The sequence below is a fragment of the Taudactylus pleione genome, unplaced genomic scaffold, assembly GCF_031769625.1.
Source record: "Taudactylus pleione unplaced genomic scaffold, aTauple2 ptg000655l, whole genome shotgun sequence".
Lineage (NCBI taxonomy): Eukaryota > Metazoa > Chordata > Amphibia > Anura > Myobatrachidae > Taudactylus > Taudactylus pleione.
The window spans coordinates 13,611-85,699 of record NW_028285057.1 but is presented as its reverse complement, the minus strand read 5'-3'; the positions used below and the strand labels follow the sequence as shown (position 1 = coordinate 85,699).

Sequence of the window (72,089 nt, the reverse complement as noted above, 5' to 3'; positions counted from 1 at the left end):
TTTAGGGTGCTGGGAGGGAGGTTAGGGCAAGGCACCACGAGGGGACTTAGGGTTAGGCCCCACCCCGGAGTTTTAGGATTAGGCACCTCCAAGGGAGGATTAGGGTTAGGGGAGAGTTAAATATACTTAATAGCCAGCGTCGGGATTTTGATCTGTCAGGTTTCCAGAGTCAGGATTTGAATCGGCGGCTTTTAAGCTGTCGGTATTTCATCCCAACCCCGCGCACACATATATAAATAAAAGTTAAAGAAAACATGAAAATATATTTTTAAAATAAACCTATAAATATTAAGTAAGAATAAAACTTTTTTTTTTTTTATTATTTCCAGGTATACCTTTCATCCTCAGGTTAATTATGCAGAGATGAATAGGGTTGTGCCTCCGTTTGTCCACTTCTGATTTCTCAACCTCAGCCAGGGGGAAGGTGGCAGAGATGTAAAAGGGCAGAAAGAAGAGTGGGCAGAGGAACATATGGAGATGGTAAGTGGCACCAGGGCTATAACTATGGGGTGTGCTTATTGGCAGCCTGGACCTATTCAATTAGGTCCTCCATTCCAGCGCGTAACACTGATATTTCCTCACAGTCTCAGGAGCTCTGAGGAAAAATCAACTTTAAATGCAGCCTCTGGGGTTTTATGGGCGCGGAATCCCATAGATTCCAGCATATTATGCAGAATCTATAGGTTACCGTGTGTTACCCAGGGTTTACCGCACAGGGAAAATGCAGAATAATTGAATAGCTCTGGCCATAAAACCTGGGGCTCTCCCCCCGCGGTGGTAAACCCTGCTCCTAACTGAATATGCCCCATGTGCCAATTTATCAAAATTCTCTTGTCTGGACAATAGCTTGTCCCTGTGAATAAAGGAAAGGAAAGTTATAGCATACTTGACGACTTCTAGCTGCCCCATTCAGTAAAGGGCAGCCAGGTCAGCACAGCGGGGGGAATGGAGCTACATAGGTAGATGGTAAGAGGAACGTGATAGTATGATTGCATGATCGCAGCACCATACAGTGCTATACAATGTCGAAATGACCAGCATTATAAAGTTGGTGTCGGGGCTACGATGCTGCAATTCAGTGCGAAACGCGCCACCGGCCATATGGACCTAGGCAGCTGCAGCTCTGGGAGACCTAAATAATCTTCCGGGTGACCAGGAGCACCACCTGAGATTCAGGAGACTCCCATTTTGGAGAGTAGGTAAGAGTCCTGGCTATTCTGTATGCTCTGCCACCGGCCTTGCAACTGCAATCTTAGGCTGCCACGGAGAACCTAAATATCCCTCACCAGTGAGACGATACAACAGCTATCTCCATCTCAAATATTTACAGTATACGGATAATATAAACCTAGAACGTACATTGGTATCTATACCCAAATTGCAATCAATAAAGGATGTAGCTAGCCGGAGGACCTCAAATTTATTTGTGGTACAATTAGCTGGTTTGACCTGTTTGACAGTCACAAAATTCCTGTCTTGATTGGTAATCCCGAAATTCACATACGAGGTTCGGCTTGGTGTTCACTGTTCTTAGTTTAAATGACTTTTAAAAATAAATAAATAAATATATATATGAAAAAATGTTGATCAGTCGAAGATTTGTGCGAATGGAAATATGAAGTATTGAATATATACATGGGGGGGTGGGGGGGTGTTAAGTGATTCCAGTTACTCAGAACACCCCCCTGCGGGTTGGAGGGGGCAGAGGGATCCTGTCAGATTTCCCTTCACAACTTGGACCTCCTTTCCAAAGGAAGAAGTGGGGACTCCAGGAGCCGAACTTTCATTTTGCGGAGTTTGGTGAATATTAGACAGCTCCATCAGGCCCCTAATAATGAATTGGCCCATTACAAAAAAACATGAGTAAATTATTACTTTTACATGTAACAAGCCCATTAGTGGTCATGAATAGGCTTCTTATCTCTAGCTGCAGTTTCATTTCAGGAGAATTCTAGATTTATTTATCTATAGCTTTTTGTCAATTCAAAAAAATGTTCCATCTGATTCTTTCTATGTGCATTTAAACATTATGCCCAAGAATAATCTACAAGCCAGAATGACCGGAAGAAGAAGAATCAGTGCCACCTGCTGGTCACAAATGGAAAACTCATTACGACTAGCTGTTGGAAATCCGAATTGCAAAATGAAGGGTTGACGTATCGAGAAGTGAAAAGTACAGGGAAGTGGACCAGTGGAGAAGTTGCCCATATATAAATGTTACCAGCACTAGAAGCATAAGACCAATAAAACGTGGATGGTTTAGATTCAAATAAACTAAAACATTTATTATAGTACAAGCAAAGTCACTAGTATACTATACACATAATATCTATTATCAAACTCCAAAAAATGAAAAGGTTCTCTATTGGACCAGTTATCTCAGACTAGGGACCTGATTCAGGCTAGGATGCGATCGCTCATAGTTGGCCGATATTTGCATTCTGCGCATGCATCACATTGTGCGTGCGTGAACCACTGCGACAGACCGGGAAGCGCTCGCTCGCCCAGCATAGACAGCCCAGTTGAATGAGTGACAGGAGAGGTCGTTCGTGGGTGGTAAGAGGGGCAGGACACTAGAAACGGGGGAGTGGAGGTGCGAACGCAGGCGTGCCCGTGTGTTTCAACGCCGTTTCAGAGGCGTGCATAATTAACAGGCAGCGTCATAGTACACGTCACCTGGTTTTATTTCACACTGAAGTGATCGCAGTGCTTGCGGCAGGGTATAGTCAACCTCAAGCGCTGCGAGCACATCCGATGGTGCTCGATGTACCAATGTTTTCATGCACTTCCAGGAGATGACGTGCGCAAGTGGGTGTCTTATGAATGGCTGGTGGGCGTCTGCTTACACAAAGTGATCGCTCGTCAAGACATAGTGGGCATGCTGATGCCATGCCGAGCGAGCGCTGGATTTGCATACGCTGGGAGCGAGCGATCGCATCTAGCGAGTGGCTCTGAATCAGACCCTAGGTTCATCTGAATCCTCATAGAAAAATCTAGATACTGTCATTTATGTCCATATATTCCCCTATTAGCAGCAGGATTAGTTACCGGGTCCGGGAATCACAGATGTCATACAGTCCCTTAGCAGCGTTGTTTGCACAAATTGGGCTGATGTGATTCCACCTGTTCCAAGGACCATAGATATCATGCAGGCCCTTAGCATAAAGATGGGCTGATGTAAATCCACCGGATATCCTTGAAGTCTACCAGTAACAAGGGGGAAAAGTCCAAATCTGCAATAAAGAGTATCAAGATGTATTAAAAATGGTCCACAAAGGGCCACTGCTCAACGCGTTTCACTGGGTATAATAGTGTCCAGCTTCCTCAGGAGCATATGTTCAAATGGTCCATATTAGCCTATATATACCTAGTTGCTAATTAGCAGATCTCTCACACGTGTGTTTAATTATTTGTGACATACTAAACTATTGACTAAATATATAAAAACTTTTTATTTTAGGCAATCCTACTTATTCCCAATGGCCATTTAATCAAATACAGCAATATTGACATATAAAAAAACGAACCTTTAGGATTAATTCACAGTTTCTCCGCCGTCAGAGATCCCATCCACGTGACTTATCCCGGTCAGTGATCCAGAACTCTCTGATCGTCCATAGTAACTGGTTTATCCTCTGGTCTGACGGTCATGTGACAAGTGCGTCACTTATCCAGCTTTAATATGCGTCCTACCAAGTGTATTGTGTGTCATAATTCCAGCATATACAGGACCAGCGATCACAGTAATTAGCCATTAGATGTGGCAGTAGGGCCATCCTGCCTGAGCTGAAAGTTTTAATTTCAGTTGTGAGCACCATTCCAGAGCATTGGAGCAAGTCCGGGAGTCTGGGGGAGCAGCCGAAGAAAATAGCACTGCCCTGGACATATATGTACCTATTGGTCTACTTATGCACTGGATAGTGTATTTTTTGTACAGTATTAATAATTAAACCTATTGATGGCCTATAGCAATGCATCCCTTAAGCTGGCCACACATCTAAAGATTATCTGTCCAACCAGCCAACTAGTTGATTGGTTGGAATGAAAATCTGGTAAGGTATACAATCAGCAATTTGCTCCCAAACGCTGGAAAATAGGCCAAAACTGTTGTTTGAACAAATAGTTTAGATCAAACATTTAATAAACTTGTCTGACGACCATTTTCATCTGTTTGCTGGCATTTAGTAGCAAATTGCTGACCATCATTTACTCCCATACGTTAACAGATTTTCATTCCAACCAATCAACAAGTTGGCTAGTTGGATGTAAGTTGGTCTAGTGTGTGGCCAGCTTAACAGTACATGTTTTCCAGATTTCTCAATTGGTGCACAGATGTATTAATTACTGGCTGACACATGTTATAAGATCCACAGGTGGTACTAATTATTTAATTTGTGATACTGAGAAGAACATGCAGCACCAGTAAAATTCTGTTATGTTACTTTTTCTATTGTGGTTATGGCGTTGGCTTGGGAGGGGGTTTCCAGGCAACTGGAAACCCCCCTGCGTTTGCCTATGATCTCTAGGCAATTATGATATACCTGTGCATAAATGATTATAGTAGTTTGTGCAGAGGTGGGAATTGAATTGGTGAAATTCTCATGTCTTATCCGGTTATCCTAAACATTTGTAGTGACTTACATTCTAAAAAAAAAAATATTGACACTTTAATGATCAGTCGATCAACAAATCAGTGTATACTTTTAATAGCAAGAAAATCAGCATGTGCATAGAGTCACTATATTTCTCTGTCCCCTAAACTTGTTTTTAATACTATCGCTAGCAAGCTGCCATATACTGTTTACAACCAGCTTAGTATGATTGATTCATGATAGCGTTACTGTTACACTTCAGTGACAAAACCCCCCCGAGAGGTCAGGCAGCACAGAGAACAAAATGGCATCACTAGGGCCGCATGTAAGCAAACTGGTTTCTAACAAATCCCTTCCAGGGAGACAACAAGCACAGAAAGGGAAGATCTACGGCAGGCGATACAAGTGGAATTTGGCAGATGCAGGAAGTACTATAATCTTTGTATTGTATTCGCTTCTCCAAGCAATGCAAATTATAGTCTCTTTCTTTCCTGGTTCTGTGATGCACGTTATGTACTTGGTAAATGATAAAGCCTCTACGTTTTGTGACCATCTATATAGCATACAAGCATTCACTTCACATTACATTGGACAATCATGCATTTTGAACAGCAAAATTTCTTTCAAAATTTTTTATGAATTATTGTCCATTAATATATATGTAAAAGTGAGGTCTTCCTACAGGAGTCTGATCTCCTCTTACTTGACCACTTGCCTGGCATGGTCGCGTCTGATGCGACCAGTCAGAAGCGCACAGTGTGCAGCTGATGGAAGATAATCTCAGAGGGGCCTGTATAGTCACAATGTGCAGATAATTCGCCAGGCAATATATTTAAAAGATCGATGTTACTGTTATGTGTTTGAAAAATAAATATATATTTTTTTAAATATTAACCAGCTAAAGGGTTAAGCGGCCTATTTAGCATTAAATATTTGCGGAATATTCCTTGATAACATCCGTAAATATTTAGTATCCCCCAAATGTATTATGGAGGGGCCACAGCAGATATCTCCTATGGGGGATGCAATGCTATCAGATTTACCAAGCTCCGGAATGCGAAGCTTGGAACCCCCCAGCTAACGCCATCTGAAGATAGCGGTTCTGCTGCTGTAGCCATGGGCTACGTAAAATGTAAAATTGACCACGCATGTGCGGGAGTCCGGCACAGAAGTGAATAGACGGTCTCCACCTTACTCCAAGCACATCGTGCATGTGTGATTTCATACATCCCGCTGATAATATCGCATCATGCAATGCGATCATAGGCACTAGTATCCCTCCCAGATAGCATTGCATGTGATCAACCTATCAAGTAATCACATAAACTCCAATAGACAGAGGAAATGGGAGAGACCCTTGAGCCAAAAGATTGGTCCCGAATCTGGGAGAAAGTCACCTGAAAGCTCAATTTGAAGGAAGATCAAAGAAAATTGTTATAAAATACTATTTAGGTGCCACTTGGTTCCATCTCAGTTATGATCCATTTATCCAACCTTCTAAGGAGGACTTTTAAAGGTGTAGCAACCAATCAGATAGCATGTACTAGAGAAATGATAGTTAGAACCTGGTTCCTATGGACAACATCTCCACTTGTCCTCTTAGAAGGTTTGGTAAATCCCCCTCCCTCCCCATGTCTCACATTTGGTGGAGCTTCTCGAAGATGGAGAGTACCTGTCACGTATACAAGTCCCATGTAATGTACAATCACCCTAATAAATGCTTGGACTTCACATTGTGAGCCTGCCCCTACCTCTTAATCATAAAGAGCCCTTATCATCGGTTAATAATTTATTTGTATATAGTTATGGTGTCTGGTCTGTGTTCTTCTAACACACCCTATCTGTGTATTCGGGATACAGTCAAAATGCCTGACTAAAGGCCCCCATACACGGTGAGATTCAAAGTTGGTAAGATCAGTTGTATGATTTCCCTTGAAATTCTTCATAAGATGTGGTCAAATGGTGTACGATTGATCATTAAGATCATAGGATAAGATGCATAGAAGTGTATTACATCGTACATGATCAGTTGAGATCTCTCTGCAAAACCATCTCATCTGCGATCCAAATAGACGACGGCGGGGACGCGCATCGGGGTTGCAGAAGACTCAAAATACAACTATTTTTAAATGATTCGTCTGTCCAACCTGCCCAACCTGCAGAAACTGCCCAAATCATGTTAAAAATCGTCCAGTGTATGGCCACCTTTTATCCCAGCGTCTAAATACAGACGTGGGACTAGAGACAGGCGTTGAAATACGGATGCCAGTCTAAATCCTGACACCAGAATCTAGACAGACAGCTTCCCGAACGAAGGTAAGCCGGGGAGTGGTAGCGCTTGAAACAGCTGATAATAGAGGACAATGGGTTAAATGGTAGATATAAGGGCACACTGGAGAGGTACCCTACCACCCTTTTTTATCTTGTGGGTAGCCACAACATAGAAAGGCAGAAGTCCCTCTTCCTACTCCCATGTGCTCCCACGGCGTTTGTTCACGGCCGTCTCTTCAATTGGGCTTGTTAGGCAGTTGCCCAAGGGTCCAAAGCTTCTAGGGGCCCACCAACCTGCCCCCTGTAGCCACGGTTTTTAAAGGCTGACCGACGATGCACTGTATTCCTCCGCTCCTCTTCCCCCTCCCCGGGTGACAACCATAGGCGAAACTGGGGGGTGATCCGGGGGTGCACTGGACCACCCAGTAGCCCAGTTCCACCATATTTAATGGAGGCAGCTGGGCCTATTTGGCCGGGCTGCCTGCTGCATCCCGGCACAATGAAATAGCACCGGCAGTATATGAAACATCATCCCGGCCAAACATAGCTCCTGGAATGGTAGCCAATCAGGAGCGGCGCTAGTCAGGCACAGGAGCGCTGCACGGCAACCGGGAGTCTGGGCTGAGTGTTCTGCTTCTTTCTATTGAAACAGTTACAGGAGCTCCGTGGGACTGAGAGTGACGTGGCGCTACTGGGAGCCGTGGAGGTACGCTGCGGTTATAACATGGGAGTCCAGGAATTTGTTGGCTCGTGGTCATGTGGCCCTGGGCGAGGTGGTCGCATAAGTAACTGAGTGAGGGGGCTTGACAGAAGGCTGAGCACTACAACACGGTCTGGAGTCACATTACAGGATGGAACCATGAGGTGAAGGGTAACCAATAATATAGGGAATTTGAGGATGGAGAGTGGTGATAGTTTTTGGGGTGTCAGAAGTATGGGGGAGATAGGGGGAATGGATGATCTTGTCTCCATGGCCTGTTGTGGGTCTTAGATGTGGGGGGGATATGCAGGGGAGGAGTACAGGACTAAGGTTGTGGGGGTCATATGGGGTGGGTATGCAGAGGTGGGGGTACGGAACTGAGGTTGTGGCACTGATGTTGATGCAGAGGTGGAGATAAGTCACTGAGCCTGTGGAGTTTAGATGTGCAATGGATACAGGACTGAAGTTGGGGGTTTGCTGCAATGGCGAAAAGGTGTGGGGGTTATGCATAGGTGCCATTTCATCTGCCGGGATGCAGCAAGCAGCCTGGCCTGTTTTCATAGTTGCACATAGGTCCCCTTCAGTCTTGTTTCACTGTGCCTGGCGTGCCTCCATTGTACAAGGTACATATATTATTACCCTGCACCTGTACACACCCCTGTGCAGCCACCCTTCCCTGCCCTGTGGCTCCCACCCCCCATCAGAGTCAAGCCTTCCCTACCCTGTGACCAGGGACTGATGTTATTGGGTGGGTAATGCCCCAGTGCATTGCTTTGCCTAGGGCCCACACTGCTGTTAAGACAGCACTGCGTTTGTTGTGTGACATCATGATGCACGTATGCTGAGGCAGGGGGTGCCGGCCCTGGTCGCACAGGTGCCCTGCCATGTCAGTCGGGAAGCCGGCTGCCGGTATATAGGCAGTCGGCTTCCCGATTGCTTCCCGACCAGGAAGCCGTCTAACTAAATTCCGACGATGCAAGCCCGAACACTGAGAATCCAGACTGTGGCTGGTAAGTACCCTAACCCTCCCCTCTCCCCCCCTCTAACCCTCCCTTAGGGGTGCTTAACCCTTACCCCCCCTCCCCGCAACCTAAACTCCCCTCAGGGGTGCCTAACCCTAACCTTGCCTCCCCGCACACAAACCCTCCCAGGGTGGTGCCAATACCTAAGTCCTCCCGGAGGTCCCTAAACCCAGCCCCCCCTCCCCCCACCTGTGCAGTTAAATGCTACCACTCCCCGGCTTGCCTTCGTTTGGGAAGCCTTCTGTCTAGTTTCCAGCGTTTGCATTTAGACGGGCGTCGGTATTTCGACGCCTGTCTTTAGTCCCGCGTCGGTATTTAGACGCCGGGATTTAGTCAGATGGCCTCCCTGCCGTCGGCATTTTGACTGTATCCTGTTTCGGGCACAGAAAGGCTGAGTGTAAGTGAAACTTCATCAAACTAAGGGGCCTCCGATGATGAAGTATTGAACTTGCTGCCAGGGATACTTAAGTAGCCAACTCGCAGCTGGGGAAATGTGACACTGGATCAATTCTTCATTGCTCCGTTGCGGGGACAACTGCTCCGAAAAGAAGCTGTCCACACGTTTAGCATCGCAGCTACAGAAATAGCTGTGTAACTTACCTCCTCCCCCTCGTCCTGGCCACGCACAGCCGCCAGGGAGGTAGTGAGGAAGCGGTGGAGGGATCCGCTCGGATCCCTCTTTGCGTTCCCCGGAACTCCTTCCCATAGGAAGGAGGGGGGATCCGTGAACAAGCGCCGTCTGAGGATGGCGCTTGTTCTGAGAAGCAAACTCAGTAAACTTTAAGTTTTCGTAGTTTCCAGAATATTCAAGGTGTTTATTTGGGACCCCTAATGATGAATAGCCCGGTAACCTAAATATCTAACTAGCGTTTCCGCATGGTTACCGGGCCATTTATCGGTTAATGAATAGGCCCCTAATTGAGACTTAGGGGTATATGTATATTTACTAAAGTGCAGGTTTACTTAGGTGTAGATGTTGCCCACAGCAACCAATCAGATTCTACTTATCGTTTATCTAGTACCTTCTGGAAAATGATAGCTAGAATCTAATTGGTTGCTATGGACAACATCCTCCATTTTTGTAAACCTGCTCATTAGTAAATATACCTCTTACACATAAAACTCATTGGTTACATTTTATTCTAGAATGCAAAGTGCAGGCTGCTTCTGCCCAGGACATGTGGTAATGTGGCCATTGTGAATCAGCACACTGAAGACACACAGATCAGGCTGTGCAATACACAGTCACCAGGCATTACTTAATCTAGCTGAGGTCATGTCTTGTCAGGCCAGGTGTAACAAAGAAGTCTCCTGCTATCACACGCTGGCTATGCTGAGGTAATGTGACAAGTCACCGGGTTGGGCACACGGATATTCTGGAACATGGAGAACAGATACAGAGCAAAATGTTTTCAGGGAATGTAATTCTGAAAATAAACACAGGGCATAGTTTGTGGTGATATCTTCCCGCTAGGAAATTTCCCAAATTGCTCTCAGACTAATGAAATGACCTCACTACTAGTAAGGAAAGCGTCCAAAATCTTATTATTTTTATGTTCCAGCTCTATATATATCACAGTTGCCAGCAGCTGAATAATATAAACAGGATCATTTTCATGGTAATAACGGCACCATGGGATTATTACCTAAGGCACTGCAAACCCTACATGTTACAGCCACACATGGATCTGAGTATAGACAAGTTGGGCATTTGCAGTCAGGAATGCAGAGGCGTACAAAGTACTGCAGACACGCCCCCAACATGGTGCGACCTTGCTCTAACGATGAAAGCTGCCTGCCCATCTCCCAATAAAACCTAGCAGTCCCACATCAGCTATTAACAAATTGTATTGTTCTTATGCACAACACGGTATAATTATGGCAGCTCCCAAGTAGGAGGGAGCTGAGACTTTTGTAGTGGATACAGGTAACCTTAAAACACACATTTATCATCCATATCACTAACATTAATGGACAGTTTCTCTTTTTAACCATTCTCAATCTCAGCCTTCAGTCCAGGAGTCGCGGCACGGTCAATCGCAGGTGTGAGGCCATGATTAGGGACGGCCATTGACCATCGATGGTTGTGCAATCATTGATGGTCTATGGCAAGTGTTTTTGTTTGTTTTTGTCCATTGATGGCACAGCACCGATGCTGCTTCATCGATGGCGGCGCCCAATGAGGAGACACATTGGCAGCGCCGGTCCAGTGGCCGAGGTCTGTACATGTGCAGCACTCAGCCATCGATGGCTAAACCATCAATGCTTTCCTACCAATGGTTTAATACCCTCATTGGTACAGCCTTCACTAGTCATGATCACTTGGGGCCTGATTCAGATCCGCTCGCAAACGGGTCGATGGTGGCCAAGTGCGCACGTGCAGCGTGTGTGAGCCCCGTAGCGAGTGAGACCTTCACTCGCTCCATCACTCGCAGCAAAACGAGGCGGCTATCGATGTTGATCGACAGCTCGCCCTGTTTTGTAGGCGGGTGGCTGAACAAACGGAGGCGTTCCCGAAGGAATGCATGCCGTTTGTGGGCATCCCTACTGACATCACTCGTGATGTAAGTAGTGGACTTCCGGCTCTATTAGAGCTGGAAGTCCACTCGGCATTGCGAGTGCTGAGACCCTACCTTAGGGTCTCCTCGCAATGCCGATGGTCGCGTTAATCACGACCATCTCCTGCCCAATCGCACTAGCTGTTGGTGGGCACCCACAGCTTAGCGAGCGGACAGGAAAAAAATAAAATAAATACTCCCTGTCCTGATTCAGAGCATGCGGTCGCAAATAGCGAGCGGCTCTGAATCAGGCCCTTGGTTCACAACGAAGCTCATCATCATGGTTCCACCTTCTTCACTGGAGAAGTGGGTGGGATATGGGATGGTTGTATATGCTTCCGGGAGAACTCCACAGAGTTCTACAATCTCCCGGCCATCCTGGAACTGAGTTATCTGCAGGAGAGGAGAGCTACTATCAGCCAGTAGGCGGACAGCACCTTTATGACCTCATGTTGTCCTTAAGGGCCCCCTCTGGGTCTTAAGGAATGAGGTAGATTGATACACCTATATGTGTCAGCCCTACCCTGGTAACCAGGGCACTCAATACCTCTAGGCCCCATGAGCAACAATTGAACACTACAGCTGCAGTTATATACATGGTTTTTATCCTATCTACTTGTGTGCTGGAGATTTCATATGGTGTGCATAAAATGAGTGTGAATACATAGTAGTCTATGCTTGCCTTTCCCTGTGCATTATTACATGACTTGGAAGTCACTCACTGCAGCTGTAATGCTAGGTACACACTAAACGACTTGTGTACCCAGCGATGTGATGGACGACCCCCCCCCCAGCGACAGGCCCACATATCAGACGTCCCATGCACACTGGACGATCCGGTGCCCCACCGTCCGTTATGTCGGCCCCTGCCGCATCCAGCTGCATGGGGTCGTCAGCCTCATCGTCTGATTGGACTGCATGTAGGGAAGATCAGAAGAAGCGACTGACGACCCCACGGAAACGCGAAACGTCCGACATAGTGCATACACACTGGACAACTTTAACTATTTGTCGTTCCGATGCGTCGGAATCGGGCAAATCGTTTAAAAAATAAATTGTCTAGTGTGTAGGGGCCTTTAGGAGCATGCGGGCACCCTTGCATAGAATAGATGACCGTCATGGGCAGGATAAATAGGTGGTGTTTCTCATAACTACAAGATGAAAGAGGAAATAAAGGCTGGCTGAGCATTATGGAAGAAGGAGGTCAGCGACAGCTGGAATACCATAGGCTGCCCATCCCTGCCCCAGGCACAAGCACAAAAGCTGCTGTCATTCTTCCTGCAGTGTATTTTAATTCTGTAATGAATGTCAACATATCATCTCTGGCCAGGAGCCCTGACTGCATAGATACACAGGCAGATTCAGTGACAGCTGCTGCCTGGCGTCGTCAGTCAGCACAAATCAGGACAATGATTTAACCAGGTAGTTATTCCTTGAAATCATAGGTCGTAGTGGCTCACATATAGCAACATATGTCAGAGGTGGGGGCAGTTTATTCAGAGCGTTCTTTACGCATGCTGCGAGCATGTTCATATCCATTTCACCAGCAGGGCTTCCTGAATCAATTATTATACAACGAAATCCAGTTACAGTATGTATTGTTCTGTTCATCCAGATATACTGCAAGTAGGAAAATGACACCCAGAACTAAACATGTCATATGGAATGGAGTTTGATTCAAAGAATAGGATCAGTAGTTGTTGCCTATTCACCATGAGGTTCACACTCAAAAAAATACATTTGGGGGATCACTGAAGACACAAGTCAGAAATGTACATAAATTCGATATTTACGCACATCACCGATGTCTGCAGAGGTTTCTGCGATGTCGCTCGCAGTGCCCCAAAAGCCGCCGTATGATTGACACTTCTTTGGACACAGCATTAGATTACAGAAGACGGCAGAGGGCGTCTTTTTACTAAAGACTACTCCTGCGGCTTTAGCATAATTGTGCACAGCTGCTGTGAGACGATTGTTTAAAAAGGAAACCCTGGGTGAGAGAGAAGCTTATAGAGGATACCCTGGGTGAGAGAGAAGCTTAGAGAAGGAAACTCCGGGTGAGAGAGAAGCTTAGAGAAGGAAACCCCAGGTGAGAGAGAAGCTTATAGAGGATACCCTGGGTGAGAGAGCAGCTTATAGAGGATACCCTGGGTGAGAGAGCAGCTTATAGAGGATACCCCGGGTGAGAGAGAAGCTTAGAGAAGGAAACCCCGGGTGAGAGAGAAGCTTAGAGAAGGAAACCCCGGGTGAGAGAGAAGCTTAGAGAAGGAAACCCTGGGTGAGAGAGAAGCTTAGAGAAGGAAACCCCAGGTGAGAGAGAAGCTTAGAGAAGGAAACCCTGGGTGTGAGAGAAGCTTAGAGAAGGAAACCCGGGATGGGAGAGTGATTTAAAGTGGAAACCCTGGGTGTGAGAGAAGCTTAGAGAAGGAAACTCTGGGTGTGAGAGAAGCTTAGAGAAGGAAACCCCAGGTGAGAGAGAAGCTTAGAGAAGGAAACCCTGGGTGTGAGAGAAGCTTAGAGAAGGAAACCCCAGGTGAGAGAGCAGCTGAGAGAAGGAAACCCTGGGTGAGAGAGCAGCTTAGAGAGGAAACCCTGGGTGAGAGAGCAGCTTAGAGAGGAAACCCTGGGTGAGAGAGAAGCTTCTGGAAGGAAACCCTGGGTGAGAAAGCAGCTTAGAGAAGGAAACTCTGGGTGAGAGAGAAGCTTAGAGAGGAAATCCTGGGTGTGAGAGAAGCTTAGAGAAGGAAACCCTGGGTGAGAGCAGCTTAGAGAAGGAAACCCTGGGTGAGAGAGCGATTTAGAGCGGAAACCCTGGGTGAGAGAGCAGCTGAGAGAAGGAAGCCCTGGGTGAGAGAGAAGCTTAGAGAAGGAAACCCCAGGTGAGAGAGAAGCTTAGAGAAGGAAACCCTGGGTGAGAGAGCAGCTGAGAGAAGGAAACCCTGGGTGAGAGAGCAGCTGAGAGAAGGAAACCCTGGGTGAGAGAGCAGCTTAGAGAGGAAACCCTGGGTGAGAGAGAAGCTTAGAGAAGGAATCCACGAGTGAGAAGCTTAGAGAAGGAAACCCCTGGTGAGAGAGAAGCTTAGAGAAGAAAACCCCGGGTGAGAGAGAAGCTTAGAGAAGGAAACCCCGGGTGAGATAGAAGCTTAGAGAAGGAAACCCCGGGTGAGAGAGAAGCTTAGAGAAGGAAACCCCGGGTGAGAGAGAAGCTTAGAGAAGGAAACCCCGGGTGAGAGAGAAGCTTAGAGAAGGAAACCCCAGGTGAGAGCAGCTTAGAGAAGGAAACACTGGGTGAGAGAGAAGCTTAGAAAAGGAAACCCTGGGTGAGAGCAGCTTAGAGAAGGAAACCCTGGGTGAGAGAGCAGCTTAGAGAAGGAAACCCGGGATGAGACAGCGATTTAGAGCGGAAACCCTGGGTGAGAGAGCAGCTGAGAGAAGGAAACCCTGGGTGAGAGAGCAGCTTAGAGAAGGAAACCCTAGGTGAGAGAACAGCTTAGAGAGGAAACCCTGGGTGAGAGAGAAGCTTCTGGAAGGAAACCCTGGGTGAGAGAGCGGCTTAGAGAAGGAAAAAACTCTGGGTGAGAGAGAAGCTTAGAGAGAAAATCCTGGGTGTGAGAGAAGCTTAGAGAAGGAAACCCTGGGTGAGAGCAGCTTAGAGAAGGAAACCCTGGGTGAGAGAGCAGCTTAGAGAAGGAAACCCGGGATGAGAGAGCGATTTAGAACGGAAACCCTGGGTGAGAGAGCAGCTGAGAGAAGGAAACCCTGGGTGAGAGAGCAGCTTAGAGAAGGAAACCCTGGGTGAGAGAGCAGCTTAGAGAAGGAAACCCTGGGTGAGAGAGCAGCTTAGAGAGGAAACCCTGGGTGAGAGAGAAGCTTCTGGAAGGAAACCCTGGGTGAGAGAGAAGCTTCTGGAAGGAAACCCTGGGTGAGAGAGCGGCTTAGAGAAGGAAAAAACTCTGGGTGAGAGAGAAGCTTAGAGAGAAAATCCTGGGTGTGAGAGAAGCTTAGAGAAGGAAACCCTGGGTGAGAGCAGCTTAGAGAAGGAAACCCTGGGTGAGAGAGCAGCTTAGAGAAGGAAACCCGGGATGAGAGAGCGATTTAGAACGGAAACCCTGGGTGAGAGAGCAGCTGAGAGAAGGAAACCCTGGGTGAGAGAGCAGCTTAGAGAAGGAAACCCTGGGTGAGAGAGAAGCTTAGAGAAGGAAACCCTTGGTAAGTGAGCAGCTTATAGAGGAAACCCTGTGTGAGAGAGCAACTTAGAGAAGGAAACCCTGGGTGAGAGAAACATAGAGGAAACCCTGGGTGAGAGAAACATAGAGGAAATCCTGGGTGATAGAGAAGCTTATAGAGGAAACCCTGGGTGAAATAGCAGAGTAGAGAGGAAAACCTGGATGAGAGAGCGGCTTTGAGAGGAAACCCTGGGTGAGAGAGCAGCCTACAGAAGGAAGACCTGGGTGAGTAACCATGCTATCTATGTAAACTCTGAGATACTGTATAAAATTTGTTTTGAAAAGTTGCTCAATAAATTAATGTTGTTTATGAACAAGCTTCTGGCGTCCTCATTTAACCTTAATCTGTCTGTATTGATTCCATATATGTGGTATTGTCTGCTTCATGAGATGTCGTAAACGAAAGCCAGGTGCCTGGTATGATGTATAGCAATTGATGTGCCCCTCCTTATCCCGACACTGCCAGCAGAACTGGGTAATTTATATAACCTCGTATGGCCCCATAAATTGCCAAGTAGCCTCATATGCTTCCCTCTATCTTCATATATTCTCTATGTAGCTGTATAGGCCAACACGCAGCCCAGTGTACTCCCTAGATGATCATAAACCACCACCACTAACTGGCAAAGTACAACTTTACCACTGAGATTTGTTTCACAATACTTTAATGTGTACGTCTTACTCCACTCCGACTGGCTGGAGATCTGTAGGAAGTATGACCTTAAGGCACACATCCACTAAAAGACATCAAAACGACTGCACGATTACGACATTGTAATTGTGCAGTCGTTTGTCAGTCGGTGATGAGCCTGCACTGAACGAGCAATCGTTCAGTTCAGGCACAACCAATCATCTTCTTGCATGCTGAACCTTACGTTATTGTCAGGTTGTCCAGCATGTTTGCACGATGATAGAGGTCTAAACAACCAGCGGGCACGCGCATCGCTGGTCGTTTTAGACATTTTTGCCAACGATTTGCAAACAAATGAACGATCGTTATCGTTCAATCGCTCAACTTAATCGTCTAGTGGATGTGTGCCTTTACCACTGCGGTGGATTAGAATAGAAGTGGATAGAGCAACTGTCCAAGACCTTGAGAGGTAGGGGGACCCATGGATCTCACCACATCCACGCTCAAAGACAGATGAATCACTGTAAGGATTGTGGCCCATATCCCTAAGGGACCAGGGCTTCCCTCCTACACTATATGAGGGTATTGTGCATTACCAGGAACATTGCTTCATTTTACAGCAATGTAAAGAGCCACCATAAATTCATTGAACAGCACCAGGGCCAGTAAAGCTAGGCATGCAGCAAGCCCCGGCCAGGTAGAATTAGAACAGGGGCCTGGGGTCAAACTTTGTTATATATAAATCAAATATACACACTGATGCTGAGCTGGATGGTAACACTCCTCCAATAGTCGTACATTAAACCCAGCATCAGCTCCATATACAGTATGTGTACTAGGTGTATATAATTTATACAGGGCCGGTGCAAGATTTCTCGGCACCCTAGGCAAAACGTCAGCCTACTGGCCCTCGCTGCCCACCCACTTTAATACCCACTTTCCAGCCCATCTGGTAAAAGTATGGAGGCAATGTTTTATAAGTTCCACAGCCGCCACCTATTAAGTACAAGGATACCTCTTTCAAAGACATCCTTAGTTTGTGCTAGGAAGACTCAGTGGTGCCCCCCAGATCCTGGCGCCCTAGGCAGCTGCCTAATGATAGAGCCGGCCCTGAATTTATATAGGCACAATCCATCTGTGTGTAACTTGCTTACCTTGATGGGTGGGTGGCGACATGCCTAGGCTTTCTAAAAGTCACTACAACTGCATGTTTTCATTGTCCTGTTCCGAGAATGGGTCGGGTACGTGTTGCCGGTGCCCGCAATCCTGACGCCAGCATCCCGACAGGGTTAGGATTCCTACACATGTCGGTCGGTATCCTAAACCTTCTCCTTTTCCTACCTCTAATCATCCCTCCTCGGTGCCTAAACCTAACCTACCACCCTAGTACCTAAACCTACCCTCCCCGTACCCTAACCCTCCCCCACTAAGTGCCTAACCCTGCTACTTACCTTCGGGATTCTGACAGGTGTCGGGATTCCGGCGCAGGCCTTCTGAGCACCGGAATCCCTGCGGCCGGTTTTATGACCACATCCCCTGGGAATATGGGGAAGTCTTACTAGCCAGACTTTCATGTTAAAGGGATTTCTGTAACACTGACAATAAAACTGGAACTTGTGTATGTAAGAAATGATGTAGTGATTGAGGAGAAGAGGGAGCGGATTCCCTCTAACAAAAATCTTCGCCTATATGGCGCTTTGTTACATTCTGAAGATGTCTCACACAGACATCACATTGCGGCTCCAAACTTGTGCATCCGTCATCCAGCTTACAGCACGACCAGAACCTCATTCAGTGCACGGCCCAAATGTCAAATGCGCCCGGATGAGTTGTGTGTTGTTACCGACTCTGAGTTGGGCGTGAAAGCGAGAGCTGACTAACACTGCATAGACGGCAGCTTCGCCTCCCACCACCTGCAAGTAACAGGCGCAGATGGGTCAGGAAACCAGTAGGTGCGGCTTCACTGTGAGGACAAGGGATGCTAAAAGCACAGTGCACAATACACACACACACTACAGTAAATGGCCAGAAAGTGCAGATAGCAAGTTCCAAAGTCGCTTGGAGCATGCGAAGTGCTAATCGAACAAGATACACATACTGTATAAAATGACCACTAATAAACATATGGGCAGCCTTTCCTTTCCCAACCAGAGTAGCAAACATGCTTCATCTTCAATAACGTGCACTCAGGGTATGCAGTCGGGACGCCGACGGTCTAAATGCCGACCGCCGGCACCCCGACTGCCGGCAAGGGTCTAATGACAGGGGTCGAAATCCAGACGCCTGTGTCATTTTACCTACGCTGAGAGCTGGACACCCGGCATCCTGATCGTAGGAAAGCCAGGCGTGGACAGCCACGGGGAGGGGGGACGCGCGGGGGTTAGGGGCTCCCGGGGGGGAAATTGGCACCACTCCGGGATGGTTAGGCTACAGGAAGGGGGTGTTAGGTACCTCGATGGAGAGGTTAGGGTTAGTTACCCCCCCCCCCCCGGGAGACTTAGGTTTAGGCTGCATGGAAGGGGGGGTTAGGTTTGGGCACTTGGGGGGGAGAGGGGAGGTTAGGGTTAGGTACCTCCAAGGGAGAGTTAGGTTAGTAAATACTAAAATACTTACCTGTCGGGATTAGAACCGCCAGTCTTCCTGCGTCGGGATTAGAACCGCCGGACGATTTCATACCGATTCCACACTCAGTACATGTACCGTTGCTTTTTAATAACGGTCACAGCAGTTTAACTTCAGCCGCCATCATTGCTCGCCATTTGTACCAGGGTTGGAATACCTGCAAGTCCTGTCCCTCCAAACAGGTGTATATCTGACTTTTAGGTGACTAACTTGATTCAGAGATGAACGCAATGGTGATTCTGTACGCAGATCGAACGATACTTTGTCATGGTGCCTGCATATAAGACAGACTGCCATCGCATTGCGATCACGAATGCAAATAGGAATACATTGCACAGTGAGTGACAGGTTGCTGCATTTGGGGGGTGGTAACGGGGGTAGTCAGAACAACGCTGGTGTGTCTGACTCTGTTACATAGGCGTGCATGTATTAGCCCTTGCAATCTCCTACGCAGCGTGAGAGTTCTCTGTGTGTCAGGAGAGCTGCCGGGTCTGCGGCTGGTCAGACCTGCTGCAAGGGCAAGAAGGCCGCTCAATCTATGATGTTAACGATAGTTACACAGCTCTGCAGGCAGCTGTGGGCGTCTTTATGCTCGGGTGATCTTTGCAAATATTAGCGTATGTTCGCAGTTGCGATCTCATTTGCGTCCATCTCTGAATCATGCCGAGTGTTCCTCACAAATTCCTCTTCCCTTCTCACCCAGTGGTGTCCCTAAGGCACCCTGCTCCAGTCCTAACTATCGGAATCTGAGTCCCGTAATCTATGACTGGCTGGAATTAAAACAAGACAAATAGACACAAACAAATGGTGGACGCCTACTTTTATTTTTCCATTCCCGCTCACGCCAAAACCGGACTACACCACTGACCGGTGTAACACTAGCATTCAAACACACAAAAGGAACACGTGTAATAATGACCGTCCTTATGTCTCCTCGCTCCCATGATTGAACAGTATGTTACTGAAAAAATATGACATTTTAAATTAGTTACGGGAGTGGTCTGGAGTTTATAGTAATGTTCTTACTGTTGGTATCATGCACCTTGTCAGGCGGGTGTACAAAGCCATATCACAGACGTATTCATCCGCTTGTCGTGACTGAAAAGGGACTTCTTTTAAGTGTTATAAAGGGTTTGCACACTACAACTCCGCCATAGGAACCCACACAAGTTCTTAACTTGATGATCCTGCCCTAATGACATCTCACATTAATACCTGCAGTGAAATAATTCAGTTGCCCTTTATGTCATAATATACACATGGCTGAGCAGTGATGTTTGTCTATAGATTCCTCCATTTCCTCCAGACGCCCACAACATTCTCATCACTGTCCCTCAAAACACATCAGCACGTTAAGTATGTGTCATGCAGACATGCTCCAACTGTCCCTACACTCTCATAGTCAGTGTCTCTTCCTCCAGCCACAGAAGCCAAAATATTGGGCAAGTGGGCACTCCCTGTATTATTATACAACCCTAAGCATAACGGGATGATGACTGTTCGAACCCATGAATCACACCTATACTGAAGCAACCACTGTAACAAAACTGTTCATCTTGCGTTGAGTTAAGGCTTTCCTATATTTTGGTACGAGGGCCACACCTGTGCAAAACAAGCACAAGTACCTATATTTAACCTCTCTCTTAAAATACATGTATTACAATCCCTTTGTTCTCAGTATATGTTGCTTTATGTTCCAAACTGTACAAAGTTAGAGAATATGTTGTTATATATATATATATATAAAAAATGGGCAAGAAGTAGGGATGTGCAGGCACGGATAGGTTCGAATTTTCCCGCCAAGATCAGATTTTTCCCGCCAAAAATCGGGTCTCAGAGGCAAAACGTCATCTTTCATGGGACTTTTGTCCAGGAATGATGATGATCATCATTCCTGGACAAAAGTCCATGGAAGATGATGTTTGTCCATGAAAGATGACGTCTTGCTTCTTTCTGAGATTTTTTGGCGGGAAAAATCAGAACTTGGCGGGAAAATTCGAACCTATCCGAGCCTGCACATCCCTAGCAAGAAGTTATACAGGTCCATGACGCCGGCCTACTCTGAAATGTACACTGCCGCCAACCACCAGCAAAGTGTCCACGGAAAACGTTGTCAATGTAGGCACTCTAAGTCCTCCAGACATTTGGATATAAATACGGTTAGAGTGGACTCCATTTTGTTAGCTACGGCGGTCCTCGCTGGGACACCACCGGCGGTTCTAAGGAAAGGAATTGGACTTTCATATAAGGTTCCATTAATACGTGTGTAGGGGAAATATCCTCCCTTTGTGAGGTTTGTAGGAAATTAGTAACCCAGGCAGACATCAGCGTGTTCCTTTAGGAATTTGAGAAGAATGTTTTTTAATTAAACTATGGCGGAACAGCCAAGGCACAAGGAGAGAGAATGTTCCAGTGTTTATTAAGTGCCTGCATTTAGGGGACATATTTGAAAGATTTGAACAGCCTGTGTACATGCCAAATGACATCATTGGCACGGGTGCAATTTCATGGAGACAGAAGGTGTCATACAGTCTGCTCAAACTCAAACGACGGAGGGTCAGCCCCGGTAATGGATATAATCATTTCCACATTTATAATGTTTGCGATCTAGCTCAGTCTGGGCAATTGTATTTATTTAACAAAAAGAACTCGAAAAAGTAAAAAAACAATAGGACATTTCAATGCAACAGCCCCACCCAGTGGTGAGATGATGCAATAGTGTAGCGTTGGTCGGCATTGCATTGTCCCGCGTTCTCTTGGATCCTGCCCAATATTAACTCGGTAACCGTGTTTTTCCTTATGAAAGCATGAGTTGTTTTGTAGATAGAAGCAGCTTTTCCTCTCCGATGTGTAAACAGTAATGAACAAAGTACACGTCATTTGTACTAAGATGTAATCTCTTCCTTCTTATAGAGGTTATGAAGTAATTTTTATCAGATCTTCCTTCCACATGACTAAAAGCTGTAACTTAGCCCTCTGAGAATTGCTGATACAAAGCTCTTACATCTGGATCCTTGAAGTTTGGCACAAAATTGATTTTTAAAATTTCGCTGAAACCTTCACCCAGGGACGGTGCAACAAATTTACTTCTGTATAAAAATTAAATTAAAAAAAAGAAACATAAAAATACAAACAGAATTATGGAACATGGATCACTATGATTGCTAGCTATGGAGGTGCAGAAAAGGGATTTATATTTACTTTTACTGAATAGTCAAAACATACAGATGCGTTCACATACATCTATGCGATCCAAGTTGCGTTACACAGAACGCGTGAGCGCCATGCGTCTTTTCATGCGACTTTTTCCCTTAAAACTTGTCTTATTCGCAAAGTGATGAAATAGAATGAACGCACAAGCAGCTTATGCTGATTAAAATGATATGCGGACTGCCTATAATCTGTGTGTGACTGCAGGTGTATCTGTATGCAAAATGCCACGTTACAGTAGCATTGGCCATCGGTGTGATTACCAACAATGGTTAGCATCGGTGGTGATATAGCAAGTGGCCATCGATGGTTACCCACTATACCAGTGATTCCCAACCTCGGTCCTCAAGGCACAATAACAGTCCTGGTTTTAGTGATATCCATTATTGTGCACAGATGGTTAAATCAAAATAACTGAGGTACTAATTAAGTCACTTGTGCTCAAGTATGGCTATCTCCAAAACCTGGACTGTTAGTGTGCCTTGATGACCGTGGTTGGGAACCCCTGCACTATGCAATGATTGACCATCGAAGGTTTCACAAATCGATGGTCATTCCTGTTCTTTGACTGACTGGCCCAAGGGCCAATCAGAACAAGGGGACGGGGCTTCACAGGTGTCAGGAGAGGAGCTACGCTATGTATCCCAGCACATTGTAAAAAATAATAATAATAATAATAATTTGGTTATGCTGTGCTATCAATGGAGGGAAACCATTTGGTTCTCCCCCATCGATGGTAAAAGCATTCAACATCGGCCATAAACCATCGTTGATTATGAATCGTCGATGGCCATCACTACGTTACAGTGTCAGTGGCTGTGAAAAAACGCTCTGCATTATAGAGTTGCGCCATGGCATGGTGAGACTAGTAGGGCTGTTTAATGCGCAAGAAAGTTAGGTGTATGTGGACACATCTGTATATGAACAGTGCATACGTAACGTGAGACAATTCAGTATGTATTAGGGTGGACAGGACTTAGGTGCTGATTCATAGTTATATGCTGGAGCAATATTTTTGCAGATGGCTTATTATTACTGAGCTGCTCATGCAGAGGACCCGCGCCGAGCACGCACAGGACCCGCGCCGAGCACGCACAGGACCCGCACCGAGCACGCACAGGACCCGCACCGAGCACGCACAGGACCCGCACTGCGCAGCGTCTCGGAAAATGGGGGCATGTCGGCCCTGTTTTCTGGGTGTACCAAAGGGTTACTTAGATGTTCGATGTTCACGCAGTTGATCCAATGCTACTCCTCGGACGCAGCAGGGGATCAGAGAAGTGTCTATTTACACGAGACGCCTCCAGCGGCGCATTGGAGCGGCGTACAAAGCTTTTACTTTACAATTAGAAAAATGTACTTTTGTTCTGTACTAAACACTCTGATAGTAATGTAGCAGAGTGGGATAACCAATGCCGGAATACATCCCATGTTTGGATTGTATCGTTTGTTCTGTCGCTTGTTAATTCAGATTTTGAGGTCTGCACCCCTGTCCCAGGCCCGGTGAGGGGAACGGTTGGGAAGACAGTAATGATAAACAGTGGGAAAGGACAATCAACAAAGCAATTAAAGTGGATGTGATACATTGTATTTATAGGGCAAGGTGCATGGAGACATTCAGGATACATGGGACTTGTCAGGGCAATGGCACCCGATTGGTTCCCTCGTCATCCAATCAGACGTTTTAATTTCCCAGGTACCCAGACTAGAGAATGGAAGGTACAGCTTTGTGGACTAACCCTCAGCTGACCTGACGTGCTTACACAACACATACATCACGGGTTCTGCTTTTGCGAGTGGCAGAAATATAATAAGCAGGATTTCATAGGACAGTTCGGATGTTGTAATTATCCATTAATTTTCAACCACAAGCAAAGGATTTCAGGATTAACACAACCATCTAGTGTACCAGTGAAAGATCCACCAAGGGTCAAAAGAGATCCTGAAAACATGCACTGCTGGAGGTAATTGGATTGAGGGTATTCTTTAAAGAAAAGTATTCCCACAATATAATCTTTATCATAATGGGTTAAATCAAATGTGATTTTTGAAGCCCCCCCCCTCCCCCACACAATTTGGTATGTAGATGGCCTGTTGACGAACAGAATGGGGATCCCGGAACGCTGGCGCAGGGAGATCGACCGATGCGAAAGGCTATTTAAAGCATTTAACGCTCCCCATCGCTACAACTATAAACATAATGGCGAGCCAACACGTGTGATTTTGCATGACGGTAAAAGTTCTCAAAGCCAACAAGATACTACAGTGAAAGATCAAACAGTAAAACTCATCAATTTGTTTTATACTAATTCCTGATAAAAAAAAATACTATTCACTAAACCATTAGATAAAGTCACAAAACTAAGGAAAAAGCACGTAATCTGGGTAAGAAGACAGAGGTTGGATACGCATGTCCTGCGTCATTCATCGTTACGCTTACTCTTCTACTATATACCAAATCCTTTCCAACAAAGAATACTAATCCTAACTACTTAGGGCATTTGCCAATTTTGTCGCTTATCAATTGCTAAAATATTCTAATGCATCAGCCGTCGGAATTTGTATTGAGACGCCCACCGGAGTCCTCGCAGCTGCCTGCACAAATGCAGTATCGGACGCAGATCCCGAAAACATTGACAGCTCCAGCGACTGCAGACGCTGCCTAGTATACTCCCAGGAAACGGCCCCACCAAGCCCGCGTTTTGGCCGGAACTCCCTGCAACCTCCCAGTCTCTTCATGTCAATCGCTTGCGAGTGAATTCTCACAGCGAGCGCGATTCATTCGCAGTGTGTGCTCAAAGCGACTGGGACGCATGCACAAACCACCGATAATCGTTGAACTGCGTGAACATCGGAATAGCGTTCAACTCTGAAGCAGGCCCTTAAGTACAGTATTAGCAAATTAGGACGCAAATTTCAGGAAAAAGCACAAAAATACAGGAATCGCTACACGTGGTGGCCACGTGTGATGCACCATATGGCGAAAAACGGATAGGTGTACGATGACAAATCTGTATTAAAATAATATACTTTGCTGGAAAATATTGTATACTGCATGCATATTCTACTGAGTACTAAAGGGATTATTTAATAACAGCCCATAGAGTAATAATGCCCTGTAACCTAGAGCAGCCAAGAGGATGATTAGTCTATGCTAGATAACAGATTGCTATGGGTTATGGTCATCATCAGTTAGTAAATAAGCCCTTAAGCCAGTGTTTCCCAACTCCAATCCTCAGACACCCCTAACAGTGCATGTTTTCCATATCTCCTAGTTGGTGCACATGTGTACTCATTACTGGCTGACACATGACAATTCTATCAGACAGCCACACTAACAGGTTTGCAAAACCACTTGATATAGGCTAGCTGCCATCACCTTAAAGGACCCCTAAACCACGCTGGCCGTAATTAAAGTACTAGTCCTAAACTTTCAGCACCTAATCAGAATGGACGATAGTAGGACACTTACTTGTAGCTATTGATGACCATGTCGTTTACCGATACGTGTCCTTTGCCGGTCATCTCCCGGAACTGCAAACAACACATGGGCACAATGATGAGCTACAGACGGCAGGTAAGATATTCCCTAGAGGAGGTATTCCCACTTACCCGATTGTTGTGCTTGGCCAGGTCAATGGTGGCGGCAAAGAGGAAGCAACGGGCTGGAACGCCCGCTTTCTGCGCACACAAAATGTACCTGAAATGTAACCAGCAAGAGATTGCATCACTTACAGCGGGGGCGTAACTAGACCTACGGGGGCCCTACAGCAAAAATATCATGGCCCTCCCCCAGGCCTCATAGCAGCCGCACACCCTGCCCCTACGGTGACTTACAGATATGCAACACTACTTTCATCCCCATCACATAATTCCTGGTCTTTAGGAAGGTTCTGGTCAGCTAACGTTATGTGCTGCCGGATACACACTGCCCTGAGAATGACCCCTCCTCCCACTACATAGGCTGCAAAGGTGGGGGTAAAAAAGCCCCTCTCGGTGCACCAGGCCCTGAGAGACTCTGCTAGTGCAGGACGTCTTTTTTTGCCGAAACTGCATGTAAGTTGCAATGCGATGTGACTAGGATGCACCGGATGACTGTGCCGATTCATTTGATGTGTGCCACTTTTTATATCTGTGTGCAACGGAGTCTCTGACTCTATATACAAAGTGCTACACTGTATATACAGACTCGGTTACATACAGATATACAAGTGTCGCATCGCACTGCGGCTTAGACGCATTTTTGCAAAAAAAGACGCTCGACGGTAGCAGAGTAGCACGAGATCTGGCGGCTCACTCACATAAAAAAGGTAACAAAATTGATGGTGCAAAAGGTTCATCAATTTGCTTCTCAACTGCGTCCGAACAGCTAAATCAAGCACGGAAGTCGGGCCATACGCCCACAACACTCCCATCAGATGTGATTGTTCCATGCGTCTTAATACTTGCTGTACAACAGCCTTACACAAATGTATACTAGACGTTATGTTCTGTCTGCCCCCACACTCACAACAATCTCATTTTTATTCTGCTCCGGGAAGCACTGACGCGTTTTACATAATGGTGTAATGTATGGCTCCTCCAATATTAAGGGAATAACAGTTGCAAAATAAGCAACATAAAAATAAATGACATCAGGTCGTCCTTCTTTATGTACATACTGTGGTGACAAAACACATTGTCATTCAGGTGAGTGTATCATCTACCACCTCCCAACATTGGAATATACCAAGTTGAGATGGGGGATGTTTTTAATAGAAAAAAAAATCTTTTATGCTACATGCAGTGAAATAACACCCAACTCCCCCCAAATCTGGACAGTCATCTCAGATCACTCTGGTGGTAAATCCTATATATATATATATATATATATATATATATATATATATATATATATATATATATATACACTGTCGCATTTCGCTGTTCTCACTCACCGGCTGCGAGACTCCACATCAGGGTTAGTATTATCGATGACAATGCTCTTGCCACTCTGCAAAGCTTCTTCGCAGGCTGCCACACACTTCTGCCATGTTCCTAGTGTGTCCTATAACATAAGTCACATGTTAGAGTGACAGACAAATCCCTGGATGTCTATAACACGGATTTCCACTACTATGAAATAATGGATGTTTAGCGGCACACTGAAAACAAGAGACAAGGGCCCTCATTCAGAGGCGCTCGCAAAATGCGAGCGGTCGCTCTGAATGAGGGCGGCCGCTTGGGTTTTGAAGTGCGACCGACCAGGTTGATGGTCACGATGGTCAAGACCATCGCGACCATCGGGGCTTGCGACAAGACCCTAAGGTTGGGTCTCGGCAGTCGCAAGCCCCAGGGAGCATCCTGCTCTGATCGAGCAGGAAGCTCCCCACTGACATCACTGCTGATGTCAGTGCGGCCGCCCACAAAACGGCAGGCGTTCCTTCCGTTTGTGAAACCACCCCACCGCCACGCCTACAAAACGGGTCGAGCTGTCGATCAACATTGACAGCCGTCCCTTTTGTAGTGAGCTCTGGAGCAAGAGAATTTCTCTCTCGCTCCGGGGCTTGCGCACATACAGTGCGGCCGCTGCACGTGCGCAGGGCCTAAACATCGACCCGCTCGCAAGCGCTTAGCGCTTGCGAGCGGGTCTGAATGAGGTCCAAGGTGTAAGTTTACATAGAGCCTGATTAAAAGGAAACAAATCCGATGGATTGCGCACTACTCTGATGTTAGAAGATTGGCGCATGTGCAGGATCTATAACGTTTATACGTACAGCCGCTTGGAGATGGGGCCGGCCTCTGTTTCGGAAAACGTGTGTGTGTCGCCACCATTTTCTGGGAGTGCTGAGGCCAGGAAGTCTAAATCGTCCTCAGTTACTCAAATTGCCGACGGTCTGGCAAAAGATCCTATGTACTCGGACCTGCGATGCTATCAGAAGGGGCCTGTTTACACCAGACGCCTTCTGCTGTATTAGCATATCAGTTCTACAGTATCTGTACAGCCGCTTCCCTGCCATTCCCTGCGGCTGCACAATACCGTACAACTCTAAATCATGCCCATTGCGAGACTATAAAGATACGGTCATAAAGATAATGCTCAATTAATGCCAGATTTCACCACATGGTGAAATCTATTTTCTTTCCTACCATCTACTCACCCTGTTGGCAAACACATAACCTTTCGGCACCAAATGTTCCTTCACAAAAGTAGATTTTCCAGCTGCAAACACACAATAAATCAGTTAAGTGTTCCTGACTTACCACCCTCAATACGGACACCGAATGCTGCATTGATCAGATGAATAAAACGTGAACAGATCTGAAATGCTATACCAGATGCAAAGGTCTAAATGAGCTGTGAAAGGGGATTTAATAACTATTTACTATCTCAAATAAACCTGACAATATTTTTATGAACTATGGCATCTTTAACCCGCACCTCACAGCTGTCTCACAGCCCGGAATGAGATGTCATTACATCATAGACCTCCTGTGCAACATCCAGGCCCTAATAACACACTGTATGATGTCATGAAATAGGACGGTATAATGTAATCGCAGACTGAGAGGAGACACAAAGCAGGTCTGGTGGCAGGATGTCAGCCCTGGAGTAATAATGATGATGAGTACAACTAATATAATGCACTGCAAATGCTTGTGGAGCTGCATTAAAGTACATACACAGTTAAATCTGTCCTGCACTATTAATGCTGTTTGATCACTGACAATGGAAATTGAAAAGAATTCTCTAGTGTGTGAATGAGGTAATGACAATTCCCGGAAAAGCCAAGATTGCTTTTGTGGGCTTTTTATTTTCTTAAATTAGGGAAAAGGTGATTTTTTATTTTTTTTTAAGTACAAAGTCCTGCCTAACTTTTACTGTGGGCTATCTGCGCCAATAATTCCTAACCCATCATGGCCAGACGAAGCAGTGGGCACTAGCGTGTACGCAGAGACCTGCCTGGGGCATCTCCATCTGTAGAGAATCTTCCCCTGCAGGTAATGTTAGGTACACCTTTTTTAGGGTGTACCTAACCAATGGTAGAAGATAGACAAAATCGGGGAACATCCACTAAATGCTAATGAAATGCAGAGCACACACAAGAACAAGCTAGAGCACTGCTACTATATACTGTACAACCTATAACTCAATGAATAGAAACAAGAGGCCTCAGGGCCTGATTCAGACCCGTTCGCTCTCTGCGTACGCTCGCTGGATGCGTATGCAAATTTTTCAAAGTGACGCCACGGGAAGTGATCGCTCGCCAAGGCATAAGCACGCCCACCATGTCTTAGCGAACGGCCAATCGCACAGGCAGAGCCGCCCACCAGCAACAAGTCATCTCCAGGAACTGTATTAAAACATTGGTACATCGAGCACCATCGGATGCTAACGCAGCGCTTGAGGTAGCTTTACCCTACCGCAAGCATTGCGAGGAAATCAGTGTAAAAAAATGACAAGTGACGTGTACTATGACGCTGCCTGTTAATTATGTACACCTCTAAAACGGCGTTGAAACACCCGGGCATCTCCAACCCCCCGTTATTAGTGTCCTGCCCCTGTAACCACCCACAAACGGCCTCTCCTGTCACTCATTACCCTGGGCTTCCTTTGCTGGGTCAGTGAGAGGAATGTGATCGCAGTGTGTAGTTCGCGCACGCGCAGAACGAAGCTTGCACATGCGCGTACGCAGAACATCGGGCCGCTTACGAACGCACACCGCGAGTGAGCGGGTTTGAATCAGGCCCTCAGTTCTAAAGTGCAAAATCGCCGATGCACAGCCCAAAATCCTAGTTCACTAAGGAGTATAGGGCCTGATTCAGACCTGGTCGCTAAGCTGCGCTCGCTAGGGGCGATTATCGCACATCTGCGCATGCATCAAAGTACGCATGCGCGAACCAGTCACTGCTGCCGGGAATCGCGTGCTTGCAGTACACAGACTGGACGCTACTTTGAGTGACAGATTGCGCCATTTGTGGGTGGTGACAGGGGAAGGTGCTTGTGAACGGGGGAGTGGATGTGCGAGCGCAGGCGTGTCTGAGCGTCAAAATGGAGTTTATTGGGTGTGCATAATAGGCAAAGTAGTGTCATTGTACACGTCACTTGGTTGTAGTTTAGCCTGAACTGATCGCAGCGCTTGCGGAGGGGTAGGGGCTACCTCAAGCGCTGCGTATAGCTCCGATGGCTCTCGATGTTACCGTTTAATCAGACACTTCCTGGAGATGACGTGTGCTAAGAGAGGAAGGTGGGCGTCTTTATACTCCTGCGTGCGCTCACTGCCGTCGCTCTCTGAGATTCTAAGACATAGATGGCGTCCTTAAGCCACACAGTGAGATCGCGGAATTTGCATACACGGCCCCTTTTGGCAGTGAGCGATCACGGCTTAGCGAGCGGGTCTAGGTTTATGGAGTAAGATGGAATTTATAGAAGAGCGGAAGTTACCACCCTGGTGAGAAGAGATGGGCAGAGCCAGGACGATCCTGGCAAATTATAGAGTAGGCACACAGTGCACCAGGTGCTGTGGAGCCATAATGGGGATTTCAGTTTATAGAGCAGGACCACTGAAATCAGGTGAAGGAGCAGTCCCTGAGCAGTCCCGGTGTCACGCCAGGCTCATCATTAATTTAAGTGGTACTGTATATGAGGCAAAACCGAGCAGTACTTTACGTGCGATGAAAGCGTTTTGAGCTATACATTGAGTACTTGTTGTGAATGAGGCCCAATATTTCTCCCTTGATACTGACACTGCCAAAGAATGTGAAAGCTGGCATTGCTAGATGTGCTGCAATAAGGATTACCTCCTGGGAAGCCAACAGCCACTACCACCTCCGGGGAAGCGGACACTAGACTGGAGGATGCCGGCTCGTAGAGCGGAACACTGGGATCCAGAGTCCTCTGTTGAACAAACAGATATAAAGGAGGTGAGTACATTTATAGAAACACTGACAAAGGTTATCTGCATCTCCTGTGCAGCAGAAGATCTATGAAAAGGCCTCTAGCTACGCGTCGTGTTTAACTGCATCAAATATAACCCAGTATAGCAGCTGATACCGTGGTTGGGAAGAGGGCATGTTTACACCCGGGCAAAGCCATGCTGCTCTGCGGGTGGGGCAGATGTAGGATGTGCTGAGAGAGTTAGATTTGGGAGGGGTGTGTCCAAACTCACATCTAAATTGTTGTGTAAAAATAAAGCTGTCCATCATTTGTGGGCTACAAGCAAAGGCAGTCGGTATTTGCCCTGCATGCAGATAAATAAATACATTTGCACCCCTTGTATGGCAGTTACTTTGCTTTGCCCCCAACACTGAATTAGCCCCAATGTGCAGTCATAGCAGGACATTAGGTATACAGATGTATTAATAGCAAGCGCTTTATAAATATTCTATATCCTCATGCTGTATGTAGACATGCACACACATGTCGCTTAAATAAAAAAAAAGATTCCACTTTAATATTTTATACAAGTAACCTAGTGTGTTTGGGGGGATTTCCACCTCCGGGACCCTCATCCTCTGTACTGTGGGACCAGTAAACGTGCACAAAGCTACAACGCATTATGCCTATAACCCTCCCACCATGGCATAACACCACTTCAGCCAGGAAACGTGATCTCGTGTGAAAGTCGCAGCAAGGAACAGAAGCCCCAGAGCCAAATTACATAAGCTAGGTCTGATTTTCATTGAGACTCACTGGGTCATAGGTAGGGAGCTGAAAAGGAGCAGTCTTCCAACCGAGGAAATACTCCTCTGGAGTGTAGAACTTTATGCCTAGATTCAGGGAGAACTGCGGAGCAATACAGGAATTAGCGCTGTCATCTATTTATTGGAACCTCTCAACTCAAGCAAAACAGTGCAATTTATTACCAAGCGGTCTCCGCAAGAAAAATCCTTCTTCTTGCGGTCGGGAGCCCAGTTTGCAGGTCGCCCAGCAGCATCTGTGTGAATAAAAGGTGATAACACGGTGACCAACACATGAAAGTGGTTGCATTACAATTCACTAAAGGGTTTGTCTGCGAGGGGTTGAATGTTAACTCCACCTATTAAACAACTTGGCAGCAGACTACAAAGTATTCCTACACCAATGTGATGGCAGTTTCATATCACTAATCCGTGCTGCTGGGGAACCTGCTGACTCCATTCCCCTCCTCACATCATGTCACTGCCCCTGTAACATACAGCCCTGTCCTCACTAACACATCAATCATCTCCTGATATACTCTGTGCTGCTGGGGAACCTGCTCCTTCCACTATATAACTCTGTCTGTAAGTTCCTGCTGCCTCCATTCCCCTCCTCACATCATGTCACTGACCCAGTAACATACAGTCCTGTCGTCACTAACACATCACTCATCTCCTGATATACTCTGTGCTGCTGGGGAACCTGCTCCTTCCACTATATAACTCTGTCTGTAACTTCCTGCTGCCTCCATTCCCCTCCTCACATCATGTCACTGCCCCTGTAACATACAGCCCTGTCCTCACTAACACAACATCACTCATCTACTGATATACTCTGTGCTGCTGGGGACCCTGCTCCTTCCAGTATATAACTCTCAGTCTGTGGCTTCATGCTGCCTCCATTCCCCTCCTCACATCGTGTCACTGCCCCTGTAACATACAGTCCTGTCCTCACTAACACATCACTCATCTCCTGATATACTCTGCACTGCTGGGGACCCTGCTCCTTCCACTATATAACTCTCAGTCTGTGGCTTCCTGCTGTCTCCATTCCCCTCCTCACATCGTGTCACTGCCCCTGTAACATACAGTCCTGTCCTCATGAACACATCACTCATCTCCTGATATACTCTGTGCTGCTGGGCTTCCATTGAGGATGGTTGAATTTGTAGAGTAGACCATGGTGCAATGCTCTGTCTACTTCATTACATTAATTTCAGAATGTAAAAATGGGATTTTGGTACCTGAAATTATAGTCTATTCACAGATTACATGGGGTATAGTGAGTGGTCTGAGGAGCCTGGGCTCTTTCAAATCACTGGCTGCCTCACAATAGTTTTTTTTACCAACAAACAGAACAAAAAGGAGCATGAAGGGGGACTTCCAGTGTCTCCATAAAATCGGAGAAAAAGATCTAACATAAGTGCGAAAAATTCCGTTTTATTCGTCATCCTTGGGGGACTATGGAATGATTGGAATGTCCCAAAGCCATCCCTAAGGGTGGGAGTGCTCCTAGGCAGCACCTAATGCCCCAAATTGGAATCCATGGACTCCGAGGTGTCAAATATATATAATATGAATGTAAATGACAGTGATGGCCAAGCATAGTTGCTTATTAGAAACCCCATGCCTTGCTGCCCATGAAGCACCCACCACTACCTTTTCGGGAACAGGCATGCCTACCCAATGTAATCCTGGTGGCTGACTGATGTAAATAACCGGGCAACGGCCTGCTTAGAGGCTGGCCCCAATTATGTTCATCATAAAGGACAAGGAGATTGTCCGTCTGGCGCATCCCTTAAGTCATGTGGCCATAAATCCTAAGAGCCCTGATCACTCCCAAAGAGTGAAGACAGCCCTCTTTATCCAATGGGCAATCCTGGTGCATAGCCGGAACATCAAGTTCCTGATCCAAATGGATTATGGAAAATGCCTTTTGGCTGAAAGTACGGTTTAGTCTGCAGAATAGGCCTTTCTTCATGAAAAGTTGGAACTGGCATTTTATATATTAGCTCTAGGAAAGCATGGAAACACAGCAGTGATCATTACCTCCCACATACACACAGTCTTCTTTCTGCACTTTGATGCCATCATTAGCCTGAAACAGAGAAAATCATGCTTACTCTATGTGGTCATTATGCGGTCATTGGACAGGACAAGGGTTTGTAACTTAATAGTTTCCCAGAACTCCCATTAGTGTGAGTCAGCCATGGGATCCTTGGTTCGGTTATGAATGAATAAAGTGCACAACTCCCTCTGTATATTACACCCATTGTAACGCCTCCCATCTCCTATATAAGATCATTTCCTGGACACAGATGTATACAGTATATTCCATCATCGGTCACTGACGTTATAATGCCAAGCTCCCTAACACAACAGTTTTGTTTTATGTTCTACGCTGGCCCTGATCAGAGGTAACACTAAGGGCCGCACTTGAGCAGTAGACATGCTGAGTCTGAACCCAACACTATCGTCTTCTCGCTGCGGCAGCCTATTATCCCACTGCAAGAGCAGATTGATAAATATCTATGAAAAGTGATTCTTTATTGCCGCATTAGGGAATGATGATTTTTTTGGCCCCCACTAGCACTACCGATAAATAGGTCCTGAGGATATGGAATAAGATTCATATTACAAGATGATCTAAAACATACAGCAAAAGCCACAACGGAGTGTGTTATATACATGGAGGCCCATGGAGAGTATACAATGGTAAGAGTAACCAGAATTATTTTTCATTTTTAAACTAGATTGTGAAATATGCCAAATAGGGTGAATCTGTGTTATAGTCACTGTATAATAGCTCACATTATAAACAGAATAAATAAATATTATGCTGATACTACATTCCCTCATAGAAGGAGTCTGGGGACTATTTGTGGGGGGGGGGGGGGGGGTTTGAACAGTAAAGGGAGGGTGCCATTTGAAATGTAATCAATATAAACACAAGTAATTTTAGTAAATTAAATTATGTTCTTTCTACATAAAATATGGGTTAATAGGACCTAGACCCTGTGTCGTGCGAGTAAAGAAAACAAAGCATATGAATGTATCAGACATAGGAATATTTTAGTTATTTGGGGGTTGCCATGAAAGTAGATGTTTTCTATACTAAACAGTCAAAGGGGTACATTTACTAAGATGGGAGTTCTATTAAGAAGTGATGTTGCCCATAGCAACCAATCAGATTCCAGGTACTATCTTCTAGAAGGTGTTAGGTAAATGAGAAGTAGAATCTGATTGGTTGCTATGGGCAACATCACATCTTAAATAGAACTCCCATCTTAGTAAATTTACCCCTAATGGTGCATACACACGTAGCGATCAGACAGCAATAACGATATCGCTGGCTGATAGTCCTGCACCCTTCTGGTGTGCTGGATGATCGATATCGATCACTCAAAACACCACCAACTCCCCAACGACTATAGCGACCCACGATCAACAATCGTGGGTCCCTATAGTAACCTGCTCGTTTATCGAGCAAGTTGGCCTGCATGCATGGCCGATATCGCTATCGTCCATACGTGGCTGCGCATTGCTGGTCGTTGGTGAGTTGGTAGGGACCAAAAAATGAACAATCTAGCAATCGTTCAATTTGCTCATTTTTATCGCTACGTGTGTACGCACCATTAGTGTTGGAAATGTGGGTCATGGCTGCATCAATCCTTGTGTTTAGAACATAAATAAAACTCCTGCCTTCCAGCAGCGACTCTTAATGTCCTCTGTATTGCCGGTTAACTTACCCGCGTCTCTTGCAGTATAGACGGGGAAGACCTACAGCTGTATGAAAACTGTAAAGTGCCCGCACTCCTGCACCACTCTGTGACCCAGTGTCTAGTGCCCCCCAATGGGATAAATGAGCAACTTTAATTATGTAGAACGCATCCAAACGCTTGTAGAGGTATTACGATTTTAGGAGCAGCATGGTCTCAAAGCCTGACTACTCTCTTATGAATCTGTACTTTCTGCAGGAAGGGATCTCTGATCATTCAATGCTTTTAAAGCGTCAGCTGCCTGTTACCATGACAATACCGAAACTCATAGTTTGCAAAATGGTAAATACTGTATATCTATTGCAGGAACTGTAGTCAATTATAAGTATTACACGACTTCGGGCGATCTGGGAAAGTAACTGGATATACTTTCTGATCTGTCATAAGCAAATAATGATGAAGAGGTCCTGTAGGTTTTATAGCTACGGCACTCGCTGTACACTAGCTGGGACTGTTCGGCGGTCAGTCTCACCTTTTCACACAGGTAGTCCCACATCCCGGTGGCAGGTTTACGGTAGATGCCCATTCCCGTCGCAACAAAGACCTGTAATGCCATAGTATTTATATTATTATGCAACATACTAAATACATTCCAATCAACATCAACATCTGACTCTGCGTTTTAGTAGTACCAGGTGGCCTGTGTATGACTACGGATTTCTCTCTCAGTACAACATCATTAAGAAAAGAATATAAATCAACATGTATTTATATAGCTCCTAATATTCCGCAGCGCTGTGCAAGGAGATAATACAGTTACATCGCCCTCTTACCCACTGGAGCTTACAATCTAATTTCCCTTACACTCATACAGCAGTGCCATCACTCCCCCTAACGCTCCCTGAAGGACAATCACACGGCGAGTAAAAAGTCGCTGCACCCGACCTCGGTAATGTACCTTGAAGCATGCGCAGAGAGACTTAGGTGCATGCGCAGTTTACCGATGATCACTCAAATCTGTAAACTCAGTCAGGCACCCAGGGAGGTAACTGAAGTACCAGGATGAAGCCGTGTGATCATGTGAAGGACATACAGGGGATGATTCTACGGCAGACGGATCTCTGCGCATAGATGACAGCGAGTCTCAGCTTATAGCGCATGTGCAGATGTGAATGTACGCATTTCTGTGTATCCCTATCTTATTATGTGTTGTACTGCACTCGGCCGGATAAGTCTCTATGTCAGATTGGGCATTTCGGGGGCAGCAACTGGACGGTAACAATGCATGGGCCTGTAATAAAAAGCTCTGTGTGATTCTGAGTGGCGTGTTCAGGAAGGGTAGCCTGCTTTGGATGGATAGCATGGGGCTGGTGCATGTGCCGAAATCTAGGTAGTCACGAGTGTGCGACTGGTACCGCCACACAGGGCCACCATCGCTGTACCATTGCCCTTGTTTCTGGCTAGAAGGGTACCTGGCACGGAATTGGTATGCAATGCCACCGGATCAAATACCGACAGAGGCAGCCCGACGGGTCGGAATCCTTACAGTATCAGGTAAGTACCCTAACCCTCCCCTCTCCCCCCCTAACCCTCGCTTAGGGGTGCCTAACTCTAACCTCCCCCTTAGTGCCTAACTCTAACCTCCCCCCGTTAGTGCCTAACCCTAACCTCCCCGCACCCTAAACCTAACCCTCCTGGGGGGGTGCTAACCCTAACGCCCCCTAGTGGTTCCTAACCCCCGCATTCCCTACCCTAACCCTCCCGGGGGGGTGCCTAACTCTAAGTCCCCTCAGTGGTCCCTAACGCTAACCCTCCCCCGCGCAGCTACACGCTAAGACACCCGGCTTACCTACGTTCAGTAAGCAGGTGTCAGGATTTAGTAGTGGGGCTAATAATAGGCGTCTGGATTTCAACACCTATCTTTAGCCCCATATCGGCAGGCAGGATATCACCCGCCGGTAACCTAACTACATCCCGCCTGGCGCAGCACCCTGCCGCCAGCAATGCTGCAGTAGTGCTATCCGTAGCCTTCTTTGGACACTACAAGCAGGCGTCCTGCGGTGCATACAGCTTACATAGAACACCGTCTACACGCACCGTGGCGCTGTAGGTAATATTATAAATAAAACTAATTGCCCCAATTTCTATCCCTGAGCAAGTCTTTTTTTGCATATGAAATATACTAAGGTATTGGAGTTGCTATAACTTTCTCTCCCCAATGAATGCAAGGTGTACGTCCCATCAAACATATATATATATAAACATATATATATATATTTATATATATTTGGGATGAGCTCTCTGTGCTGCAGTGTGCAGGTCATCCTCACTGACGCAGACTGGAAAGTGCCTCTACCCACCTGTGACTTTGGACCCTGGTTCCCCTCTCCTCAGTGCTGGGACCACCTGCTCAGCAGGGCTAGGGGCTGTGGCATTGCCAGGGAAGAGGTCGCATTTATTTTCAGCCTAAAAGTATGGATTTTTAGAAACGGTTACATATTCTTTTTTTATGTGCTAGTTGGGAGACTTATGTCCTGTGTGTATTTACTACACCATCAGTAAGTGGCTACTTAGTTCACAAGGTGAAACGGACGACAATATTTCTATGGTCTATATAAAGCATAAGGAACCGCACAGACCTGGACCGGTATGCCCAGGTGATCCAAAATCGCTTCTGCTTTGGCTTTGAACACTTCAGGCCGTAGTTTACCGCGGCTAATTCCCAACTGGTTGGTGAAAAAGACCACCTGAGAGAGGACATGAAAGACATATCAGGGGAAATGATGAGAGACACATATAACAGATACCAGTTACAGGCAGCACCTGCCTACCAGTCTCAATAGGCTATTTGTTCCTATACCTGACCATGCATCTCTATGCAAACATCTGTAGTTACCCAAGTGGTCTAGCTGTGACCACTGTTACTAGGAGGAGATACTATGGATCCGCCAGTCTCAGTGTACTACAGAGCACATTCTCTCGGGAAGTGTACAGTATAATTCTAAGCACTTCTATTTATCCTTCTCTATATTACCCCTCAGACACTGCTCCATTCAATCCATCACAAAACTGACCTTAAAGCCGTCCGCCAGAAGGGCTTTCAATTTTTTGGGAATTTCCGGATATAAGATTCTGCAAGATATAAAAGCACATCACTACATACCTACAGTAGGTGAAAGGCAAGATGATGCAGGTAGCGTGTTAAGGAAATAAAAAGCAAAGTTCATTTACATTGTACTTCATTACAAACATGCACGGTCATATTATTCTTACAATGTTCCTCTTTTCTGCCAGGCTATTAGTATCGAAGTGCAAATGTATAAAGAATTATAATCCTGGCGCTGGGCAGTGATATCTAATCCCCATCATTACAAGCAGCTGCCTTCCTGAAAAGAGGAGTGTCAATCCACAATACAATCACACAGACATAGAACACAGGTGCTGCTATATGTGCAAAAAACACAACATAAAATTCCTATAAACAAATGTAATTATAATAAAATATACGTAGTGAATGCTTCCGGGAGTATATAATATAAAAATACAATATCATACATTAAACACAATAATGCACACCGGACATACAAATCTACGACAGATTATATTCCATTACACTGGGCAAATTATATGGTTTCTTTTTAGTGACACTGTTGCCGTATGTAATTGTCTAGTCTCTATTTGAGAACCAGTGTTGCCAGATTGTACCTTAATGAGCAGATCAGTCTAAAGGTGCATACACACGGGACAATTCGCTCCATGAACGACATCGTTCCGTGTGTCCCCGGCAGGGGCGTGTTCAGTGTCGTTAACGACACTGAACAAAATCAAGAACGACATCGTTCAGTGCCGGGCTCCCTCCCTCATCCCCGAACAAGTTCAACCTGACATTATCGTCAGGTTGGACGGGAGGTTCGGGCGTTGAACGATAACTACCAATGACAAACGGGAGCGCGCATTGGTCGTTATCGTTCATCGTTTTGGGGCTGATACTGGGTGATATTTTGGTCGACTGAATGATATAAGATATCGTTATCGTTCAGTCGTCCTGCAAATCGCTGCGTGTGTATGCAGCATTAGTCACAGCTCTCAGATATACAGTCAGGTGCAGAAATATTGGGACATTGACAGAATTTTCATATTTTGGCCTCTATTCACCACCACAATGGCTTTGGAATGAAACAAACAAGATGTGATGTAACTGCAGACTTTCAGATTTAATTTGAGGGTAATTACATCCAAATCAGGTGAATGGTGTAGGAATTACAACGGTTTCTATATGTGCCTCCCACTTTTTAAGGGGCCAAGAGTGGTATTCAATATGAAACGTTAACTTCACTGTCGAAGTTAACGTTTCATATCGGAGTTTTTACCTGCGTTAAAGTATCGGGCGCGCTCCCGCTTATCCCCGTATTCAATATAAAATTAACGAAAACGGGAGCCTCCGAAGTTGGATTTGCGTAAAGTTACTAATTTTTCCTAAAAAAATTGCAAGACCCCCCTAAAGTTGTAAAAACATGGGGGATCACTATGGGTACCCCCGTTTTAGCCTTTAATTGAAAGCTATTTAAATAGCCGCAGCAGGTGTTTTTTCCCGACATTGAAGAAGTGTTGCAGAAGAGCACTTAGGTTTTTTATTTTCGTTTTTTTAAGTGGTCTGGCAGAGCATCACCAGGGATGAAACCCAGCGTCTGGTGATGTCTATGCGTTCCAGACCTCAGGCTGTAATTGCCTGCAAAGGATTTGCAACAAAGTATTAAAAAGTGAAAGTTAGATTTAGGATTGTTTAGTTTGTCCCATTACTTTTGGCCCCTTAAAAAGTGGGAGGCACATATAGAAACCGTTGTAATTCCTACACCGTTCACCTGATTTGGATGTAATTACCCTCAAATTAAATCTGAAAGTCTGCAGTTAAATCCCATCTTGTTTGTTTCATTTCAAAGCCATTGTGGTGGTGAATAGAGGACAAAATATGAAAATTCTGTCAATGTCCCAATATTTATGCACCTGACTGTATATTCCGTATATTCAATAGCAGCAATAAAAAGTGTATACCACGAGACTCAGCTTCTTGATAAAGCTGCCAGGTGCAGAGAAACGTGGTGAAGTCACGGATTCCCAGCATACACTGGACATTATATTAAGCAGACTGACACACTAGCCGACTCTGTTACACAGATTTTGCCAGCCGCTCTCAGTTACTTTACCTGCGCCGACAGCTGATTGCAGCTTGGTTCTCTGCAGCGCATACACCAGGAGGTGTCAACGCCGCACAGGAACACCGGCGGGGGCTGCCATAAAGGCGCCTGCATCATTGGTCCCAGTGGGCTCTCGCTTCAGGACACCCTCCGCTAACGACATATCCAAGTTTCCTGTCGGTAACTATATATATTACTGTTACTACCTGGAGTGTACATATCACCGTGTAGAGACTGACGAGGATTGCATTGAGAGACCCCACGGTACACATATTTTATTGCTGCTATTGAATATACGGAAAATATATCGGAGAGCTGTGACTGAAGCTGGGCATCCACTATACAATTATCTGTCAGATCCCTCTCCAATCTGGCTGGTTGGAATGAAAACCTGGTAATGTATGGGAGCAAATGACAATCGTCCATTTGCTCACTAACACTGGAAAATAGCCAAAAATAGTCGTTCAGACAAATTGGTTAAAACACACAAATATAACCAATTTAAACAATATTTTTTTTCCCTTTTTTTCAGCGTTTAAAACCATATGATCGACTGTCATTGGCTCCCATACATCAACATGGTTTTCATTCCAACCAGCCAGATTGGACAGATATCTCACAGAAAATTGTATAGTGTATGCCCAGCTTAAGATTTATCTGTTCATTAAGGTACAATCTGGCAACACTGTTTCTCAAACTGAGACAATTACATACGGCAACAGTGTCTCTAAAAAGAAACCATATATTTGTACAGTGTAATGGCATATAATCGGTCTTAGATGTATTTTTATGTCCGGTGTGCATTATTGTGTTTAATGTATGATATTGTATTTATATATTATATACTCCCGGGAGCATTCACTACGTATATTTTATTATAATTACATTTATTTATAGGAATTGAAGCGCCACCTGTTTTTCTTCTATTTCTGTTTGATAGTAGTATCTAAGTGCAGCTTGCAAGTGGCACTATATCCATTTGGGGGCGCTGCACCACACTAGATCTGCTGCCATCTGAGATCCACTGTGCCATACACCACCAGAGCCCAGCATTCTCTAATCATGTCTGATGGTGCTGGTCCTTATGTGACAGCCGGTGCCTCACTCTGCATCTGATACCCCTTTAATACCAGAGCTAAAACCCAGGTTATTGCTGGGTCTACCCGGGTTGCAGCTCAGTGTAAAAGGGTCCCTGAAAAATAACCCGGGTCAAGTGACCTGGCAATCCAACCCAGGTACTGTAGCTACCAGGGTCGGACCCAGGATGGACCTGGGTAATGATGCAGTGTAAACGGCGCAACCCAGTATCTGACCTGGGTTGGAACCATATCTAAAAACCCAGGTTGGACCCGGGTTGTTGGTGCAAAAGAGGTATTAGAGTGGGCACTCTGCTTTAATCTTTACCCTATGTCTCACTTTGCTCTACAGGAGGGGGCACGTGGCTTCTCTGATGGGTTGTACTCACTGTCATGTGACTCCCAACGTCAGGCTGGCGACAGATTGGAACGGTCCAAACTATTTAAAACACTTTGGAGGTCGGTATCACTGTCAGAGCCTTAGGCTTGCTGAATGGAGAGTAAAAATAGTCGTCTACTGGCGCTATAGTCAAACCAAAAAAGTTGGCATGGTGCAGCTGTCAGAAAGAGGTGTATTCCTCCTGAACACAGGAAGAGAAGGTACGATCCAGCTGCGCAATCAGGTCAAAGTAGACTACAGAGTCTCAAGCAATAATACATTGATGAGCATAACTAAATATACTGACTAATAAATAAGTTACAGTAACATACATAGGACCATTCTGCAGCGGCTGCTCCGCAAATCGGTCATATTATTGCCTTCTACAGTGTATATACCATTTACCATTCATTTAGACAGCAAGTCGCCTGCCTCACAAGAGGGGAAGCAATTTAATCAAGCTAGCACCAGTATACCGTTAATTAATTACATTTAGTGATTTTGCCTTGACTTAAGTATTAGAACTACCATATATTCAATCAGTCGTGTGTTTTTAAAGACTGTACATTAATTAGGGATGAGCGGGTTCGGTTCCCTGAGAACCGAACCCACCCGAACTTCGGGGATCCGGGGCGATCCGAGCCCAAGCTCGGATCTCCCTGTCTGCCCCGGATCCCTCTCCCGAGGCAAAACCTCGAGATCTGCTGTCGGATCTCGAGGTTTTGCCTCGAGCGGCCATTTAAAAAAAAATGCCTTTGCCTTTAATGGGCAAAGTGCTGATTGGCTGACAGAGCCGTCTGTCACGGCTCTCAGCCAATCAGCATTATGGTGCTCATTTGCATGTAGCACGGACTCGTGAGATCCGTGCTACATGCATCTGTGTGATTGACAGTGACACAGAGCACAGATGGGTCAGTGAGACCCGTCTGTGCTGCTGTGTATTTCAATGACACAGATGCACGCACGGACCAGGAGATCCGTGCTACTTGCATCTGTGTCATTGACACAGAGCACTAACGGGTCCGTGAGACCCGTCTGTGCTGCTGTGGTAAATAAAAAAAAAAAAAACCTGTGTAAAAAGAGAAAAAAATGGCGTCCTCCCCCCCAAAAAAAGAGCAACCAGCCCCGGGCATTAGTGACCCAGTGCTGGGTGTGCTTAAATACAGGGGACAAACGACATAGGGGTCCCCTGTACTTAAACACAACCAGCACCGGGCTAGTCAGAACCAGAGCTGGTTGCCAAAATACGGGGGACAAACGACGTAGGGGTCCCCCGTATTCTGCGCAACCAGCTCTGGGCTCTGATCCGGTCCTGGTTCTGGAAATACAGGGGAAAAAAATGAGTAGGGTTCCCCTGTATGTTCCAGAACCAGCACTGGACTTTTTCTAGCGGGGGGCTGATGCCACAGCCAGGGGAGCCCTTTCACCGGGCCCCCCAGCCGCAGCATCAGCCCTGACCGCTAGTCAGCCCAGGCCGGGGATCCCTGGAGAGCTGGGGACCCCCCCAATAAAGGGGTCACCCTCTCCAGGGCACCCCAGGCCCAGGCTGATAGCCCGGGGCTATCCCCGCCACCCCTGGTGGCGGTGGGTGGCGGGTTGATTGTGTGGTGTGGTGTAAATAAAGAATATCAAACATTGTCTTTACAAGTAGAACTGCAAGTCCCAGCAAGCCTGCCCCGCATGCTGGTACTTGGAGAACCACAAGTACCAGCATGCAGGGCATTAAGGGCCCACTAGTACCTGTAGTTCACCTGTAAAAAAATGTTTAAAAAAAACACAGGACACACACACCGTGACAGTATAAGTTTATTAAACATACATACACACACACACACACACACACATGTACACATACTCACCTATGTAACCCTGTAGCATCGGTCCACTTGTCCGGTAAAGTATCCATAGGGGACCTGTGAAAAAAAACATACTCACCATCTCCTATGCGAGGTTCTGTCCTCTTCGTTCCAAAGTAGGCATCCCCGGACTTGGCAAAAAAAAAAAAACGAAAACGCGATCCACGAACTTAGTACCGTTCTATAGAACGGTACTTCCCGAATGAGAGCTTAGCGGCGGGGTATCACCATGGAAACCCCGCTGCTAAGCGTTCATTGGCTGAGAGAGGCCATCTCCCGTCTCTCTCAGCCAATGAACGGCTCCCTCCATTGTAGTCAATGCTGGGAGCCGCAAGGTTATTAAAGTTTACCCTGCGGTTCCCACCATTGACTACAATGGAGGGAGCCGTTCATTGGCTGAGAGACGGGAGATGACCTCTCTCAGCCAATGAACGCTTAGCAGCGGGGTTTCCATGGTGATACCCCGCCGCTAAGCTCTCATTCGGGAAGTACCGTTCTATAGAACGGTACTAAGTTCGTGGATCGCGTTTTCGTTTTTTTTTTTTTGCCAAGTCCGGGGATGCCTACTTTGGAACGAAGAGGACAGAACCTCGCATAGGAGATGGTGAGTATGTTTTTTTTCACAGGTCCCCTAGGGATACTTTACCGGACAAGTGGACCGATGCTACAGGTTACATAGGTGAGTATGTGTACATGTGTGTGTGTGTATGTATGTTTAATAAACTTATACTGTCACGGTGTGTGTGTCCTGTGTTTTTTTAAACATTTTTTTTACAGGTGAACTACAGGTACTAGTGGGCCCTTAATGCCCTGCATGCTGGTACTTGTGGTTCTCCAAGTACCAGCATGCGGGGCAGGCTAGCTGGGACTTGCAGTTCTACTTGTAAAGACAATGTTTGATATTCTTTATTTACACCACACCACACAATCAACCCGCCACCCACCGCCACCAGGGGTGGCGGGGATAGCCCCGGGCTATCAGCCTGGGCCTGGGGTGCCCTGGAGAGGGTGACCCCTTTATTGGGGGGGTCCCCAGCTCTCCAGGGATCCCCGGCCTGGGCTGACTAGCGGTCAGGGTTGATGCTGCGGCTGGGGGGCCCGGTGAAAGGGCTCCCCTGGCTGTGGCATCAGCCCCCCGCTAGAAAAAGTCCAGTGCTGGTTCTGGAACATACAGGGGAACCCTACTCATTTTTTGTCCCCTATATTTCCAGAACCAGGACCGGATCAGAGCCCAGAGCTGGTTGCGCAGAATACAGGGGACCCCTACGTCGTTTGTCCCCCGTATTTTGGCAACCAGCGCTGGTTCTGACTAGCCCGGTGCTGGTTGTGCTTAAGTACAGGGGACCCCTACGTCGTTTGTCCCCTGTATTTAAGCACACCCAGCACTGGGTTACTAATGCCCGGGGCTGGTTGCTCTTTTTTGGGGGGGGTGCACGCCATTTTTTTCTTTTTTTACACAGGTTTTTTTTTTTTTTTTTTACCACAGCAGCACAGACGGGTCTCACGGACCTGTCATTGCTCTGTGCCAATCACACAGATGCATGTAGCACGGATCTCCCGGGTTCGTGCTACATGCAAATGGGCACCATAACGCTGATTGGCTTCCTGTCTGCCACTGCAGTGCCACTCCTAGATGGGCCACGTGTTTGTGCCGCCCCCTTGTGTCGCTTAGCATAGTCATCCAGCTTCCTCGGTACAACCTTTTGGCCTAAAAACAATATTGTGAGGTGTGAGGTGTTCAGAATAGAGTGGAAATGAGTGGAAATTAATGTTATTGGGGTTATTAATAGCGTAGGAACAAAAAAAGGCCCATTTATGTGATTTTAGCGGGTTTTTTTTATTTTTTAAGAAAAAATCCAGATCCAAAACACAAAACCCAGAACCCAAAACACGGAAGGGTGGTTTTGGCAAAACCAATCCAGATCCAAAACACGAAGAAAGATCCAGATCCAAAACCAAAACACAAAACACGAAAAGTGTCCGGTGCACACCCCTAACATTAATATGTTTTTTAATTCTTTGTGTATTTATTAGTCTGCATATTAAGACATGCTAATAATTATATTAATGCTTGAGACTTCCTATTCGGCTTCACATCCTGATTTCCAGCTTTCCTGGTCCTGACCCGTGGCTAGTCCTAACAATTCCCTGTCTGCTCCCTAGGCACCACACCCATTCCTGGTCCTGACCCGTGGCTAGTCCTGACAATTCCCCGTCTGCTCCCTTGGCACGCCATCCATGATTCCTGGTCCTGACCCGTGGCTAGTCCTAACAATTCCCTGTCTGCTCCCTAGGCACCACATGCATGACTCCTGGTCCTGATCCGTGGCTAGTCCTAACAATTCCCCGTCTGCTCCCTAGGCAACGCATCCATGATTCCTGGTCCTGACCCATGGCTAGTCCTAACAATTCCCCGTCTGCTCCCTAGGCACCACATGCATGATTCCTGGTCCTGATCCGTGGCTAGTCCTAACAATTCCCCGTCTGCTCCCTAGGCACCACATGCATGATTCCTGGTCCTGACCCGTGGCTAGCCCTAACAATTCCCTGTCTGCTCCCTAGGCACCACATGCATGATTCCTGGTCCTGACCCGTGGCTAGTCCTAACAATTAACTGTCTGCTCCCTAGGCACCACATGCATGACTCCTGGTCCTGATCCGTGGCTAGTCCTGACAATTCCCCGTCTGCTCCCTAGGCAACGCATCCATTCCTGGTCCTGAAATGTGATTAGCTCTAATAATTCCCGGTCTGCTCCTGAGAACAGGTCTCATCCGTCACATGCACATCCATAACTAGAACCTGCTGACTTTTTATTACCGATTACCAACCCATCACTCTGGTAACCCAGACAGAGATCTGCGACCTGCATATCGGGCGCAGCAAGTCTAAACCTCCATGTGGGGGTGCCTGGCGAAAAACCACGGGAGTGATAGATTATGCATCTCGGCTCTATGGAGCACCAATCCAAATCCTGAGACTTTGCGACACAGTGCTACCCAAGTTAGGTGTGCCCTTAGCAACTAGGCATTTCTACAGTAACAGTTACAACTAATAAAATGGAAGCCCAATAAAGGAAGAATACGCTTTACCAAAAGTAACATTTCTTTCACAATTATATAAAGTGCTTCTTTGGCATATATAAAGTTCCTATATGGACTATATACTCGTCACCCACATACAGTGGCTATAGGCAATTTGTACACTACCAATATTCATCAGTATTAGCCTACTAATAGATTCATTTATCAGTTAGGTCAGTGACTTGTGGGACACAAAAACCCATAGAGGTTTTGGTACCCAGATGTACAGTTTGGCCTCCTCTGTAACATAGGATCATATTATCAGGTGTATTACACATAGCAAATTATTATATTACAGCCTCCTCTCCCCTTAACACAGCTCTAACTGTGCAACTTTAGGAGAACTTTAATAGCTCAACTGTTACACAGGTGATTTAAATGTTCTTTGGAAATCATAATAGAGCCTTAAAGATGACATTTCACATACACAGAGTGAATACTGTGTGGGTAGATTTAGTATATAGCTTGAAATGACTAGGTAGTTGTGCCACCAATAAGGCAATGCCTGACTAATATTCATGAGGTTCTGCTTCCTTATAAGTTGCAGGCTCATGAATATTCATTCAGGCCATGAAATGAGTATGTGATAAGTCATTAGTATCAAAAAGTAACCAGCGATTAGCAGGATTCTGAATAATTTTGATTAGTTATATTAAATGTGAGGAAATAGGAACCAAAAAAAAAGATAACATCAAAAAGATCATCAGGATTAAAATAAGAACTAGTACTTCCTAGTTATAAGACATAGAAACATCTGTGCTGTCTCTGACAGAGCCAGTGTACAGGGGCAATAAACCTGATCTAAAGGTTACTCACTCCTATAACTGTGAGCCGATTGCCAGTAACAAAATGATCCCAAGACCAGAGAACATATTATGCTGGCAATCAGCTCCCTTTATAGGAGTAATAAGAACATTCCATATTATATTTGGATTTATTACCCCTATACATTGGTTGTGTCAAAGGCAGCGTCGGGGTTTGTCTGTCCTACAAACCCCTCTGGAGCACTATGGGAATACATCCTCGAGGCTGAAGCTCAGAGTTTCCCAACCTCCGTCATTACAGTCCAGGTTTTAAGGATATCCATGCTTGAGCACAGGTGACTTAGGGGGTCATTCAGACCCACTCGCGAGCGGCAGTCCGCTCGCAAGTGGGTCGATGTTCCCCACTGCGCATGCGCACGATGGAGGGAGCTCCGTCGTGCGCATGCGCGAGACCCGGCGAGCGAAGGACTTTCCGTCGCTCCGGGTCTCGCACCAAAGGGGGCGTGCTGTCGATGTTAATTGACAGCACGCCCCCTTTGGTGGGCGTTCCGGGGGCGTGCCTGCCAGACGGAGGCGTTCCTATGGGAACGCCTACCGTCTGAAGCCGGCCCCACTGACATCAATAGAGCCAAAATCACTCCTGGCCTTGCGGTTGAGAAACCCGACCACAGGGTTTCTCTCGCAAGTCCGATGGTCGCGATGGTCAAGACCATCGCGACCATCTTGTTGGACGTTCGTATATGCTGTGGGTGGTGACCCACAGCTATACGAGCGTCCAGGAGGATGCTCCATTTTAATGGAGGTGGGCCCTGATTCAGAGCGAGCGCTCCGGTCAGAGCGTCCGGCTCTGAATCAGGGCCTTAATTAGTACCTCAGTCAATTTGATTTAACCATCTAAACTGAAACATGGATATCCTTAAAACATGGACTATAATGGCGGAGTTTGGGAAACCCTGCTGTAGCCAAAGTCCAATCACCCCATCCAGGAGGTGCCAGCCAGACACAATCTCTGTTACACGGCTTACTAGTGGTGCCTGTACCCCAGCTTGGTCATTTTCAGAAGATTATTAATCCCAAATTATGAATTAGTTAGCAAACATGCCGAATAAACATATTTCTCACCTCCAGTCATCTGCGCTGGTTGGGAAGACCTTTCCTGACTTTGTGGTGATAATTGTTCCATCAATGTCAAATCCTGCAATCTGTAAGATAAACAGAGCGATAACATACTCCTCACTACAGCTGTGAGGGCAGGAAATCTGCATCCACTGACGCAGATCCTGGCCTCGTCTCTCCCGGAAAACGTGGGCGACACGCCCCAGTTTCCTTGAACAGTGGCCATCCACGCCTCCCCCCCAAACGCTGCAGCGTGTCAATCAGGCACATGCGCAAAACAGGTCCTGAGCATGTGCAGACCCATAAACCATTGGGTTAGCGTACATCTCTAAATCAGGCCCTATATTGTGTGTGTTATGGGATTTAGCAAAATTGGATCGCCCGTCCCGTATATAGGAGCTCATTCAGAGCCGCTCGCAAAGCGGCCGCCCGCTCGTTTGCCATGCATGTGCTTCGTTGTGCGCAGGGGCAGGACTCTAATAACGGGGGAGTGGAGGTGCGAATGCAGGCGTGCCTGAGTGAATCAACGCCGTTTCAGAGGCGTGCATAATTAACAGCCAGCATCATAGTACACATCACATGAATGTTTTTTACACTGAAGTTCTCGCAGTGCTTGCGGTAGGGTAAGGCAACCACAAGCGCTGCGAACGCTTCCGATTGTCCTCGATGTACCAATGTTTTAATACACTTCCTGGAGATGACGTACACTACTGAGCGTCTCCTCATAAGTTAAAGTACGTCTATAGAGACAAAGTGATCGCTCGCCAAAACATAGTGGGCGAGCTTATGCCTTTCCGAGCAAGCGCCTGCATGCCGTCACTTAGCTGAATTTGCATAAGATGGGTGCGAGCGATCGCATCTAGCGAGCAGGTCTGAATCAGGTCCATAGTGTGTACCCAGCTTTGGGTTCTCCATTTGGTCTTAACAAAAAATGGCAGCTGCTCAATCAATCTGGCAGTACTTTTCAGGTGCATGAAAGGGAAAGGTCATACCAAGTAGAAAAAGGGGGGGGGGAGGGGGTTCCTCAGTACACTGAATTATACTTGCAACAATATATGAAGACTATATGGTAATAGAAATCCAGAGATATTAGTTGCATACATTTGCAAATACAAGTATAATTCGGTGCGGTGAGGAACAATAGGGGGTTAAATTCCACCCCCCTTTCAGATTTGTCCCTTCGCCCATGTGTGTAAAGGGGATGGCCTATGTGTCTCCAGCATGAATGAGCAATTCAACATGTACTGTACATTGATGATTAACACAACTGTGTTTGCTGATAATAGAAAACCTTTGCTACTAATATTGGCCCTCATTCAGAGCCACTCGCTAGCGGCAGTACGCTCGTTCCGAGCGATGTTCGCACATCTGCGCATGCGTACGGTTTTTAGTACGCATGCGCGAACCAGTCAGTGCGGCCGAAAATCGTTTGTACGCAATATAGCGAGTGCCTGCTATTTTGAGTGACAGAATGAGGCGTATGTGGGTGGTAACAGGGGAAGGTGCTCGAAAACGGGGAGTGGAGAACCGAACGCAGGCGTGCTTAAAGGTCAAAACGGGCGTTTTATGGGTGTGCATAATTAATATAGCAGCGTCAATGACCACGTCATTTGTTTTTTTTTAACTCAGAACTGCTCGCAAAATAGCGGTTGAAAAAACCAACCACAAGAATAGCGAGCAGTTCATATCCTGTTCGATGTACTCGATTAATCTAATAAATAGCGGACATTACGTATGGTGCGAGCGGCCAGGGGGCGTTTTTAAGAAATAAAAGAGCGTATGTTTTGCTCGCTCGTTCAGACTTAGAGGTGTGAACAGACTGCAATGTGCGAATGGATCATTTGAATAGCCACCCCTTGTTTTTGAACGAACGAACGCAAATAGCGAACGGCTCTGAATGAGGGCCATTATCCCTTCAACACAGACAATCAGTGCTTCATCAATGCAGACTGGCCACAGAGCAGTGTTTTGTCATTAAACAAGTGACATTTAAGTAGTTGACCTCTACAGTCTAACTTTTGACAACATGCATCTCTATGGTCTAGTTTCTCTGCCAGTTTTGTAAGCAATGAAATTGTACATAGTATCATTCAAAGTTTGAATCACAAGGAGGGGTTGGGATTCCTTCCATGCAATCAGGAATTTAGATTGAACCCATCAACTCTGAGTCTGGTGGTCCTCACCTCCCCATTGTCCCAAATCTAATGACACTAAACATAGGGATCTGGGCCTTGTGTGTGTGGCAAGCCTGACGGGGAGATACCTAGCAAACACAACTGTTTGGATGCACATCTTCTGGAGCCACTGCTGCCTGCAACGTGCTAACTGGCTGTGCTAACATGGCAGCTCTGTATCTTTGCATTTGGATGAGGCCAATGTTATCGCTACATACACTTGCAGTACTGCGGATAAAGGCCCTCATTAACAGCCGGACGCTCTGAGCAGAGCGCTCGCTCTGAATGAGGGCCGTCCTCCATAAAAATGGAGCGTCCTCCTGGACACTCGTATAGTTGTGGGTCACCACCCACAGCCTATACGAGCGTGCAGGTTGATGGTCGCGATGGTCTTGACCATCGCGACCATCGCCACTGCGAGCCGGAGCCTGCGGTTGAGTTTCTCAACCGCAAGGCCCGGAGTGATTTTGGCTCTATCAGAGCCAAAATCACTCCCACTGACACCACTAGTGATGTCAGTGGGCCGGCTTCTGACGGTAGGCGTTCCCTTGGGAACGCCCCCGTCTGGGAGGCACGCCCCCGGCACGCCCACCAAAGGGGGCGTGCTGTCAATCAACATCGACAGCACGCCCCCTTTGATCAGACACAACAAGCGAAGGAAAGTCCTTCGCTCGTCGCATCTCGCGCATGCGCACGACAGAGCTCCCTCCGTCGTGCGCATGCTCAGTGCACACCATCGACCCACTTGCGAGGGGACAGCCGCTCGCGAGTGGGTCTGAATCAGGCCCAAAGGCAGCAATGTGCTTTGGTTTGTACACGTATGGGGGATATTTTTGTACCTTGGAAGAAGACTGAACGTCTTTCTTCTGAAAGATCAGAAGCTTGCCGTGTTCTTCCCAGGAATCTTTGCTGCAGGTTCCTCCCCTCTGAGCATCCGGGGACACGTGGGCCGTCTTGGTGCTGGAGAGGTGAGCCTTGGCCGCTGTCTCCTGCAACTCTTTGAGTTTGCGAGAAGTTTCCTCCTCCTCTGAATCGTCGCCGTTTCCTGCAGCCTTCAAGCCCGAATCCTGGCACTTTGACTTCTTACTGCTGGGCTCAGCTTTGCGTTCTTCGTCCCGTTGGCTTCTCTTCTGGCTTGCTCCGAAAAAATCCGGAATGTTTTTCTTTGTTCCTGCAGCAAGAGAGCGCTTTTTGTTCCCTTGTAACGTGTCCGCGGGCTTCCCAGACGGAGCGCTGTTTTTGTGGCTCTCTGTACTGAACTCCACCGTGTAAGGGTGCAGCGAGTTCACCATATAGAGAGTGTGATCTTCTGTCATTAGGACGCTCTCCCCCTGCTTCAACGTGACCTCTCCGACGGAGGTGGGGTTTACACCCAGCTAAGAGCAAAGACATTAGTCCATCTGTGAGAACATGGTAAGAACGCCGCAATGTACACACTCGTACAATCCCATTACAGTATAGCCAATATGCCTATCTGCTAAGCCCAAACCTATCATGCTCCAATTTACACTGGGAAATAATACCATAAAGCAACAGACTTCACATTACAAACAACATTTACTTCAGAAGTAAATTTAACAATAATTAACTTTTTATAAATCAATAAAAGAGTTATATATAGACAGTAAGAACGTAATCAGCTATATTCAGGAAGTTTTATAGAACTCCAGCCAACACAGTCATTCATTTTTTGTTTTTTATCTCTTTTTATTGATATTTCTCAGCTACAAATAAACAAATATAAGTAAAGGTTATAACAAAGCAGGAGAAAGAATGGGTGACACGAGGTAAACACATAAGGAAGGGGAGAGGGGGGAAAGAAGCAAAACCAGAACAAAGCTTGGGCTTGTCTGATATGTTCAAGATTTCTTCTTATAGTTAGAGAGTCACAGATGAGGTGAGAGGTGAAAGATAGTTATTCATTAAAAGCGTATTATGAGTCTAACAACAGCCTCCGATGTAAAAACCAAATCAGTTTTCTCAACTAACTGGAATATCTGGCTTTGGGTATTGGTGACCCGCGCCTTACCTGTTCCCCGGCGATCCGGCAGCAGCCTAGGGATTCCTCCAGAGTCCGGCTAGTACAGACTATGGGGTCCCGCTGCGATCCCCAGATCTGTGCTGGCGTTGTAGCGCCGGCGGGGTGTAGGAGCGGCAGCTTGGACGTCCAATGGACAGTCTGACGCTGCCGCTCTGAAGAGTCAGTTAAAAAAATAAATACAATTTTAAAAACTCTCAAAATAAGCCTAGGGGCTTCTAAGCAGCCCCCCTGTGCTAAGGGTGACCCTACTCCAGCTGGGCACCAACTAAAACTGAGGTGCTTGGGGGCATCCTGGGAGCAGCTAAAGCTTTAACTGTGTGGTGCCCGTGGATCCAGATCCAGCTATACCCCAAGGTCAACCCTGTGGACCCCCTATGGACACTGAAGTAGAAATACTGCTTTACGCTCTCCCTCAGAATGCTCCCTATTACCATAGCCTGTATGGCAACTCCCGCACTAGTCTTTCTGAGGTTCTAATTACTAATATGAAATCAGCACTACTGAAATATAGAAGACACGGATCTGATATTCTCCATTACTGCGTATTACAGACATAACATTTCCCGTACCTGTGTGATGCGAAGCGTTCTCCTCGCAAAGTCGGTCACAATTTCCACTGTTGAATAAAAGGAGACTCCATTTTATTTTAAGTATGTAACTCCAGATAACAAGTATCTTACTAACAATATAAATGATTCAGGTTACAGTAAAATCACACTGGGAGAATCCCTAATGTTTTATATTCACTAACTTTAAAAGTGAACATTATAAGAAAGGTCAATGAAATATGTGCAATTCAAGCAGCAAGAGATCACATAATAGTTACTATTTAAAGCCATGGTGCGATATCCACTGTACAGCTGTGACCAGTCTCACTTAAAAAAAGACTTGGGGTCCTAACAACGTGAGTTACCGCGGAATGTCCCATAAATGCTCCAAAACCTATCGTTCCTTGTCAGGGCCATTTATCAATGTTCACCGGTCGGGACAGCTGCACCATAAGCCGGAGTCCCGGCAAAGCCCAAACCTGTAGCTTAGGCGCTATTAGGTAACAGTGATGGTTTACACTGACGAGATCTGTCCTGGCAGTTTCACTGCTCATGTGTGACCTTAGGACAGAGGGGTAGATGTACTAAGCCTAGGAGAGAGATAACTAGGAGAGAGTTAATGGGGTCTATTTAATAAGCCTTGGATGTGATAAAGTGAACAGAGATAAACTGCCAGCCAATCAGCTCCTAACTGCCATGTCACAGGCTGTGTTTGAAAAATCACAGTTAGGAGCTGATTGGCTGGTACCTTATCTCTGTCTACTTTATCTCCAGCCTTATGGGCAGCCCAGCATCTCACAGTGATGTAAAGGGGGCAAGTCTCAAGGACAAGCCCCTTTTCAAGTGACCACGCCTTCAGCGGGTGCGACCGTGCCCGTTTGTTGGCGAGGCGCCCTGCATCCCTTGCCCCTCAAGAATGAACACTACTAAGGGCCCTGTTTACTACAATCCGGATTTAAAATGCAGTTTTAGGGCTGTATTCAATTTGTGGTGAAAACCGACTTTTTTTTCACCAAAAAACGGCGATATTTTAGCCAAAAAACAGGAGAAAACGCAATTGGCGAAAAAAAACTGGACATAAGTTTTCTCCATCCCAGACCAGCCGAAGAAAAATGCAAAATCCCTATTTTTGGCTAAAAATGTGGCCATACAATGTGTGCGCTCTATTCCACAACATCTACAAACACTGTCTCCTCTGCTGCATAATACATCATCAGTGTGCCTACACAGCTGCACTATAGCATGGGAGGAAGATAGGCCTCATAACAGGCGCATAGGAGCATAATTGCTGGTCTGCCTAAACCACAGTTATGTGAACACTGAATGCGATCACTCAGCTTCACCTCTTCCCGGCCCAACACCATTCTGACTCTACGGTCATAGGGTTACATGCGAGCAAAATACATGCTGCTCTGCATAAGCGCTATTGTGTGCGTTCGCATGCTGTGATTGTGCATCGCAAATCCATGCATACACCTGGCGCAGCAGTCACTCTGCTCGACCCCGGGATGTTTGCGTTTTAGCCCTGACAGAAGCATACGGAGTTTTATCTAACAAGAACACATTCAAGTAGTTAAGGTTTGTCAAATAAAATTCACTGGAGAACCACAATTCATGTCAAAAGACTATTCAGCTTAATGCACTTGAAGTGTGAAAATTAAATAGGGTATATGTAAAATTATACTCCTTTCAGACATACGCCCCGGCAAACACTAAGCTCCTATCCAGGTTTTCCAACACAGCTGTAACCTGGGTCTAAAAACCTGGGTCGCGTCATTCAGACAGAAGCTAGGCCACTGACTTAGGTTGCAAGTCCTGGGAATAACCCTGCTCGATTGCATGCGCATGGCATCTATTGGGGAAAGCCCAGCGGCACGCCCCCAAGTGTGACAGATTGGAGGCGTGACACAAGGACACGCCCCCTCTACCTGGCCAGCTACGCCCTATTTTCGGCACGCACAGAAGCTCCCTGCCGGCACCGCCATCTCCCTGCCTACGGTCTAGAAGGAACGCTATCATAGGAAAAGAGATAATACTTTGCAGCGTTTAGCCACACGTGTTTCCACGAATTGGAAATTTTAGGAGTAAAATTTAGGTGGTAACCATCGGGACACATGCATTGTGAGACTCGGGACGCATAAGAGTACTTTCAGCGTCAGCCAAACACACAAAAGTGACATAGCGGCGGCTTGCTTCTCGGCGGGTTTGACCTCAACATTTAAAGCGACACTACTATTGAGGCAAAGTCCAGCATGTTTTGCACTTTTTATTGGTGGAGTTTTAAAATTTGAGGTCAAACCAGCTGAGAAACTTGCAAAAGCCACCACTTGGCAAATTTACCAATTAGGGGGGAATTCAATTAACCGCAGGCCTTACCACGGGATTTAAGCTTCCGGAGCTATTTAATTATTTACCGCTCTGCAGCTAACGCACAGTAAGGCGTAGATTCCGAGTACAGTGCCCTGACCTATGCAATTACTGTGCACCAGTGGGGCCACTTAACACGTGTTTCTATTTGCACACTCCTGAGGTGCAAACAGAAATCTGCGTTAAGTGAACCCTTGGGGCCTACCACGGGATATAAATGAATAGCTCCAGGCACTTAACCTGGGAGCTAAAAGCCTGCGGTAAGACCAGCGGCTATTTGAATTTCCCCATTAGACTTTTCCTGCCATAAGCATTATCAGCTGGTCCCACAAAAAGTGTGTTAATATTTTTCCAGATGTTCCATATGTATGAGGGCTAATATAGAGTTCACACTAGGCTGTTTCAGCGGGGCGCCGCGCCCTGCTCTATTTCTGAAGGGCAGAAAGCACCCTGCCCTCCAGAGTGGCGCCCCGCTGAAACAGCCTGCGGGTTCTGTCCTCCACCCGCGGACCGCAGTGTCCCGCAGGTGGGGAAAACGGAAGAGCAATGGCATCCATTCACAGTGACGAGGTGCTTGGGGGTTCTTGGCATGTCCATAAGTGCCGGGCACATCCCCAAGAGTGACGAAAAGGGGACGTGTCATAAAGACATGCCCCCAATTCATTGGCCTAGCCCCCTCTTCGGCGCGCGCAGAAGTGCCCTTGCTCTGGGTCTGGCGGCAGGCATGCACACTAATACATAGGCATACTTCAATTTAATAAAAATCAAATATACCTCATTTCTTAATCTTAATAAACAAAATGTATAAGAACCTGTAAACGCGTCTCCACCACCATCCCCCATTTTGTGAATGTGATGTAACAGATTGGGGGCGCTGGTTACTTACCTTGCTCTTTGGAGCATTTTCTGTTCGTTATACAGGTCTTGGGTCCTCTTCCCAGTATGACCACAGCACCATCCAGAAGCTCAATAGGACTATGCTTTCCATCAGCACTTCTCATGTAACACTTCATCTCAGGGCAGTCCTGATCTGGAGAGACCCCTTATTTGTGGGGCGGCCTCCTAGATCCTGAAACAAAGGACACCCAACAGACTCAGAATCATGGTAACCATAGAAGACAGGGTGATGTAAAACAATGCTGCCTGCAATCAAGAACTATTTATATTGTTTTGATACAAAAAGTAAAAGGATATCGGGACTGTATAAAATGCTGGGAAAAATTAAACAGCGCAGTCAGTGCTTCATTTAAGAACAATACCAAATACTGGCGGCATATTATTACTTACTGACGAATGTGTCGCTGGTATTTAACATAATTTAAAGCTCATACACACTAATGATAAATTGAACGATATGGGTGATAACTGTATCGTTATAATTCATAGCGTTCAATATCGTCCAGTGTGTATGCACAATATCGTTAACGATGCGCGCTCCCGCGAATCGGTGACAATGACTTTCATCACCTAAACATACAGGGCAACCTGACGATATCGTCAGGTTGTGCATGTTCAGGGATGAGGGAGGGTGACGTCAGTGAACGAAATCGTTCAGGGTGTATGCTCAATGTCGTCAACGACACTGAGCCCGGCAGTTCGGGGATAACATTGAACGGTATCGCTCATGGAGCATATCGTTATATGCGCATGCGGCTTTACTCGTCCGGAGAGGTCCAGCGCTGTCAATCTCCTCTGCTGTGTCCCCTGCTGTGCTGCTGGCAGTCTACGGCCGCCGGTGACGGGTTGCTGACTAATGCGCATTTGGGACAGCCATCTGTGCATTGTGCCTTAACCCTGCGGTGACTCAGTAAAGCCAGGGAGGCTTCACTGGGTTCCCATTAGTGGTAATAAGGACCGTACTACTTACGCCATCTATAGACAGCGAAAGAGGAAATCGGAACGCTAAACTTACTACTGTTTGCTAAATAAAGAAGAGATGTCATAACACCTTTAATGAATGCTAAATGGAGTTCGCATTTACTAATCCAATTGTTTTTACCGAAACAAAACTAAATAAAATCATGCTAGCATTTAAACATATATAAATGTATTTCAGGGCATAACTGTGAGGGGATATTGGTCAGCTGCCACTAAGCCGGACTCAGCTTGGATCGCAGTTGCTTATACTCTCGCAATCGGCTGATTGTTGCGTATTGCGAATGCATCGCAGTGAATGTGTGCGAACCAGTCACTGCGATCGGGACTGCGATCACAGTGAAGACACAGACCCACCACAGAGTGATTGACAGGAAGTGTCGTTTGTGGGTGGTGACGGGGGGTGGTCGGACGAACGCAGGCGTGCCAGTGTGTTTCACCGGGAATGCAGGGGCTTGCATTAATTAGCCACTGTAATACCATACACAGCCTGAGTCCTCATAGCGTGCGCTGAAGTAAGCAATTCCTGAGTGAGGTCTAACCTACCTTAACTGTGCGTATGGGTACTCGATTGTACCAATGTTTTTGCAGTCTTGCTAACCATTACGGATGTGCTTGTAGGTGAAGTGGGCGTTCTTATGTAGTGCTGCAATGGCATTGCGATCGCTATGGATTAGCATACTGAGTGCGTGCTATATTGCGACACGTAGTGATCTACACTGTTCTTATTAGCGTGACCATTAATTTGGTTTATACTAGTAATATACAGTTTACTACATAGATGTACAAATAGAAACCGCCATCTTGATGGTAAAGCACTACAGAATATGTTGGCCCTATTAATGACTGAATGAGAGCGATTTGTGTTCCCTCTTAGCTGTGAACTTGCTTGTATTGAACGCGACGCGATAGCACTCATACCCAAATGTGGTCACCTATGCGCAGCTCATTGAGAATGTGCACAACTATTTTAAACCATATTTGCAGCTTTCTGGCTTTGGCATTAGAAAAAGGCGGCAACCTGACCTGAGAGACAGTTTTGAAACCCTGTCTCTGTACCAGGGAATTATTTATAGCAGGCTGTTTTCAGGTTACCCGCAAATAATATGAGATATGGTAAGAACTTACCTTTGTTATCTCTATTTCTACGAAGTCCATAGGGTTCCACAGGATACCTTGGGGTATAGGTGATGACATCAGGCATCGGGCACCATACAGTTAAGTTTTCAGTCCTCCCAGGATGCACTAGGGTCCCCCTCCTATACCCCGCCCCCGAGCCAAGGCATCTCAGGTAGTTACCAAGCCATAGGCCGGAGGAGGAGAAGGAAGAGAGAGAAAAAAGACACACAAGAATCACATTCTCACCAGAGGGAGACGGAAAAACCGGTGACCAGAGTAAAGCCCATTTGCAGCACAGGTGCGACAGGGCGGGAGTCCTGTGGAACCCTATGGACTTCGTAGAAATAGAGATAACAAAGGTAAGTTCTAACCATATCTCATATTTTCTACTTCAGGGTCCATAGGGTATCCACAGGATACCTTGGGGATGTCCCAAAGCAGTATCCTTTAAGGGTGGGGACGCTCCTGTGCTGAAAGGAGAATCCGCCGCCCGAAGGAAGCATCCTGAGAGGCGAAGGTGTCAAACCTGTAATACCTCACGAAAGTATGGACAGAGGACCACGTAGCAGCCTTGCAGATCTGGACTGCAGAGGCACCACGTCGAGCTGCCCACGAAGGACCCACAGACCTAGTGGAATGAGCCTTCACAGAAGGAGGAACCGGCAGACCTTCATGAAGATAAGCTTCAGAAATAGCCATACGGATCCAGGCTGCCAAAGTTTGCTTTGAAGCAGGCCAACCCTTTTTACAGAAGCCATAGAGGACAAACAAGGCGTCCGACTTCCTAAACGAAGAAGTGCGGTCAACATAAGTCCTTAAGGCCCGCACAACATCCAAAGTGGCCTCACCCACTGAAAGGCCAGGAGTTAAAGGCCGGAACAACTATTTCCTCGTTAGCATGAAACTGGGAAACAACTTTGGGAAGAAATTCAGGACGAGTGCGTAGCACTGCCCTGTTCCCATGAAAAATCAAGAAAGGGGGTCTACAAGAAAGAGCCCCTAAATCAGAAACACGTCTGGCCGAAGCTATGGCCAGAAGGAAAACAGTCTTAGCTGTAGCCATTTAAGATCCACTGAGCCCAGTGGTTCAAACGGCAGTCCCTGGAGAGCCCTCAGGACCACATCCAAATCCCAAGGCGCCACAGGTGGAACAAAGGGTGGCTGAATGCGTAGAACACCTTGCATAAAGGTGCGCACATCCGGGATTGTAGCAATCCTACGATGGAACCAGACAGACAGGGCCGAAACCTGCACCTTCAAAGAAGCAAGGCGAAGTCCATGGTCTAGTCCCACTTGTAGGAAGGCGAGAACCCGAGACAGATGAAACTCCCACGGTGCATAACCTCTCGGCCGACACCACTGGAAGAACGTATGCCACACGCGATGGTATATTCTCACGGAAGACGGTTTCGAGCTCTGAGCATGGTACGCACTACAGAGCTGGAAAAACCCCTGGACCTTAACATGGCCGTCTCAACAGCAACGCCGTCAAAGACAGCCGAGTCAGGTCCGGGTGAAGACAAGGACCCTGTGACAGAAGGTCCGGACGTAGCGGCAACCGCAGAGGACTGTCCACGGACAGACCCTGAAGGTCTGGGAACCAGTGCCGTCTGGGCCATGCGGGAGCTATCAACAGGAGCGTCCCTCCTTCCTGTTTGAATTTCCGGATTACCCGTGGAAGAAGGGAAACCGGCGGAAAGAGATAAGCAAACCGGAACGTCCACCGGACGGACAGAGCATCCACCAGAGACTTGTTGTTGTGCCGGGACGCCATGAGGTCGATCTCTGGAAGACCACACCTGTCCACCAGCAGTTGAAAAACGTCCGGGTGCAGGGACCATTCTCCCGGATGAACGTCCTGGCGACTGAGAAAGTCCGCCTCCCAGTTTAGCACTCCCGGGATGAAGACAGCTGATATGGCCGGAAGATTGCGCTCCGCCCATACCAGGATCCGAGACACCTCTACGAGAGCCGCCCGACTTCGGGTCCCTCCTTGCCGGTTTATGTAGGCCACGGTGGTAGCGTTGTCCGACTGGACCTGCACTGGGTGACCTTGGAGAACCCGACGTGCCTGCTGGAGAGCGTTGAACACCGCTCGGAGTTCCAAGATGTTTATTGGAAGCTCTGCTTCTGCCGGAGTCCACCTGCCTTGGAACAAGTGTGGACCCGAAACTGCTCCCCAGCCCCGAAGACTGGACCTTTGTCCCCCTTGATTCCGGCCAAGGTCCTAAACATCTGGGGTCACCGCTAGCTGTAACCCCAGATGTCTACCAGCATCCCCGGATCAGTACCGGCGTTCTGGTACCGGCGGGGGTGTAGGGAAGACAGCATGGACGTCAGGACTGACTGTCCATGCTGTACTTCCAGATGTGCAGCCACAGCTGCTTGAAGAAAACTTCAGGGGCTCTTCTTAGCCCCCACTCCGACAGGTGCATCCGACTCCGGCCAGGCACCAAACTAAACTGAGATGCCTTGGCTCGGGGGCGGGGTATAGGAGGGGGACCCTAGTGCATCCTGGGAAGACTGAAAACTTAACTCTATGGTGCCCGATGCCTGACGTCATCACCTATACCCCAAGGTATCCTGTGGATACCCTATGGACCCTGAAGTAGAAATTAAGTATCACCCCAATGTATGAAGGAGCAAATAACTCTGATATCTACTGTAGTCATTCCATTTCCGACGTCAGCCATAAGTCCCATAGGGTTTTGAAGCGGTCAGATTTACCAGGAATTTGGGCCCCCGCAGCTAATGACTTCTAAAGATGGCGTTAGCCGCTCAGTCTTGGCTCGTCGCCTGGAGCGCAGCCCTGCTACCTCCCTGAGCTTGCCATCACCTGGCTGCAGTGGAAAATCCCGTCCCCATCCTCCCCCTGGCGTTATTGGGTATGCGCTCAGGTGGAGGGAAGGGGCGTGGCTGTGCAGCACAGGACGCCGACACTGGGCGCAGTGAAGTCTAGCGCCGGTCCTGTAGCCTAGGGGCTACTCTCTGCCCAATTTACCGGGTTTCCTCGGCAATGGTTGCCGCAGAATCGTGTTCTGCAGACAGCGAATTTGCAGGAGACCCAATAAAGGAGTGGTGAGACCACCGATGCGGTCACTTCATTCCGAGCACATCACAGGGACAGACTCCTACCGGCACCCCGTCCCTTATGTTCTATTTCATACATTCGGGGGGTGTTATTACATACTTTAAAGCTATTTTGGGCACGTATATCGCACCCAGATCACATTGAGAATGTGATTATTGCTAAATGGGCCGCTAAAGGTGAAAGTGATTAGGGGTAGGGGTCCTTGTGTGACTAGTATGCGGAGGATACACAGCCAGCAGCTGGGCACTGAACTCAGCTACTACAATATACTAATAATGAGCACAGGACAGCCTCCATAGGCAGCAGCAGCAGGAGGTGTGAGGGTAAATTTCCTGGCAAGTTGAAGTTATGCCAGCCCTGACCCTTATGCAAACAGCACATACCAGGGCTAACCCTCCTCCAGCAGCACATGCCAGGGCTAGCCCTCCTCCTGCAGCACATGCCAGGGCTAGCCCTCCTCCTGCAGCACATGCCAGGGTTAGCCCTCCTCCAGCAGCTGCCACTGCTTAGAAGCCGAGCCCGGCAACTGTGTAGGAAGAACTACAACTCCCACCCGTCCGCAGTCAGCGATGTGTAATCCCAGCGTGAACTGTGGACGCTGCTCCCGGCCCGCACTGACCTGTGAGCGCTGGGACCCTGTAACCGCTGCACGGAAGCGTCCGGATCTCCTCCTTCGCCTACGGAGCTGTGACGCCGGGCAGGGGGCAGGCTCACAGGATTAATGGAAGCTGCACCCGATCTGTGGCTGCCAGAGGCCACGCTTGCCTTTACTCTGTGTCTGTGGTACCCCAGCTGCCTCAGTTAGAGCCCCCAGTAGCCTCGGTGTATCCAGCTGCCCCAGTCAGTGCCCGGCCCCAATGTATCCAGCTGCCCCAGTCAGTGCCCGGCCCCAGTGTATCCAGCTGCCAGTGCCCGGCCCCAGTGTATCCAGCTGCCCCAGTCAGTGCCCGGCCCCAGTGTATCCAGCTGCCCCTGCCAGTGCCAGGCCCCAGTGTATCCAGCTGCCCCAGTCAGTGCCCGGCCCCAGTGTATCCAGCTGCCCCTGCCAGTGCCAGGCCCCAGTGTATCCAGCTGCCCCAGTCAGTGCCCGGCCCCAGTGTATCCAGCTGCCCCTGCCAGTGCCAGGCCCCAGTGTATCCAGCTGCCCCAGTCAGTGCCCGGCCCCAGTGTATCCAGCTGCCCCAGTCAGTGCCCGGCCCCAGTGTATCCAGCCAGAGGCGGATTTAGACCTCATAGGGCCCTAGGCAAGACACCGGTTTTGGGCCCCCCTCCCTTAAACAAGCCATAGCACTATATTTTTGTTTCTGATTCATGCCCCCTATTTTATTTGTCGTTTTTCCTCCATATATACAACCTTTTAAAGTTTTAAACCTAAAAACACAGTACAAATATAATACAAAATAATTTATTTCAACTTTTAAACCCTGATATCATAGAAAGTGCAATCAATGTATGTAAAAATAAAGAGCCCTGGCCCATAGCTATCCTATGCAGTCTGCTCTTTCCAAAATAGTAGAGATAAAACAGCAATTATTCACATTTGCATTTATCATAGGTATAGACCAGGGTAGACAATAAGATTCACAAACTCATCAGAGCCAGCCCACCTACATTAGATTAGCCCTCACTCACAGACTCTATTATATTACTTAACCCATTCACTAATTGCACCATATCCCCTAACCTTCTAATTCCCATTATTACACCCTAACTCACTGACTTTATTACTGTCCCCTCTTCACTGATTGTACCAGACCCCCATCCCCCCTAATTACTATTATTATAAAGTACTCCCACTCACTGATTGCATTATATTATTGTCCCACCTACACTGATTGCACCGGGATGTAGTCAGCTAAATGCTGACGCTGATATCCTGACAAGGGAGTTAAGATAGGCGTCGAAATACCGACGCCTATCTTAAACCTGATGCCGTAAAGCAGACGGATGCCCGAACAAGGTAAGTCCGGCTGCCCGTCCGCTTAGATTTGGGGGGGGGGGGGGGGGGGGAGGGTTAGGGCAGTTAGCGAGGTTAGTGTTAGGTTTTGGGGGGGTTAGGGCTAGGCACCCCTAGGGAGGAGGATTAGGGTCAGACACCACTGGGGGGGTTAGGTTTAGGCAATAAGGAGGGGGGCTTAGGTTCAGGAACTAACAGGGATGGTTAGGGTACGGGGTGGGGAGAGTTAGGGTTAGACTACCAGAAGGGAGGGGTAAGCATACTTACCCGACCCCTGTCTGGATACCAACCATCAGGATGCCACTGTCGGTATTCTGACAGGAGGCATCCCGACAGCCTGCATATCATACCGATTCCATTGCACCATATTCGTCTAATTTCCACTATTATACCACTCAGTTACCACATTTGAAATCAGTGACCCCCCCCTCACTGATTGTAGCAGGCACCCATCCATTATAATACTTATTATTACACCCATTAGTGACTGCTTTATACATCAGTGTCTCCCCCTCCCCCCCTCACTGATTGTAGCAGGCATTCATCCCCGTATAATACTTATTATTAGTATTACACCTATTAGTGACTGTGTCATCATCCCCCCTTCCCTACTCACTGATTGTAGCAGGCACCCATCCCTTAATACTTATTGTTACACCGAGGGCCATTAGTGACCGCTCTATATATCAGAGGCCCCCCCTGCCCTCCACCCAAATTCAGTTATTTTCATAATACTTTATTAACTTAAAAATATATTCCCTAGTTTTTAATTTAACAAATGATTCCACAGAAGACAAGTAAAGAAATACAGAGTCAAAAGTCAAAACACATTGTCCGTCTCAGGAAAAAAAAACACACACATTGTCCACCACGGGAAACAAATACACACAGAATGTCCACCACTGGAAACAAAAACACACATTGTCCGTCACTGGTAAACAAAAACACACACATTGTCCACCACGGGAAACAAAAACACACACACATTGTCCGTCACAGGGAAAAAAACCACGCACACATTGTCCATCACAGGGAAAAAAAACACACACACACATTGTCCATCACAGGGAAAAAAAACACGCACACATTGTCCACCATGGGAAACAAAAACACACACACATTGTGTTATGGCATCACATGCACAGCACAGCAGAAGAGAGCAGCGTGCGCCCCCTGGAGCCGACAGTGTACCCGGCAATCTGTCAGTGCACCATTAAGACAGCTGCCGGAGTCTTCAGCCAGCCAGCGCGGCGCACCCTGTGACATTTTCGGCAGAGCCTGTGATCCGCCGGATATGCCCCGCACACAACCTTGGCCACGGGCCCCCTGGGACCTGCCGGGCCCTAAGCGGGTGCCTTTGTTGCCTAGCGGGAAATCCGCCCCTGATCATTACAGTGCTCCCAGGTCTCCCCAATTCCAGTTCCTATAAAGCTAAACCTTAAGGCCCTAAAAAGTAGGGATGTGCTGGCTCGGATTAGTTTGGATTTTCCCGCCAAACAGATTTTTCCCGCCAAAAATTGGGTCTCAGAAAGAGGCAAAACTTCATCTTTCATGGACAAACATCATTCCTGGACAAAAGTCCATGAAAGATGATGTTTGTCCATGAAAGATGACGTTCTGCCTCTTTCTGAGACCCGATTTTTGGCGGGAAAATCCGAACTAATCCGAGCCCGCACGTCCCTACTAAAATGCAGGTACACACCTCGCCAGCTCATGCAGATAAATGCAGCACTCTTCAAAAACAAACTCAGCTGGGGCCTTAAACGCTTATAGTGCCTGAGCATCCCATAGTGATGACTGAAATGCTGAGATCTCCCTATTATCGTCTCTCCCCTCACTGCCAGAGCTATAAATCCCCCATTGCCTATGCATTGCAATCATACATTGCCTACAATCCCAGCCGACCGCAAGTAAGAGCAAGTCTCCCGGATCGTCCGCCACCTGTGCACTTCCGCCCCAAAACCCTGCTGCACCCACCCACTTACTGAGTAAAAGTGGGCGGTCCGGGGGTGGGGGGTAATGAAGTGATTTGAGATGAATCACGTCATCGTTGCCCCACACCTTGCTTTACAATACCGGTAATCTTGACATTGTATAGCGTAGGGCAGGGCCGCGATACAGTGGTTGCACCGCAATGCACTGGTACAGTTCACCATTGTCACCGCAACGTCCCCTACTGCGCCGACCTGGCTTTCCCCTCCCGGAGGGGACAGCCAGAAAGTCGTCAGATATGATTGCAATAGTATTAGATTTCATTGTCCATCTTAATGTATTCACAAATGTAGATGACACTATATTTCCCTGAGCAGCTATTTGGTCCCGTCCCACTGACAATCAGCGAGTTCTACTCTCCACCTGCCGACAATACACAGACCCCTCCATCTATCTCTGTCACCGTAGCCACCACTAAGGCAGATTGAAAGCACATGGAAGTTCTCAAGAATGAAAAGTCTGGTGTATGCATGTGTCATGGGGGCTTGTACTCCCCTGCTAATGATGGACCCCAGGACACATCAGGAGTTACTTTACACAACCTCTTTCAGGATCTCTGATAAAACAAAATAAGTGATCTGCAGCAGACAGATCATGGAGTTATTTAGGGGCCTATTCATCAAGCTGAATAGGACCATTATACATGCGGAAACAGTAGTTTCTGCATGTTTTTAGTAACGGCATTGCTGCAACAATCAGTCCCATTGTGCCTCACGTGCCCATACACTAATATGGGGGCCTAAATTCATTAAACTCCGAAATTGAAATGACGAATGCGGAGCGCTGCTCCTTCCCAATAGAAGGATGTCGGGGTCGCAAAGAGGGATAGATTCTGAAAGAGGCAATAAGGCTGATACTATCCTCTCCTACCTTTAGCAATAAATACACTATGAGTAGAAATGTCCATTAGAGATTCAGCAAACTCAGATCTTTAACCCACAAAAGATTGCTAAATGCCTTTACGAATTCCATGGTTCCTTTATACACCTTAGGTGACAATATCTCCCCTTCCGTGGATCCATAAGTCCAAATTCTCTAATACCTTCATTCCTCCAGTCTTCTGCGTCTCACCTTGTGGCAACTCTTGGCTCTCAGTAAAGATATCACACCACAGGAACTTACGGACGCAATGAAATTCAAAGGAAAGCATCATCAGCTGCCGGTACAGACTGGTTTTCTGACTCCTTTCATAAGAATGGAATGGGATTGAAATGTCGGCGGTTGTTTAGTCACCGGTTCAAATCCCGACAGCGGATGCCCGACAGGATCAAGATCCCGGCTGGGGCAGTTAATTACCCTCCCCTGCCCCCCCCCAACCCTAACCCTCCCTTAGTGGTGCCTAATCCTAACCTCTCCCCTAGTGCCTAACCTACCCCCGAGGGTGCCTAACCCTAGCCCCCCTTACCGCTCCCTAACCTCTCCCTATGGGTGCCTAACCCCCCCCCAAACCTAACCCCACTAGACTCCCTAATCCTAACCCTCCCCACCCCGCGGCTAACGTTAAGGGCGCCCCAGGCTTCGTTCGGGATGGCGTTCCTGTGTCCGGATTATGATAGGCGTCGGTATTTCGGCACCTATCATAAATCGTTAGCCGGCATTCCGATGTCGGGATTGTGACTACATCCCCATAAGAACAACACCAGTGAGGTCATTGACTTAGGGCCTGATTCATAGATTTACGCTACTGCAATCGCAACTGCGATCTGTTACGGATCGCAATTGCTAAAATATGCTAATGCCTTCCAAAGCTTTCCCAGGCATAGGGACGCCCAATGCTGCCTTCTCATATTCATCCAATGACGAACAACAGCGTAGTCATGGGTACCATCGATGCAGATCGGCCGGCCCTGCAAGCTTTTGAGTGAAGTCTGACCTGTCTTAAACACTGTGCCTCTCCTAAACGCTGAGAGCTCTCATGCTGCGATGGCTAATTTATGAACGCCCATGAAACAGAGTTTAAATGGTCCCAACGCGCCTGCATTTGCCTAGCCACGCACCCCCTCCTGTTACCTTCCTCCAAATGCTGACTACCTGTCACTCACGTTGCGAATGAAGCCCCTGTGCGAGCGTAAACGCAAACCAATCACTGCATATGCGCAGTACGGCTTTCACACATTCGCAATGGCTAACAATCGCTTGATCTGCACAAACATCCACATTGCGTAAGTCTCTGAATAAGACCCTTAGTTAATCCTGTGAATGACAGATCCCGTTCCTGCTCTGGTGGTTGCCTTAGATGTGGAAAATACTTTTGACAGAGCAGACTGGTCCTTCATGTGACTCGGCCTTCATGCCTTTGGCTTTCTGGATGCTTCCTGCATGGGGTCGTGTCGCTATTTTAAACCTACCGCCTCATTTTTAACGAAAGGTTTTTTCCCGTGCCTCGTCCCTCACCCTCTTCTGCTTGCTGAGTTACACACGTAATTTTTTCAAGTTGAAAGTCATTGCAGACCAAATAGAAGCACTTCCTTTGAACTAGAGATGTGCAGGCTCGGATTAGTTCGGATTTTCCCGCCAAATTCTGATGATGATGTTTATCCATGAAAGATGACGTTTTGCCTCTTTCTGAGACCCGATTTTTGGCAGGAAAAAAAAAATCAGAATTTGGCGGGAAAATTCAAACTAATCCGAGCCTGCACATCCCTACTTTGACCGTGGATCCTCCCTCTCTCCGCGTTTCCTTGCGGCCAATTACAATTTCTGTTGGCGAACTGATAAACTTAAATATTTAAGCATCTACCTCACTAATTATTATGATCATGTGTAAACCCCGCGGGTAATTGAATACCCCCCTTATGTAGCTGTTATATACTTGTAAAAAATAAATAAATCATATATATATATAAGTATGGTTTACACTGACCCGTAACTCACTACCTGGGTCGGATTGCTGGGTCAGTTGACCTGTGTTAATTTTCGGGGACCCATTTACACTGAGCCACTACCCAGGTTGACACGGCAATAACAAGCGTTATTTGGCTAGCGTAAAAGGGAATTCAAGAAGTTCAGTAGTTTGGATGTCTTAATCGAATCCATGATACAATTGATAAATATTATACATTTCTAAATGAATAGTTGGATTAAAATGGCAATTTTATTTTTTGGATGGTAAATAAAAATTTATATTGTGGTTTTTTTTGGCATGATGTAGCAATACAGCTATATTCTACTAAAACTACACTAGGTGGCGCTAGAGCATCAAAATTAAAACGTGAATTCTTGTTCTAGAATGTCCACAGACAAACTATGATAGAGGCAGCTGGCTGGTGACATTGTAGTTGGACATATGTACCCCATACACCCATATGGTGAGCAGATCTGTAGTAATTTTTGGAGTTAGGAGCTATATATTAGAGACATATTAGAGAGATACTGAACCCAAATTATATTTCTACTTCAGGGTCCATAGGGGGTCCACAGGGTTGACCTTGGGGTATAGGTTGGGAACCAAATCCGGGCACCACGCAGTTAAAGCTTTTAGCTCCCAGGATGCACTTGGGTCCACTCTCCCTATAACCCCACCCCCCAAGCCAGAGGCACCTCAGTTTAAGTTGGTGCCCGGCCAGAGTCGGGTCACCGTTTAGTGCAGTGGGGAGCTGATTAACAGCCCCTGAGCTTTATATTTTTTTGTAAGAACAGAGTTTTCTATTTTTACTTTGGACTTTTAGAGCGGCAGCGTCGGACTGTCCATAGGACGTCTAAGCTGCCGCTCCGTCACCCCGCCGGCGCTGAGATGCCAGTACAGATCTGGGGATCTCAGCGGGACCCCAGAGTCTGTACTAGCCGGACTCTGCGGGCGCCCAGGACTGCTGCCGGATCCACGGGGAGCAGGTAAGGTCGCGGATCACCGCTTGCAGTGATCCGCGTATTTAATATGCAGTCCTGTGCCTCCGGTCTCTGGGGACAGACCGGAGGCGCCGGCAGTTGCGGCGGGCCCCCCATACCCCGTGTGTCCACTAGACCACAGGGACTTAATGGTCGGTGCTGGGAGCCGGCGTCCCGGGAGGTTAATAGCCGGCCAGGGGAGGAAACTTTACCTGTTACAGCGGCTCCTCAGCTCAGCGCGCCTTTCAGTATGTATAGTCTGGCGTCGCTGAGCTGCTTCCTCCGCGGGCCACGCTTCTTCTGAGGTCTCCACCGGCCATTTCTCTGTGGTGCAGCAGAAATCTCCGGAGATGGCAGTTGGTCCAGTCCCCCTGCGTACCTCACCATCAGGTCAGTGTACACAGCGCTGTAGCCTTTCCAGACACTGAATCTGGGTAAGTTGAATGCAGTGACATAATGCAGTATATTGTATGTCATGCTTATGTGTGTATATACCTATATATATCTGCATTGTATGTGACTTATGCTAGTGCTGACTGTCTGTACTTAATTCTCTCACCTGTCAGTATATATCTATCCCTTTTCTTTATCTGCCCTAATACAGCTGTACCTCACATTTATATACTCGTTAATATTTGTGAGGTTTGTCACATACTGTTGTGTGCTGCACGTTGCCACATTTTAGATGGAACTGTGTGTTGCATACGCTGAAAATGGGTCCCTGCGGCTAATTTTGGCATCAGTCAGGACCAGTATAGCGCTGCTTGATATTTCCGCAAGATTGGTCAGATATGTCTGACCAGGAGATAGAGCGTTATACTACACCCATTTTTTTTACTATCCTGCAAGTCATGTGCTGCAGGTGTTAGTGCGGAGGATTTGTTTCATAAAGGGTTCTGTGTGTGGTGTCATCTGGTGCCGGCCCCTTTCACGACCCCCTTGGGCGGTTTGTTTTCTCGGGATCCTCTCAATTGCGGATCGCCGGGCGGGCCCCATTGTTGTACCTCTGTTGGGGTTACTTCACCATGCTGCCCTTTTTCATCTCAGGGTATCTTGCAGTTTCTTGCACTCTTCCCCTGTGACACAGACTACCGCTCCCTGCAGGGTTTTTTCGCAGTATATGAATTCCCCCTGGTGCCACCATAGTCTGTCATTCCACTTATAGGGATTACCACAGCCACCCTGGGTGGATGTCGTTTTCTACGACACGCAAAGTGGCGTGGTTGACGCCCTGTGGTTACTTCCCAGTTGGCTCTGCCGTGAACTGGATACTGTTTTGGGCTCTTTCCCTCTTACACGGGGGGAAGCCTATTTCAGGTATTATTATCCCTGCTTTGGGGCTGGTAGCAGGTCCATTCTGGTTAGAGTGAATGTTGACCTGCACCTGTATCATACACCCTCAGTCTTACGTGCCTTCGGGTTCTCTGTTGCTGACTAGCGGGTGGATCGCATGGCGGGACTCTGGCTGTTGCCAGATACGAGGTATTGCAAAGTGTTTGGCCTCCTGTACCAATTTCCCTGAGGGTCATCACGAGTCCCTCCTGGGGTGGATGGGCGTGTTACTCGTCTGATTACAGACGTTGACACATCCCATTCCTGCGTGGTCGGATTCTTCGGATCCGTGGGGGGTAACTCTGCCTGAAATCAGTATACTTGCTTTCAGGGCTTCTTACCCATCCTACCATGGTTATAGCATGTTGGTTAATACTATTGCATACTGAGCTGATGCATTTGTAATGTTTTTCCCCTCCAACACGTCTGGGGTTCAAATGTATTTGGTCGCTCACGTAATATATGCAGTTGTCATAGGTGGAAATGCCTATATTGGATATCAGTCTCCTAACTTTCAGAGTTCCGGCTGCGACTGTATCCTCCGTAATACCCTATGGCTGCGCTCTGGGAATGCAGAGGTGCAGATACCATCTATAGGGTAGATCTTGTTCGGTCCTGACCTTAACAGGATTGTAGTAACATTGGCAGTACAAGTTTACCGCCTTCAGCCATGCCCACTACAAGGCCTCAGACTAAGTCTGTTAAGTCTTTTTGTCCTCTGGGTCAGCCTAGAGGTCTGTTTCTTCATAGACTGTCGGCCTCTACGAGGGCCGACATATCCAGTACCAAGCAGGCCTGGACTGCCAGCTGATCCTGCTTCTAAGCCTACGGATATATCTTCAGCCTGACGAGACAGGCCTACCACTGGGAGATGGCGATTTTCTCAGTTCGCCCGGTACTAGTGTCAAGTTGCCGCGGCTATGTGGGTAGGAGGGTACGCCCTCTCTTTGCTCAGGCGGCCTCTTTCCAGGTGATGGTACGCAGGCCCTTATTCAGACCCGAACAGGGCCAAACAAATCCAGAAAGCTATACAGTTGTTGCGGTAAGCGAAGCTCATTAGGCCATCCCCACTTTCTCAGCGAGGGACTAG

The 72,089-nt window shown here is 47.1% G+C and overlaps 1 protein-coding gene across 3 annotated transcripts; it reads right to left on the bottom strand.

Annotated features, from left to right (window-relative positions):
- Positions 1-21,018: 21,018 nt before the first annotated feature.
- PNKP (polynucleotide kinase 3'-phosphatase) lies at positions 21,019-62,601 on the bottom strand. 3 transcript variants are annotated; one of them, XM_088455416.1, is made up of 17 exons: positions 62,513-62,601; positions 56,695-56,877; positions 53,463-53,509; positions 51,692-52,228; positions 48,685-48,764; positions 38,286-38,343; positions 37,851-37,958; positions 35,744-35,815; positions 33,542-33,590; positions 31,679-31,749; positions 31,506-31,598; positions 30,614-30,710; positions 27,973-28,034; positions 26,770-26,879; positions 25,445-25,532; positions 25,305-25,366; positions 21,019-21,711 (listed from the first exon to the last, which is right to left on the bottom strand). In XM_088455416.1, exons 2-17 carry the CDS (start codon positions 56,819-56,821, stop codon positions 21,591-21,593), a joined length of 1,782 nt encoding a protein of 593 aa, XP_088311542.1. In that variant the 5' UTR covers positions 56,822-56,877; positions 62,513-62,601; the 3' UTR covers positions 21,019-21,590. The 3 variants fall into 3 exon arrangements, with proteins under 3 accessions (XP_088311542.1, XP_088311544.1, XP_088311543.1); XM_088455418.1 differs by lacking the exon at positions 62,513-62,601 and adding an exon at positions 62,447-62,491; XM_088455417.1 differs by lacking the exon at positions 62,513-62,601 and adding an exon at positions 62,277-62,419.
- Between the last annotated feature and the right edge of the window lie 9,488 nt (positions 62,602-72,089).

Coding starts and splice junctions, on each gene's coding strand:
- PNKP (XM_088455416.1), bottom strand. CDS start 56,821: ATGAAGTGTTACATGAGAAGTGCTGATGGAAAGCATAGTCCTATTGAG. Junction 31,750..33,541: donor AGACTGTGTGTATGTGGGAG/GTAATGATCACT, acceptor TTATTCACACAG/ATGCTGCTGGGCGACCTGCA. Junction 30,711..31,505: donor AGCTCCCTACCTATGACCCA/GTGAGTCTCAAT, acceptor TTTGTTCAACAG/AGGACTCTGGATCCCAGTGT.